The sequence below is a fragment of the Chamaea fasciata genome, unplaced genomic scaffold (assembly GCF_029207755.1).
Source record: "Chamaea fasciata isolate MVZ Bird 193981 ecotype frontalis unplaced genomic scaffold, bChaFas1.0.hap1 SCAF_5, whole genome shotgun sequence".
NCBI lineage: Eukaryota > Metazoa > Chordata > Aves > Passeriformes > Sylviidae > Chamaea > Chamaea fasciata.
The window spans coordinates 30,534,439-30,606,527 of NW_027094090.1; the positions used below are offsets into that span (position 1 = coordinate 30,534,439).

A 72,089-nucleotide genomic window follows, 5' to 3' on the forward strand; every position below is an offset into this window, starting at 1 on the left:
CAAGGGCAGTGACTGAAAACTATAGGTTTGTTATGGCAAGAAAAGAATGACAGGCAGGACAGCAGTTCTAGCACCAACCCCATGAGTTTGGCAACAGTTCAGTGAGCCTGTCTGCCACATGCAGTAAGTTACTTTTGCTCTCCCATGATTTGCGAACTCATCTAGGGGCCATGAAGCTGTCTCTGCCTTTCCTGTCCAGCCTCTGAGAGCAGGCAGGCAGAGAGTGAGGATCACCTCTGTGCAGGAGGAAAGAAGTCTCAAGGTCTGAACTGCCTCCATGAAAATCCAACTGTGGCTATGCTGCCTGGGCAAGGGGGAGGGGGGAGACACTTGAAAATATTTGGGATCTTTATAAAAACTCAAGAAAAATATAATTTTCTTTAAAAAGGCAACTGGAATGAACATTTAAATAAATAACTTAAACAATGTTGATTTTCTGAATTATTATGGTTATCCTAATAATGTAACAATATTATGAATAAGATAGGGATCGATATTACTAAAATTCATTCAAATGGTTCATGTTTTGACATGGGAATTCCAGCTGCGGGGCAGAGACTGAGTTGGACAGAAAAGGACAGAGGCATTAAGAAGGGGATTATAAATAAACTGATCTGCCTTGTTCTCTTCCCATGTCATCCTCAAGGCTGTCAAACACAGAACCACAGTCAAAAAAGCCTTCAGGCCAACATCTCCTTGCCTGGCCAACTCTGAGGAAATGTTGAGTCGCTTGGGAGCACTTTCTTCCTTTGCAGTGTGTTTTGTGCCGCTCTTCAGAGTTCACTGAACATAGACTTCACCATCTTGACTGTGTATTGGGGGGCAGTTGGAGACTCTCTCATGAGAACCAGCAGCAGAAAATGCTGGGATGAGAGAGCAGCACATTACTAAAAATGAAAGTATGGCTCATCTAGAAACCTATATTTCCACACAAAGCTTTCTGACCCTCTGTCAATCTTTCCTTACTTCAACCAGTAGTAAAGTTATGTATGTGCAACCTTTTCTTCTTACTCCCCTTCTAGGTTATCCAGGTGAGGTGCAGCTTGCTGGAGCATCTCTTTACAGAGTTTACCAAACTTCTTTGGCTGTAAATCAGATGTTCCTTCTAAAAGCACTGTCTTCTGACTTGAAACAGAAAAAGCAGTAGGCAAACGGCATCTTGCAGAGAAGTGAAGGGTCTCACAAGCAATGTCAACTGGGCTGCTAAATGACATGCACATATTAGTGCAGTGGTATGGCTATTTTTTTTTCAGCTGTTGAAGCAAAACATGTGACTGTCTCATCCCAGCCCTAATGATTGGAAAAATTATTCCCAGTGAGGCTTGGAATTAACCTTCATTAATTTGGTTGGGTGAGGTGGTTTTCTTTCATGGGTCATCAGAAGCTTGGACATTGGACTAACACACAGTTTATGTGTGTTCAGATGTAAAATAATGGTGAAGGAGGAAATACTTTTGATGACCCAGTTTCCCTGGAGCTGAGAACAAATAGATATATTTTCTATATCATGCAGTGTTGCTGCAAAGTGGTGAAATGCTAAACTTCTGGTGTCTGTGCTGATTTGCCTCCTTTCTTGGATAAGAATGACAAATTTGTGTTAGGGATTAGTCTTCTTGTGTAGCCTGCAATGACAAATCCCATAGGCAGTGATGGTTTTGCTCTGCTGACTGTGGAGATGAGGAAAAGTAGCAATAGCTAAGGACAGAGTTATAAATATGAGTGTGTATGCAAAATAATGTTTGCCATATGAACAGAGAAGACTTTGGTGCCTAGTTTTGCAGTTCTCAGTAGCCATCACTAGCCATGCTGGCTACCTCCTCGCAGCTTGGGCCTTGTGCATTTGATGGTGTTTCACTGAGCTCTGTTATCATGATTGCACTTGCCTTTAATTTCTTTTATTCTTAGTGGAGATTTGAAGTAATACTGTCCTAAGATACCTGGAGCTCATACAACTGCATTGAATTTTCATTCCTAAAGATATTTTCCTTAGTAGTGCTGTCTGTTTTCCTGGGTTTTTGTTGACCCTCTGCATTGTTTACAGAGTCAGTTTAGATTATTTTTAATTTCTTACAAGATTGAAACAAATAAAGTATAAATACTTTATCAGCACTAAAAGATACAAAGGCTTGAAGCCTATCTTGCATTTCTCTTATCCCCTCCAACTACTTAAAGCAATTCATATATAACTTAGAAATCCATTAAGGCAGTTCTTCAGAAGTCTAAGACATTTTATCAGGTTATATAAATCTAAGGCTAATTCCATTGATCACAGTGGACCTCAACCATTTCACAGCAGGGTGTGAACCTTGGAAAGTCTGTGGAAACAGTGCCTGGAAATAGCTCTGTGTATCTAATTAGTGAATTAGTCTAGTGTCCCTACCACATGGTAGTGCTTGCTAGTACCCTTTGTGAAATAAGCTCTGTACCAACTCAAGATGTTTGTGGCTAGATTTCTTTGCTCATAAAACCTGGCACTTGATTCTTGTGAGACATTAATTAATTCTTAAAAAAATGCGCAGCATTTGTGTAGGGGCACTATATAGCTAATCTGGTCCCTTATAACTAGACTATGGACTTTTTGTTTTGGACTCATCCAGATCTTCCTGGAAGGCCTCTGGGATTAAAAATTTGCTGAGGTGATCCATAGCAAGGATACATTAAATCTCTTTTGTGGCTTTGAGCCATAGAACATTCCCAAAGTTGGTACTTCCCCAGCAAGGCAGCAGAGGTGTTACCAGCTGTGTGTTGGGACAATGCTGCCTTTGCTGGAGGTCCACTGATACAGCACCTATAAAGCCATGGGGTTGGAAACACTGTGTGTCCTTTTTGTGGGCACATGCGCTCTTCCTGTCTGTCCCATTATGAAAAGTACCTCTTAGAGCTGGCTTTGATGAATCCTGCTCTTTGTGGGGGTTGTTTTCCTGTCTCAACTGTGCTAACCATGTTGTTTCCTCAAGGGTAAGTGGGTAGGTGAAGAGTGTGTTGCAAGACTTCTTTTCTAGCTATTAGTTTTGACTAATTTTGTTTATTGGTATCTGGATTATTTGTCCAGATGTGAGTAAAATAAGAAATACCCCCAAAAATATGCTTTCTAATTTTAGATGACTGTTTTGAGCCCTCAGTGTTATTCAATTGCCTGAGAGGAAGTATTGCTTATTTCTACAGTAAACATAACTAGTGGTCTCCTGTGCTTGATAGAGGGTTATAATGTAAATATAAAAATGTTCTTGCTTGAATGAACTGATTTATTAATATGCTCTTTTAGGACAGTGAAATTGTCCCCAGAGAGGTTAAGGTGTTGGTGATGTGCTTGCCTGTGTGCTGAGGTGGAGCCTCACTTGCTCAGTGCTTTAGCTGCTTGCTTCGGGCTTGCGGACTGCATGGGGTACATTGTCTGCTCTGGTACACCTACTCATCATGGTGTATCTAAATTCATACTCTGGTCATCCACAGGGTCAAGCTTTCTCCTCCCAGCTGTCCAGAGCATGAGTCCTACCAAGAGCTGAATTTGCCCTGGTGTAATTTGTAGCAGGCAGGGACATGCCAGAACACTACAAGAAGGAAGATAATTACACCTAATTATGCATTTATCTGAGCACATTTCCCACTGCTTAGAGTGCACTCTGCATCTTGGTGGGCACTGGTGGCTTTGTACAAAAGATTTCAGGCATTCTTTATTTTTTGGCCCAGAGCAGGGCTGAGAATACCATCCCCTCTCTGGGTGAGACTGGTCTGAATGGTACAGCCAATAATCACAAGTTACTTTAGAACATCAGCAACCCATGTGAGGATGATGCCTGCTTCTGTAGTGATCTTGAATGCATTTTGAAGCCATTAACACAGCTAGGACTCATTTATTTTGTCTTATTTGTCAACTGAGTGTAATTGTTTCACAACCAGAAGTCTGTGAGAAAACAATTTCTGCATCTCCTAGTACCCGCATTCCTAGGGTTTGTTCCATTAACTACAGGGACTGTGGATTCTGGTTAAAATAATCTGCCTCTGGAAATGAAGAAGTTGACCCTGCTTGTTCTACACAGAGAGATGTCAATTAGTTCTCTACTCAACTAAAAATTCAACAAAGACTTGAATGTTCCTGTGCCTGTTGCTTTACAAGATTGTTTATCAGTTTACAGGGAGGCTGCACTGCTTTTTCAAAGTGCTGCTGGAGGGTTGCCAGCAATAGTAACAGAAACTGTGCTCATTGTTTAAGTGCCACTGGATGCAGGAATGGCAGATTGATGCCTGCTTTCCTTTCATTTTGTGATGATCTAATTGCAAGTGATATATAATTCCTTGTTATGTCAGGGAAGTTGTTTCTCCAGCATCTGGTACTTCTCTGTTTATCTACAAACAGTATCTGAAAATTAATAGGAAATCCAGCTATTATGTAAGAAGTACTACAGGGAACTGCTGCCTGCACTAAGCCCAAGAAGACTTCAGAGACTGCATGAACTGGCTTTGTCAGTGAACATATAATTTTCTTTTTTTTCTTTTTTTTTTAACATCCTAGTAAATTACAGGCTTTGGTTATGGTTTGAAGAAATGTGTTCTACAAATGTTGTAGCATCTGTATACTGCTGTTTTTACTGCAGCCATTGTACAGGTCATTAATCTGATCCCACATTGTAAAAATTTCTCCACCCTCTTCATGAGTTTCTTTGTTATCGTAACACTTTCCAGTATCTTGACACCTAACTCTGCTATGTTCCCTTCTAATTACCTGGGGTAGAACAACAGGGTTTTTATCCTCAATGCACTTCGCTCCTGCAGTGGTGCTGCTGAGCACCACACTCAGCCCATCTCTGTGACCGACTGCACATCCAGCTCCGATGGGCTGGAACTGGTGGTTGGGGAGACATCTGGGCAACAGATCCTCCTCTCTCAATCTTCATCAGCTGTTTAACATGATGAACTCATGACATGAGCCTGAAGAGGAGAAATGGCAGCTGTGGATGTTCCCATGTCTGATACTTGGTTTTCACCTCCATAATCACTGTCAAACACCTCTGTGCAAGGGTTGTTGCCATCCAGTGCTGTGCAAGGGGAATACTTAAGCAAACTCCTCCTAGGCAAGGTGAGGGGAACCGGCAGGTTTGCCTGGGCTGTGGGGCAGGTCTACAACAGGCAGTAGCAAGGATGGTCCAGCTGTTGCAAAGCTTAAAGTGAGCACTGCTGGGAAAATAGTGGGGTTTGGAAAGAGTAATTTTTGGGAACTTACCTGAGCATGGGTCCCAGAAAGTGTCCAGAAAGGAAGACCACATGGGAGCATGTCATGGGCATGGTCAGTACTTGGTACATTTCAAGAGTTTAACCTGAAGTGATGATCTCCACCAAAAACTAGGTAAATTTCACCAGCTTTTCATAACTGGCAAGAGGACAGTGCTCAAGGTTTGTCCAATGGGCAAACATTCCCCCAAGGGTACGTGCATCCTAGGTAACCCAAAATGCTATTGTATTCCATATCCGTGTCCAAAAAATTATTACTGTCTGTTTACGGCCCAGCAGCACAGTCAGAACTGGAACTGTGGGACAGTCAGGAGGCGCCAATCCCTTTAAAAGGTTTGGGTCTCACACCGTTTTCCCTTTGTCTGCCTATATGCAGTTGGCAGTAGGGGCTGCTATCTTGGAACGGGGTGGTAGCCTGAAAATTTGGGTGTCTCTGTTCCTGTGGAGTTTGTGAGATTTAGCAATTTTGTATTTAGTGATTATTTACTGCTATTTTTTGCCTGTTGCTGTGTCACTTATTAGTAAACTTATTTTTTCCACTTGTATTGATTGGTATTAGTTCTTTATTGGTGGAAAAAGATTGGTTGGAACTAAAGGGAGGTAACTAATTTTAGAGTGTCCACTTCTTTAAATTGTCTTAAACCAAGAAAATGTGTCAGGCAGTAGGAAAGGGATCTGGTTACCTTTGTGAAAAGGACCTAACATTTTAAGCCAGGTAGTATTTTTAAGGAGGGGACGTGGTTCTTATCTTCGGGGTACATTCCCACTCATGTTGATGATACACTTTTGTCCATTTTTCCAGAACAGCAGCTTCCGTGGGCCCATAGCTCAGGGAACTCCCAATGTGGCTTTATTTGCAGATTGACTCTAAGACAGGGCTGGCCTGTGCCACTCCAGCCATCATGGTTTACTTTCCCAGCCATATTGTCTAAGCCTCAGCTGATCAACACCATTTTCTAAGACTACCAAGAACCTCACATTTTTCAGGCAGTGAGCCCTGACAAGGTTGAGGCACACTAAGCCAGCAGCACTGTGCCTTACCAGTGCCATGGTATTCAGTAACACTGACAGCTTCAAGAGTCTCCATTTTCCATAACTGTAAGCTGAAAGAGAAATGCATGGCACTTAATATTTGCAAAACACACATGGCTGGGTTGCTTGAAAACTTCTAACCACACTGGGATCTGTTAGGAAGTCACTATTTTAGCCAGAGATCCTTAACATGACGGCAGAAAAAAGGGTGCTGCACTCCACCATGGGGCTGAGAACAGGGAAGGAAGCTTCCTCACAGGAAACAAAGCCCATAGTCAGTTCATGGTTAGAAAGTCTTAGAAATGGACTTATCACTTGTGCCTCTTCCTACCATCTCTATGCTCTCCACACTTCCTAAAGTTGGCATGAGTTCTTACTCTCAGCTCCTAGTGTAATGGAGAATGAGACATCCTAACAGTGGCTTGAATTTGGGCTTCAGATTGAAGACTAGATGCAATTTCACATGAATTTAAGTCAAACTAAGACCCCAGATGAACCATATGGAGGAATGTCTTCCTTCAGATAAAAGCATTGCTCGCCCTAGGAAATAGTAATTTTTTTTTTTTTCACTCCCAAACAGGGACTGGTCAGATGTATTGAAGAGATCTGCCTGACTTTGGGGATACAAGCCAAAAGTAGAAGCATGTGGCTGGAAAGGAGATTGGTGTTTTTAACTTTGACTGTGTGGTTTTAGGTGAACTTCAGGTGAAGCTGTCAGACTGCACTGCAGAAGGCAACAGATATTTGTGGTAGTTTCTGCAAGCAAGGAAAAAAACTATAGTTTCTTTCCTTTTTCCTTTGGTCCATAAATTATGTTCCTATGTCTTAAGATATGTGTATGAGATGATTAAGTTTGGCTGGGTAGAGAAGTATCTGCAAATGTATGACAAACAATAGAGACTACTAGACCAGTCCAGTGCAGAAGCTTGTACCTCTGTGCTCCCAGGTTTATGGCTTTAAGATACATCCCTGGGCTTGGGGACCAGACAATGGCTTCCAAGGATCCTGATCCACAAATCATCCCATCACTTTTCCTGCAGAGGAGCCTGGGGAACTGTACTCATCCCTTGCAGTCAAGTAAGCTCTTCAGTTGTTTGGACTCTAGCCAAGAGGTCTTTTTGTAGGTGCTCATTATAATCTGAACACTAGTAAAATTAGTAGTCAAAGGTAAAAAAGTTAGTATTTTTCAGACCCTTTAAAGCTTTGACAGAGGTACTTTGGCAGAAACAGGTGCCTAAGACATTACTGTCTTTGGGTATCCTCCTCATACATCTGCTAACAGCTTCTGCTTCCACAGCTGAGAAAAGTCTGGCAGGGGTTTAGTCACTTAAGCCATCAGTTTGGCATCTTAACTCATAACCAACTTAACAGCAGCCCTTTAAGTTAAATTGCCTGATTTGACCTTGAAAGAGTCTGGCAAGCACTCAGAGCAGGCAGAAACAAGTCCTGGCCTTGAGGAGTGCTGTCGTCTTCAGCAGCCACAGACTGTTGTAACCATCAGCCCCAGCTTCAGGTCCCTGTAAAACTGTTTCAGAAACTTCACTTTAATGTTCCATAGCCATTTGTTCATGCTTTGCTCTATGTACTGCACCAAATCTAATGTAGTTGGCTTTGCAAGAGCTGCATGCCCTAAATTCAGTGAAAATACCTGGATAAAGAACATGAGAGCATTTGCTGTTCAAGCCATTAAAATGATATAGTCATCCCTTTGAAAGAATGAGCCCCAACATTAATTTAGATCACAATTTTAATGTTTAAAAACTAAGAGGTAACAGAGAGATCATAGAACTTGATACAATTTTTTTTATTTACACATAGAAACTGAAAAACTGTGTTGTTTATTTGGATATGAGCAGCACAAAGTTAACAGGTGATGTTAACAGGAGCAAAATATTACCGATGACTCACTTCAACAACCTATTAGAAATGAGTTTGTATCAAGCATACATCATTCAAACAACATTGTTTATACTGGATCTGTGTGAGCCTTAGCATATGTTGGGACACTAAAAACAGGTTCCTATAAACAATGTAAAGTTCAAGTCTAGTGGAAAAATACCTTTACAGTTTATATTTTGTTGGCTGTAACACTGAAAACAAAACGTACACTGGTAATAATTTGAAAAGCTCTGTAGAACTGACTGTAGAGGGTTTTTTCCCCTCAAATTTGTGCTCATGATACAAGCAAATGTTATTTCAAGTTTCATTTTCATCCAAGCCCATGAAGTAAACATGGAAAGAAACCCGATATTATTTTTAGACATATTTTTTAACCTCAGTTTTTCAGCAGTCCTGAAAAAACATTTCCATGCTTTCCCAGTGAGAAAGTCTATGCAGGGCCCCTGATGGATGCACTCTCAGGACATACCCAGCCCTCCCTTGCCATCACCCTCACCCCTGGACACGCAGCGATCAAACGACCTCTGCCTGTTCACAGGGTGGGATGTGCAAGCAATCCCTGGCCAGGAAAGCTCTTGGCAATCTCAGGCGCCAGTGTTTTGGTCACATGAGAGCAGCAGGGTCTGAGGCAGAGCAGCCACAGGACTCTGCAGGAGGGGAGGGGGCTGGAAATGGCACCAATTGCTCTGGTTGCTGCCAGCGCCTGGCTTGTCATACTTATTTTTTCTGAACTACTGACATTTCTGATGGCTGAAAATGGAAATGCAGAAGCTCTGCCCTTGCTTCTGTTTGTACTAGTTGGGTAGATACATGCTGGCATACAACACAGCATAATGCTAGGTCAAATTGCTGGCTGCAGTTTGCCATGGTTTCTTCCATAAAGCCTTTTCAGCACTTTAACCAACTGACCCCAGCTGAGGAGGTAAGAGGTATCTGGGTACCAAAGGGGCCCTTTAACAAGGGAGATCTTTTACCCAATAGGAAGACTGGCAAACTTGCTGTTGATAAAACAGGGAGTCACTGGAATTAATCCTAGCAATGTAACTGGACCTTTTATTTCTCTTTTTACTTTAGGGATGTAATTATACTTTCAAGTTTAGGATTTAACTTGTGAACTCTTGGGAGAAAGAAAAGGATATACATTTTGCTAAGAAGCTAAAGTATTTGTATTTCTATTAAAATTATTCTTAATATGCAGAGCCTATCTCAACACTTCTATTCATAGGGGATGAACAACTGCAAAAATATACAGCATCCTATTTATTTACAATATATATGTACATAAAAATGAAATTTCCTACAATACAACACAACTGCATAGATTTGTCTTCAGAAACATAGGTATGTGTACAATTTGTGAATTCTAGACTTTCCAGCCCTGTACCTTTTATTAATTAATTCTTTTTCACAGTTTGTTACAGAAATCCTTACATTAAATACAAATAAAACATTCTTTGCTGTAGGTTATAGGAAATAAGGATTTTCTGACGCCAAAGGCTCTGGGGATTTGTTTATGAAAGCACCGTGGTGCCAGCTGATAAAGCCATCTCATGGAGCTGCTGATGGAGCTGAGTACATTCTGTGGTGCCTTTCTCCTACAGGCACTGGGGTGGGGCATTAGGACTGGAGGTGGGACACCACCACATGAAAAGTTTTGTTTTGACCAAGGTGCTCTTTAGCCTTAATGTAAGGTTCAAGCAAAGAAATATATAAATTTAAACTAGACATACCATTAATTGTTACTGTTTAATACTCGATATCAGAGAGCTGTGTTGCGCTTATGCATTGTAAGGCAGATGTACCGACAAAACCCACACATCATCCAACCCACACTTGCACGTGTGACCTGTTACAGGTGGAGCACAGGCTTTGGGTTCATATGTGGCTCAGGAGAGCAGCCCTCAGAGTGGATGAGCATCCCCATCCCTGACCTCACAGGATGACACCAGCTGTTGTGCCCTAGGCTTGCACATGTGCCAGGCACCACTTGGCCCGTGCCAGCTCTACAAAAGATCTGTGCTGGTGCACAGATTTGGCATTGGCCCTCTGACCAGGAGCAAGCATCACCCAGAGAGGTCACTGCCCCGAGATACTGTTCCCAAATAACAATTTACTGTGTTTTACTACCTAGGCATGTTTGCCATTGGACAGAGAAGGGCAGCTGTATTACGATTGCTTTAAGTCCGTAACTATTTTCTTTGCAATGTGCTGTAGACTAAGAGAGGCAGCAAGGCTGTCTTTTAAGTGTAGGATTAACTCTTACAATCTTATTAGTAATCCCTGCTTCTAATTAGTCCTTCCTTGTGCCTCACCACTTGATTGTTGCTACTACACAAATGAGAATTTTAAAGTTTTTTGTTGCAGTTATTAGGAGCAATTTTGCATCCAGTCTATGACACTTGCAGTGCTCACAATAGTGATAAACTCTCTATGAAAAGAAAGCATGCTATCACCTACTAAGTAGATATGGTACTCTGGATCCTATTAATTTTACAACAGAGAAACTCCTACAGCATTTCACTGTGCTCTTAAAATCCTAACTAAAATGTGGGACTCATACAATCGTGGCTACGTGTTCACTATTCCAAATGAACTGAATAACAGCAGTACATTTTACAGATAACCTCATACAAATATTGTCATCCATCACTGATGTTGACAGTTACAGCAGGGTCTATTGCATTCTGTTAAGAATGTATAAACCTGATGAGAAAACAAAAAGCACGTTATTTCACGTTCATTACCACAGACATCAATAAACACATGATTCCTTTCCATAAATATCTATAAATAAGATGCCAGTAAATCAGTCTTAAGCAAAATTCCCTCTTTTTTTTTTTCTTTTCTTTTTTTTTTTTTTTTTTTTAAGACACCCAGAAACAAAGTCTGCTTAAAGACTTAAAATTTTGGGTATCTATTTTTCAGTATATAAGACATGCTTTGGTGGTTCAGTACCTTGGGTAATTTCAGTTCTATGCACACTCAGCTCATTCTCCCTATTTATTCAGTAAAACTCCAGTATACAAATAAACTGGGGAAAAGGAGAAGGCAGAATAGCAAAGAGGAGAGAGAGGAATAGTGATGGAGGAAATTTAGGACGATGAAACAATCAGTGACCCAACAGCCCTTCAAGTCGAAGGAAGTTGGGTGCCAAAACTCAATGGCTCGTATTTCAAACAGCAGACTACAGATTATTTGGGAGGGGAGAGGAAGGAGGAGGGACATATGTGACCTTGCTGGAACCCTGTGCAGCAGATCAGACGTCTAGCTCATACCTGGATATTTGAAAATCATTCCCAGGATCTCGTCTCTCACAACCCCCCAGTGCACAGAGATGTGCTGCTCATTAATCAGTAGTAGAAGAAAGATAAAGGGGGAGGAAAGTAGGAGAGCCCAGTAACATCTTAAGGATAACACTGTACAGCATTCTCAGGTCTGAGTCAGGTTTTTAGGATAAGATCCAGAGAGATTATAAAGCACCTCAAAACCTGAAATGCAACCTCATCAACCTCAGTCAGAGAATGGAGTGATATGCTGGGCTTCTGCTGCAGTGACCACTGAGGGTTGGGTGCCTGCAAAAGGAAAACCACAGATTTACATCCCAAGCTGAGATGATGCCTGGAATGAAGTGCAAAGAGATAGGAACAAAGCACAGGCTCTTCTCCCCAGAGCCTGCCTAACACTTGGTCTTGTAGGCTATGGTATGGACTTCTCTGTGAATAAGGGCAGGGATCAGTCCCGTAAGGGGACAGCGCAGAGAGAACTGGTGACCTGCACCCTCACAGGCAAGGGTCTGAAACCAGCCACAGGAAAGTACAACGAACCTTAGCACAGAGGTGCCAGGTAGCTCAGCAGTTTATATGTTAAGGCTGGGCTAGGGGGTGCTTGGGAGAAAGCACGATGCACCAGAGACCTTGCTGGGAGGTTTCCAGTTTTGTTCTTGCTGCTGGGCTATTCCAAGTACTTGGGCAGCCTGTGGAATCCAGTCTGCCTTATTTCTGGATCACAGTGAAGTATCGTCAGAGGCAAGCACCTCACTGCCTCTGCTAGGGTACAGATATGGAAATCTGGGCTTTGTAGGCTTAGTTTCTGCAGCATGAACAATCTGCATCTCAATGCCCAAATTCCTAGGAAGGCTCCAAACTAACTTCTCTGGATGTTATCTTTAGAAACCAACTTTCAGGTTCCTGAGATGTGTTCTGTGATCTTAACTCTCAGTGATCTCAGCTCTCAAGCCATGTAGACAAAGCAATGGCAACTGAGGCAATTCAGTAGCTCACAGAAACCCCAAGATCCCAAATACTCTATCCCTAACCTTAAAAAACGAGCAAACTGGAATGACAGGTTCCTCACAGCTGATGATGGTCTGCTTCCACAGTTACAAAGGGAGTTGTCAATGAACCAGATACTGAGAACAAGAGGGTCACTGCATACAGACAGGTATGGCTCGAGCCATACCTTTAGCTATCAGTTCTTTCTTTCTCCACATTCATATTCTGAGACACTTTTTAGCTCACATGGTGAATGACACAAAGTGAACACATTTACGCTGCTGGCAGTGCACTAATAGAAGATGTCTGCTCAGGACGGTGAGTGATCACCTGCTTAGCTTTTGAGTCTCTACAAGTGGTTCTCTACACCAGCTATAAGGCATTAGGCAAATGCTCATTCTGTGGACAACTGTTGCAAGTTACAGTGCTTCTGCTAGTAGTAATTGAATATCTTCTAATTGTTATGGAGAACTAATGAAAAATGTAAATTAAATCTTTTAAATATAAAAAGTATTTCTGTTCATTTAAAGAAACGTTGCAGATTTCAAATACCATTAGAAATCTAGTAGTTTGGCAGAGTGAGTCAAATCCTGCTCCCACTGCTGTCAAAGACCCCGCTGACTTCAGTGGGAGGAGGGTAAGACACAAGAGAGGAGCCAGTCCCTACAAGGTATGGAAAAGGCATGAGGTATGATTAAATGCGTAGGTTTTGATAAAACTGGAGCTTGGTATTTTTTTTCTGAGAGCAATGGGGCATTACTAAACAGTTTAATGCTGAAGAAAATGCAGACTTCTTATGGAAATCTCCAAATGTCTGCTTCTCTTCAGACTCAAGTACTCATGGTTGGGGTCAAGTTCTGGTCAATCTCCAACTCCAGTGTGCCAGAGGTTGGCGGTGGTAGCTGTCCTCCTGCTCCCTGCTCTGCATCACAAAGACACACACACAGACACACACAGTCTGTTCCCCAGAGCCATGAATGGGCCAAGCCCTGGGGCTGGTTCACCCCCCAAAACATCAGAGACAAGCACCAGATTTAGGACCTACGCTTACACAGCGCTCAGCTATGCTCTCCTGGTGCTTTTCATGCCTGTATCCAGAATGCTACAATTAACCCAGTGAGGCAAATGGTGCCTGAAACAGCAACAGAACAAACAAACAAACCAACAAACCAGATGCATACAATTAGAGAGCAGAGTTTTGGCTAAAAGAGGGAGGAAGAATGTGAACAGACAACACTCCAGTTGAAATTGATAGCAAGAGGCGCTGCTGCCCTAAAGGGGCAGAGCTTGTGGCTCGTGGGCTAAGGATAATAATGGAACAATGCAATTCATGGATGGAAGAGGGGAAACCAATTGTGATGAATGTCTATGAGCGATGCTCTATATAATCTCATGGAAAATTAACACAGACTTTTTGCTGATCAGAGAGTGATATGCCTGTTGGAAGAATGGGTCTGTTTTCTGCAAGAAAATACTTCCATGACAGTATTTTCAGTACCGGGTAATCATTATTTGGATTTGATTTGAGTAAACTCACAAAAGGTGGAATAGACAACAGAACGGATGGTTGCGATTTTGGTGTGTAGCAAACAGGGGTATCTTCTCTTGAGAAGAAGGTGAACTTCAGTGGCCTTCGGCACTGCCTCCTGATTGTACCCAGTCATAGATGACCAAGGGAATGCTCACTAGGGAAAACAATACCCCCAGTGCCAAGAAAAGAGAAGCCTTAAACAAAAAAAAAAAAAGGAGAGAAGATTAACGAATAAAAAGAAAAGACAATTAATTCAAGTATGTTAACTTCTCTTAAGGAGATGTATAAGGTGATGCATCAAAGTTATCAGCTAAAATGAGTTAGCAATTCTGGTAAAGACAAGACCCACAGATAATTAAACAGATTAGTGTCATTAATAATTACTTGCTGAACACCAAACTAATTTTTTTTTCTCCTTTCAATTCCCTTCTTAAACACTGATCATCCCTAAAGAGGATTAAGTGAGTCTGTTTTTAGGACTGATCAGCTCTGCTCTCTCCAAAGCCTCACAGAAATCAGTATATTCTTCCCATCAGATATGTGTTCTTCAAAGTTCAGCCCTTTCATCATGGGATCTGTGGATGCAGCCAAAGTGAAACGTGTTTTCTACCTGCCTGCTCAGAGAAGAAAGGTCTGACTGTACAATGCTCCCAGTGCATGCCCCATTAGACTGGGAATGCACAGGAGTGTTGCATGTTTTCAGCTGCAGCACTCTCTGGGGCTCACAGGAAATCTTTCCAAGGTCCATTCCTATCTGCTCATGCATGCCAAATGGCTAACAACACTTCAGCCGGCTCCTTCATGTGGAACCACCCTAAGTAGGACTCAGGTGCATTAAAACCATGAGGAATATTGCAAATGGAGCACTTTGCATGCTTTCATGCAACACACAGAAGCAGAGAGAGCTTGCTGTGCTGAAAGTCTTGTTGAAGCGGGCTGGAGGGCCTCCTGCATCCTGCTAATGGCTGCTGCTGCTTGCCCACCAGGAAGATACCTCATCCCACAGAGGAGGGCCTCCCCAAAACACAAGATGCCCTGCACGGCATGGCCCCTCCACCAGGGGCCTCCCAGGGTAAGCGAAGGAGAAAGGTGAGCACAGATCCCAGCTGACTGAAGGACAGAGGGAATGTTATGTAAAGGAGCTCACACACTTGTTCAGATTAGGTCTGCCTTGCACCTAGCACATTAAAGAGAATGACAAGATAGAAGTGTTGCATTGATGGGAATGGAATGCGTACCCAAATCCTCTGAGTCAACTTTGATCCATCCTGCTGTGTAATTTTTAAATACAACGATGAAGGAAGAATGAAAATCAGCATATTGGCTGAAGTGACCCCTGCAAAATTGAAATGAATGAGTTTTGTTAACCATCAGCAACAGCTGATTATTGTGTTGCTGATTAGCAACTGGTTTTTTATTAGTAGTACAAAACCATGATACTTTACCTACAACTCCAAAAATATCCTTCATGGATGGGATAAAAATGACTAACAGGTTGATGATAACCAAAAGAACAAAAGTAACCAAAACATGACGGCATAAGTCAAATTTTGTTTTTCTGGCCATCTCAAATAATGATGAACGCACCTGTAGGGGGACACAGAGAGAGAGAGAAAGTTTTCTGTCACAAATAGTGTATGAGTCAATTCAAAGCTTCCCATGTTTATTTTAACTGGTTCTTCATATGGCAAGTGCTGCATAGATCTGTCAGAAATTTTGGGTTGCCTGAAGTAATTTCCTTTGAAATACTCTTTAAAATTAATTCGTTTTTTTCAGAACTCTAGGTACATGTTCATGTGCAGTAGGATATTCCTCTCTTTTTAATGTGCCTTTTTGAATCCTTCTGCACTTCAAAAGGAACTTCACCTCTAAGCCTACTCCAGTAAAGTGATGTGACGTAACACAGGACCATTGTAGATTCAATTCAAAACAGGTTTAAGACCAAAAGATATTTATTTATTTATTTACTGCATAGAGAACTTCTCCAGAAGTTAGTGGGAGACTGACATGAGAAAAGACTAATCCAAGCTCAAGCTCTTTTTGTAGCTGCAACATTGTAGTTTCAGCCACCACTGGACTGTGGTTTGAAGAAATGTGCTGTGTACAGCTGTTACCAACTTCCAAACCACGCAGACCTTTTTACTTACAGTGAAAAACAGCACGGGCACAGTGAGTATCACTGCCACGATCACAGCCAAGCGCACGGTCAGAATGAGGATGTCATCTTTGCTCTGGTATTTGTGAAGCAGATCTGACTGCACATTCTCTATGGGAAAGACAGGTAAAGGTAAGTGTTCTGGCAAAAAGGCAGTTAGTCCACAAAAATCATTAACAACAGCCTTCTTGAACAACAAGTGATTTATCTGTAAACAAAAGAGTATGGAATGAAACATCCTTGAGTTAAAACAGTGCTTTGAACAAAATCCCAATGATCCCATTATTCCAGATTAATCCTTTGGAGGCCTGATTTAGGAATGCATCTTGATTCATGACAGCACATGCCTAAGTCTAAGGTAATTTTCACTGTAGAAAAGACAACAGTGAGACATACATGAAAGCTTACTTATGTATACACATATATACAAAACTAGGTAAAGTGAAATCAGCTATTTTTAATTGGTTCTGTGGACTTTTTTTTAAAGTTTCAAATTATATAAAAATAAACACATGCACTGCAATGGCTGAACTTAATGTAAACTGCAAGGTCTTGAGCTGAAATTAGTCTTAAACAGCAAATAAACTTCCAGCAAAAAGCAGTGCCCCTGTTCTCAACTGAGAACAAAGCCTATCTCAGGTCAGTTCTCAGCAGGACACTCTGACATTTGCACTCAAATCCTTCAGCAGCTCCTCTGAGGGCTGCCAACAGAGCCTGCAGCTCAACTCCATGCTGGCCAGCTGCCCCACCAGCCAAGACAAATCACAGGGGGTGCTTAACGGGGAGGTGCTGGCAATATTTTAATACAACCTCCTGCCAAAATGTTTCCTTGAAGCTGTGGTAAATAGTGCAGAGCAGGTCTGCGTGTACTAACCAGCAGGAAAACCAAGTTGCTGAGGGACCTATGTGTTTGCTTTGTAATTTTTAAATATCCAGGAGCAATAACCTAAAGGGGTGGCTGTTAAGCATGCCACCAAACACACTTGCTGCCCCTTTTTAGGCCCACGTTTTGTTTCTGCCTGCTAATCTTGGAAAGCTGGTGGTAAAACAAAACAGCTCTTTAAGGGAACTCGGTGGCCATGTCTAATTTACCATCTTTGGCAGTTGGTAAAACCTCATGTATTCCTGGAGGCAGAGGGATCTGTCCTGTGGCAAAAGGCCTACACTCCCCCCAGGGCGCCCTTCTGGGTAGAGACCACAGGTCAACACCACCTACACAGTGCCTGAATCCCCACCAGGAGAAAGAAAATGCTCTCCCACCTCCCTGCAGATCAGGAGTGGGGTTTTCAAGCCGGGCACATGCACAGCTTCTGCAACACAGAGCTTACTCTGCTCCTGCAAGCACAGACTGCAACTTCTGTACCGCTCACGGGCTGCAGCCAGGTAGGAAGTGAAGGGCAAGGCTTACAGTTGAAGGTCTGTTTTCCTTTCAGCTAGATACACCACAGAGCCCAACCACACTGTGACCTTTTAGGGGAAGAAAAACACCTCTTTTCTGTAATTCTGCAATGTAAATATAGTCATCACTGCAACACTTTTGAGAACACAGCAAACAGACAAGTACTATTGGTGTGAAGAAGAAATGGTCACAATAAAATTACTGTTCTTACCCAGGGAAGGGTAGAGAAGGGGGTTAGAACACTGTAAGTGAACATGAATATGAAAGGTAAGGTCTTTTTGGTCTCAAAGGGAAGAAGGGAGGAATTTTATGCAGGAATTCTATATTCCCTCAGTGTCTTTTTTGCAGCCTGTCACTGCACTGACACTGCAGAAGCCCCAGCAGAGCTAGCAGAGCTCTCCACAGCTTTCACCTGTGGGCTCTCAGTGCTGGAGAGCAGGGATGCCTAATGTGGGGAGAGGCACACAAGACACCCCAGGGATTTCCTCCGCCATTCCCCCTCAGGAGGGCCAGAAGGACGCAGCCCCTACCTCCTCCATGGACTCCAGACCCTCGTCCTTGAGGGATGTGGGAGATTCCCAGAGAGGAGCGCCACAGATCTGCCTCCTCAGATCCCTGGGGCAATCACATCAGAATCTCCTCCCTGCCAAAGTGAAGGGGTCCATGCTGATTTACACCCACTTGCTCCCTGGGGCTGCTAATTTGATGCATCTCTACGAAAAATGTGTTAGATGGGAGCAGCTGGATGAGAATGGCTGATGCTGTTGTCACTTGCAGCCTATTTGTGAGTTTATTGGGAAAATCAGAACAGATGACCTCAAGTTACTTCGACACATGTATACTCAAGGCCTCACAATCAGAATGAGAGTCTGAGAAAGCAAATATGCGATAGGTACACCTTTGGAAATAAAAAGCCACATTTCATATTTACTTATTTTTTTTCTCTTGCAATTGGTGGCTCACAAGGGACAGTATCATGAATGAGGAGGTTGTAGCAAAAACGCCACTTGGAATACGGTGGTGAAGACTGATGGGTGACTCTCAGGAAAAAGGTAAACATCAGCTTTGTCACCTGTCTTGTAACCCCTTAATGGTCCATGGAAAAAGACACTACTTTTCAACATTCTCATGATACTGGAACATGGGAATTCCCAGGCAACATTTCATATTTTATACTACTTTACTCAAAAATTGTGCCTTTAGGGCATACACATTGTATCCTTTAATGATACAACACAATTTGTTTGTTAACTGAATTGATACGCAGGGAAAGAGACAGGGTGGGAGTGTCAAACACTGAGATAATCATCCTTTGGTGGCTGAGCTGAGATAACGCTCAAAGCTTCCCCACCTTCACTGCCAGTTTGTTTAACCAAGATCTAAGGAGGTCAGCTCTAGGGACACAGGGAAAACATTGGTCTGTTGCCTCTATGACTAAAGCATTACTAAGAAAGTGAAAAAGCTGTGATGGCCGATTTGTTACTCATTTCCTAGGACCTGCTCTCAAATCTGTCTCAATTTTTGTAAATATGCATGCTTCAGCCATTACCAATGCACACATCATTCAGGTGAGGACCTTGGAACAAAATCCTAGTGGGGCCCAGAAAATCCCCACTGCTGTAAAACAAAGCTCTCCCTCACATTTTGAAAATGCCTTTTGCAAATAATACTTTCACTTGTTCTTTTCATCCACAGGGGAAAAGGAGGAAAGGATTTATCCCTTCAATATGAGAACTTTAAGGAAAATTATTTGGAAAAGTATTTTAATATAAGTGGATGGGACTTTCCTTTCCAGCTGGGATACACTATTGATTTTTCATGTATCCCCTTTCTACTCAGATCAGTAAAGAACTGCATACTTACCGTAGAAAGTCAAATAGCCAAATATGGCAGTCATAAAGTACATCAGAAACATGGCAAAAAATGAGATATTTGAAACCAACTGCATTTTTTTCTGTGAACGGCTGGAGAAAGAACAAGAAAAGAACACATAAGAATGATTGGGCTGGATTTTTCCATAGCTGTTTCAAAATGTATTAGGTGTTTGCATAAGCATAGTAATTCTGGGGAGACTCATGAATGCATTTTCATTTAAAACAGAAACTCACTGACAGCTGCACAAGGAAGAAAAGAACTGGGGAAAAGGACCCTACTTGGGCCTTAAGTGAAAAAATAAGTGGGTGTGACCTGTGGGTCTGTTCCATGTCTGTACCTGCTTAAAACAGTGAAGCTGTGTAGAGAGAGGATGACCCTGAAACATTTTGGTAATTAAATTAAAAGGTCAAAATGAAGAAAGCATAATATTATACAGAGAAAAAAAAAAAAACCAAAAATGTTCTGAATGACTGCAGAGAAATATTTGTGTCCCCATGGGTAGAAAATACTGGATTTATGCTGACATAAAATAGGTTAAGTGTAAACATTTAATTTTTTAGATATTTATTCTGAAATATTCACACTCCAGTACCTAAACTTAAGACTTCTAAATCCACACAAGGATGCCCTAACAGGCACCTGGGAACCTGCTCAAGTCACTTGAAATTTTAAGCACCCAGCAAGTGTCTGAGGGCTGAAGGCTGTCATGGGTCTGACAGACCCTGACCTCTCCCCTGGGGCCCTCCCCATGGCCCAGGACCCCAGTGTAGCTGCCCAGGGCTGTCAGCAGTGTCACAGCAGGACAAGTCTCCAGCTCCCCACAGCCCATCCCAGCTGGAGGTGTCAGTGAGACAGCAGTACCAACTAAGATCTTTTAATACCAGTAAGGATGAAAGCACTTCTATTTTCCTGGTACTGCAACAGATTTTTAGTTGCACTAATTCTGTGGAACATACGCTGTTAGCAGAACACATGCCTCTCCTATGCCAAATATCAACTGGCAGAACTTGGCTCTCCCCAGGCTGCTGTGTACTTCCAGGGAAAACTCCCAAGTATTGCACTATTCCCCATGACCCTCGCCCCTGCCCCAGGGGCACAGCATGCCTGGGAGGCCAGATTTCCTAGCTGACAGCCACGCTTGTTGGGTGTTACTAAAGTACACCTCTAAGTGGCATGAATGATTCAGAGCACCTCTGTGCTAACACTTTCCATGTAAAATGGTTCAAAACAATCAACTATTAAAAAAAAGAAAAAAAGAAGGGCTTACTCTTTAAGTTCGCTGTAAATCGGGAGGACTGATGGGTGGCACACAAACGCAAAAGCAATGGTGGGCAAAGCGTACACGGTCTGTTCAGAGAGAATTTCAGAAAATAAGTTAAGAAGAAGTATTTCCCCCACTGGTGTGAAGAAATGTTCCATGTTCAACTACCTCAGCTCCCATCTCACTGGACTCTTGAACCGAACATTGAGAGCCTTTCTTAGAAGGCAGAAGACCTATCAATTAGCATGTGTTTAATGAAATGTGAGAACAGTGCGCTTTCAACAGGAGGACAAAGTCTTTGCATTGGTGGCGTGAGTGCAGCACTGATCGTGCTCACAGAGCACAGAGCTGGATGCCACGCTGCTGCTGGCTTTGCCCCCTGGGATGGGTTTGCCTGTCCAGCTACTGCCACGGTTACTAGCACAGTGTCACGCGTAAAAGGGACGCATGGTGGGTCACCGCTACGCTACCCTGCCTTGGCATGGAGAGGGGTGCGCACCCATGGTGCTAAGGCGGAAGTCCTGAAGAGGAAGCCCGTATCCAGACTGTAAGAAAAGAGAACAGGAATGCAGAACTTACAAATAAATGGCTATTTCAAGGTATCAGACTGAATCCCTTAATTTCCCAGGCCAACAAAAGGGCTAAGAGGGCTCTGGAAGGAGCATGCTTTTTCTTGGGGAAAGAGAAAGACCATTATGTCACCAGAAAGTGCAGGAGGCCTCCAAGTGGGACCTCAGCCTCTTCTCCACTAAGAACTCAAGTGGGTGTCTTTCAGTCCTCAGCCAAAGTTCAAAAATGGTATCAGTGCTCAGGCACTTCCATTCTCCTGAGGGAACAGGTATGAGCAGAGGTCACAGGAAATTATAGGTCTTCCTCTAAGGACAACATGAGTCCATTCTACATGCAGCTCTGTCCTGCCCTCTGAGATCTGCTTGTGCTGGTCACAGACATCCCCTTCCCCCACAAGACATCTTATGGTGCACCCCAGGCCTGACAGATTGAGTAAATGCCTGGTTGCTTTCCAGAGGTTCTTCCTTGCCCAGGCCTTTGCCACCTCTCCCTCACTCACAGCACAGTACTGCTGTGTCTCCATCTGTAGGGATATTCAGAAGTTACCTAGACACAGTGCTGCGTGGCCCAGCCTCAGCACAGGGGTTCGACCAGGTGACCTCCAGGTCTCTGCCAACCTCAGATATCCTTCTATTCTGTGAAACCGTCCTGTCTCTCCTCTCACACACTGAAGTTGCTAAAATGACTGCAAATGGTTGGCCCTGAGGGCAAACCTCTGGAGTTCAGCTCCAGTGTGCCTAATTCAGATGGGACTGATCCTTCCGAGGTGCCTCCACTGGCTCTGAGGCAAATGCTGACACTCACTGCAGAAGACTACCCTTCAATGCCTTCTGAAATATACCTACATCTAAGCTGCCATGGCACAACAAGTTAACTAATTCTTGGGCTATCATGCTGGATCTGGGGTGATGGTTACCCCCAACCAAAGAAAAGTGCTTCGCTTGGCTTCTTCAACTGAAGCTGGTGGGTTAAATTAAAAAAAAATACTTTTTGCACACCTCTGCTATAAATGTGCATTCCCTATGAATGCAACTAAGGCCCTGAAGACCATGCCCTGATTGATAAGGTGCTGTTTCACTGGGAGCACTGCATCCCAGCACAGCTGACAGGAACCATCCTCCTGCCCCCACAGTTACAGACGTTCTCTTAGACCAACTTTTTCTGCAGCTGTGTCATGGAGGGAAAGTACCCAGCTGAAAGGCAACAAAATTTTTGCTGGACTATCTTTCAATCATATCCTTTTCACACTGGAGTTAACCGCATGGCTACAGAAACATGTATTCTGTTACCAAGAAGTGGTTTGTGTGCAGAAGGACAGAGACTATGGGCTTTGGATGCAGGTGTGGCCTACTCAGCCTCTACCAAGCAACAGCCTAAAGGCACAGGTGCAGCATGGATAGGAAGCAGCAGTGGAAAGGAAAAATCTCTTAAAGAAAGCAGTTATTGTCCAGAGGTAGCTTGGGCTTATAGCTTTCAACACATCTACTACCAGGGCAGGACAAGACTGCAAGGAGGCACATTCACCATGGCATCTCTGTTAGACTGGGCAAGGAGACCCATTGTGTGTTTACCACTGGATCACAAGTGCAACCATGGAGAATCAGGCCCTTTGTGGTGCTGATCAGAATAAGGACATGGGGTGTAGGTGCATATACTATGTGAATTAAAAGTAAGTATTATAAAAAGAAACATACCTTGGAATTAAAGATAACATACTTTGGCTTACACGTATGTTCTGAGCTATTTGTTATGATAGATGATGTTGCATTTAGCCCTTGTCCATCACAGGGAATTTGAAACTTCTTGTAAATAACCTAGAATAAGAGCAGAAGAGAGCTAATTACTAAACTAATAATAAAAAGCAAATTAAAATTAAAATATCAGTGGAATTGTGGGCATCATGGCCTGAATCACCAGTAGTGTGGCCAGAAGGACTAGGGAAATGATCATTTCCCTGTACTCAGCACTGGTGAGGCTTTCCCTCGAGTGCTGTGTCCAGTTCTGGGCCCCTCACTACAAGAACACTGAGGTGCTGGAGCGAGTCCAGAGAAGGGCAACACAGCTGGTGAAGGGCCCAGAGTGAGTCATAAGAAGAGCTGCTGAGGAAGCTGGGGGTGTTTAGCCTGGAGAAAAAAAAAGGCTGAGCAGGGACCTTATCACTCTCTACAACTGCCTGATAGGAGGCTGTAGCCAGGTGGAGCTCAGCCTATTCTTCCAGGTAACAAGTGACAGGACAAGAGGAAATGACCCTAAGTTGCACCAGGGGGTGTTCAAATTGGACATTAAGAATTTTTTTTTCATGGAAATGGTTGTAAAGCACTGGAAAGACTGCCCAGGGAACTGGTACAGTCATTATCTCTAAAGTGTTCAATAACACGGAAGTGGATGTTTCACTTGAGGACATAGTTTAATGGTGAACAAGGTGCTGGGTTGACAGTTGGATTTGATGGTCTTCAAGGTCTTTCCCAGCCGTAACAATTCTATGATTCTAAGTTACTCATCTAACAAAGAAAGCAAGCTAAACTTACCACTACCAGGAAAAATACCATGCAGCTTAACGAAAATCCACTGGTATAGCCAAGGTATCCTGAAAGAAATTAAGAGGAAGTCTCATACGGAATAATTTTATTAGCCTTACCTTGGTTTTTCCTGCTTTTTGTTTCTCCATGAGGAGTTCAAATGTATTAAACATTTAATATGTATTTTGAACTTCTGGGCAGGACAAAAGCATGTCCTGTGGGTGTGGGAGTTTCCAAAGTCTTTCAAGTCTCCTAACTTTTGGGCAAGCCTAAGCCTTGCTCTGACCTATTGTGACTTCCTCAGGGTCACCTTTACATCAGTTCAACTAACTTTACTCTTCAAAGATGTTGTGATGATTGAGAAAATCCTGAAAGTGTGCAATTGCAATCTGAATGTGACCCAGGTTCCCTGAGCCACAGAGCTGAATTTGGGTTTTTGTCTCAAAAGGAAGATCCCAAATGGACTTTGGTGCCAAATGTTGCTATTAGCATGGTTTTTAAAAAATACACTATGTACCTACTGGCATCTCAGTGGATCCAAACACATCTGAAAATGAAGTTCTCTGTACATATCTTACTTCAAAGTCCAATGCTTCCAATTAACTTCACCAGTAAAAATTTTGATGCTGATAGGAAAGTAACATTTTCTGTAATCTCACCATTTGTGAACTTGTTTTTACGGGCCGCACATAAAACTGAATTACCTTATGAAATGAAGACCCTCTTAACTATAATTTTTAAAATCAATTTCCAGAATTGTATGGGTAATGCTGGTTTATACTGAGCTCAATCACTGTGATAATTTAGGTCTACTTGTTTAAAAATGCTCAGAACACAGATTATTTCTGGATCAGGGAGGCTGCTCACATAACAATGAGAATATATTATTTTTATTATAGTTGAGTTGTCAGTTTGGCCATCAGTGGCACGGTGTCTGGGTTCCTTTTTTTGATACTCATGATGGCATTTTCATCTTACCTAAGTTCTTCAGGAGACATAAAGGGAGGATTATACAAAATGTCACTGTGACAACAAGAATCCGCCCATCCACGTACCATTCCCTGTACAAAACATTAAAAAAAACCACATCATGAGCACATCTTAAACATTTTCTGGTTTTCGTCACTCAGTCATCCTCTTTGATTGTTACACTTACAGAACTATCTTTGGTCTCCTTACCCTACAAGCTCCTACAAAAGGAGAGAAGGGACCACATCTTGGCTCTGTAGACTCATTAAGTATCCATGGCACTGCTCTGACTCAGGTAGGGCAGATTTCCAGAGTCACCAAAGTATTACCCTACCATGGAGATCAGTATGTGGGTCTGAGAGGCAGAACCACCACTTGTGTAACCCTGATATAAGCCACCCTGTCAGGATGACAAAAGATCACGCAAGGGGCCACAGAGCACAGTGGGGCTGGGGGGCCACCACGAGTCATTTGCCAAACCACCCAGGCAGGTGACCAGAGCAGCAAACCAGGCTCCAGCAGGCTGGCATGCACTAGCTAGCCCAAGTCTGCATCTCCTCTACCAAAGTGCTTTGCATCCTACTGTAAAGAAAGAAAGAGGAGAAGGGACAGTGTTAGTGATGTTCTGCATGAGCTGTTTCTATTGCTTGGTCCAGTACAGTAGGAAAGCCTGAAGAATGGAATCTCTACCACCTTCTCCTACGCTGCAGCACACCATATAATCCAGTGCAAGGGGTATTTACTAGTATAAAGAAATGCCACCCCTCTACTAAAGTAGCTGGTAAATGCCAAGGAATGATAAGGGGCAGAAATCTTAGTATTATATCCTGCAGTTGCCATATGCTAGTACCAAAGAATTTCACTCTGTGGACATTGTTTCAGGGGCAAAATCATGTAAGAGGCTGAGAACTCAGGGAAACACATAGTATCTTTAACTTGCATTGTTCCCAATATTTCAAGTGCTGCCTAACACTGTAAAATATTGGATTCTATGATAAGAGTTTTGTATAGAACTAAATTCTTCATGAAAAGCTGGTGTGCAAAAAGGGCAACTAAAGCTTTCATTTCCTATCCATCTTCTCCTTCCCAAATTTGTCTTGTCTTTTATTAACCCCCTGAGATATTCCTGTGAAAATCTACTTTGACAAACCTAAAGGGTATCCAATACTTCAAACCTTTTGTAAACATATGCCTAAACTTTACTATACAATGTTAAATTCTACAGTCTAAGTACCAGAACTAATTCAACTTACGAAAAAGCTTCTTCTTCTCCCATTAGAAACTTTATGGCAGAAGGCAGCTCATTTTTGACTATGAAGAGATAGCTCAACATTGCTGGAGAAAGAAGAAGATAATTTTAGAAAATGAGTAAAATAGCTTGTGGAACAAGTACCAAGAAGCATCCTTAACTTTTTTCCACATCAGTGTCTGATGATAGAAGGCCCCAAACTATGACTGACTGTAAATTATTGATCACTCCGTAAGCAGTATTTTTAAAGGGCTGCATGCAAAACAATAGCCGCAACTATACTGAGTAGCACAAAGATCCCTGGATGTCACGAAGAGAAGAAACATGACTTGTTTGTAGCAGTAAAATTATTGAGATATTCCTGGACTTTGTTTTTCAATATTCCTTATTTCCTTTACCTCCAGCATTCTGAAGAGATGTAGATCCAAAGACAATCATTTTCCCTGGGGTACCAAAGATCTGCTCACCAAGCTTTTCATACACCATGCAGCCTGCATGAGAAGAAAAGAAGAAAGGTAACAAACACACTACTGACAGCTGTTGAGTCAAAGCACTTATGACTCCTTTTCAGTCAAGCACCTATCCATGCAGCCAAACCTGCCCTTTGCAAGTAAATAGGGAGCTCTCTTGTAAATTCTAGGGATGAAAATTAAGTAGGAATGTTTTCTTGACTTCTATAAATGTTATTGTTGGCTACCAATAACTTCTGAAATGGCAGCTCTTAATGAGAGTATTACACCCCTTTAGTGAGTCTGTCTATACCCCAAGTGACATGTTAAGCTCTGGTATCCTCATCCCAGCATATTTAGTTTTGCACCTGCAATGAGAGTAATGTAGAAAGGCTCCTCTCCAAAAAACAAAAAAACCGCACAGCAGGATCCACAAGTCAGCCTGGACACACACACACTACTGCCATTCTGCAGTTCTGCAGGCCTTGACTGAATGAATCATCAAATGAGGACAGCCACAGGTTTAGAGGATCATTTATGGCTTCTAATGACAAAGCCTTAATTTGTGAATTGTCAGTGTTGTATGTTTTTTGTAAAGCAGGCACAGGTGTAAAATATAACTAAAATGTCTTTTCAAATATCTGTCAAGTTTGTGAAACTCCTCTATTAATTGGTTTGTGTTTATGTTAATTTTTTTTTTTTTTTACTTGGCTGGGATGTAGGCTGATAAAAAGACTGGGCATTGTGAAGATAGTGAGATACACAGGAACACAAAGAGAAATATTGCAGATGTTACACTGGACAGATGATTTTTAAAATGTATCTCATTATCTGATTTTCTCTGTATTACCTTACAGCTGACATTTCTGCTTTGAAGTTTGTGTAAAAAGTAAGTTTGAACTTCAATGTACCAGCAACATAGAAAACAGGACTTAGATTTTGGGAAGTAATGGGGGACAAATGTATCCGTATTGAGGCACCCATTCCTAGTGTAAACAGGCAGTTGCTGACATTATACATGCTATAACAGTAATCATGTGTGTCCAAATCGCATGTTTAAATATTACAGTATTCTTGTGCACAGATTATTTTTAAAATATGGCTTTAGGCATTGTTAACAAGGAAAGAGGCTCTTGGACTTCAGTGCAGAGTGTCATTCGATATAATGCTGTAGGCAACTTCTAATTTCTTGTGTTTAGATAGTGTATCTGTGTTACAGTTACACTTCTCTCTGTGAAGGAACTGTTCCCTTTTATTTTTTTCTAAGAAAACTCTACCACAAAAATTATCAGGAGTTTCACGCTAACCACTAAGGACAAACTGTATTTCCAGGTAAACTTCACCATAGGCAAAGATTCATTATATTTCATTTGCAATTTGACTTGTTATGCAAAGAAACTATATGAGCTGCTCTTTCTGGCTCACTGAAGATAACATTTCTCGGCAGCAGAATTCATTTTTTGTCATGTCATGTCAAGTTTTTCTCTTTACAGTGATGCTGTTCTCCATTACCATGCCATGTATTCTTTAATTCTTGTTAATTCTAGGCTTCTGACCCAAAGTACCCTATAGTGTCAGCAAAATGATAGCACCTGGCCTCATCTGAACACTTGTCACCTCTTGCTTTTTACATTCTACTGAATGGTGTAACATCTTAAATTACCTGTTTCCTTTGAACACACCAACAGGAGATGTATTGAATAAATAGACAGCAGTGTGACTGAAACCAAAAGCAGCCTAAAAAAGAATGGAAAATAGAGTTTACCATACGAGATGACATTGCAATATTTCATGTCAGGTCATGTTCCTATTGACTCTGAGATAATTTTTTATTCTTCTGACAATGCAAAAAGCCCTAAAATACATGTGATCCACATCCTGCTTGCAGTTCCACCCTGGAGGTAGAAAACTCTGCATGTAGACAGATACAACCAAATAAAACTTAGCAGAGCTGCAGAGCACAGCCTCTTAGTGAGTTACACCTCCCCATACTGATAAAAGCAAGAATAAAGATGTTTTATCAGATAGGAATGAAGATTTAGCAGAGCACAGACAAGCCAGATATGTCACTCAAAATCCATTCTAAGGCTTTTTTTTTCTGGAAGCAGAGTGAAAATTTAAAGGAGAGTCTTGTATATAATGACTTCCATACGGAATGGAAGCATCTTTTCCCAGAACAGGTTTCATATGCCACTGAAGGGGTGCCCAAAGAGGAGGAAGATGTGGGGAGTTAACGCTAGACTGGCTTTCCTTGGGAATGAAGGCTGCAACCAAAGGCATGTACTTTATCCAGGTAGGGATTCATGTTCCCTGACTGATGTCGGTCCTGGTCTGACATGATCCATAATTTAACTTCACACAGAAGAATTGCAGGAAGTAATGACCAAACTGTTTGTGTAGGAAACTTGCTGGCACAAATGGTAATTAGTCAGTGCCGGGGGCCAAGTGCATAAAAGCACATTTTCTCATTGCTCAATGTCTTTAATCCAAGCACCATGTGTGCCTTCCTCTCCAACACTCTGACACACAAAGACCTGATGATGTTTTCATGATGTGTGCAAAGAGCATTCAGACAATCCGTTGGCAATTCCTCCCTTTATTATGACAACTACCCTCCAGACACCAAGGAAAACAAGGCTAAAATTCAAGAGAAAACAAACTGCTGCCATAGATAGGAATACATAGGAAGAACAGAAGGAGAAGCCTCCTCCCCCCACTTTTTTATTAATTTAGACTGGAAATACTTTAGTGCCAAATAATGACTGACTAGTTTCTTGGGGCCAGAGGAGCAGGGAGAAACATAAAGAGGTGATAGGAGGAACCGTCCTTTCGTCAGCGAAGAATGATGGTTGACAATAACAACACACTCTTTGTACAGCCCTAAGGGTGTTTCTCCTTGAGAAGGTGGAGAAGGGAAGGAACACTGTGCTGGCTGAGGTCACTCTGGTCCATTTTTTATGGATTTGCTAAGCCCTGCTCCTGCCTGTGTTCCCTGCCGAGCCGTTCCACCCCTGTCTGCCTACAGACACAGCGCTCAGCCCCAGTGCTCAGCTGCTGGGGCTGACTCACTCCCAGTCCCAAATGGCCACAACTCTGCATGCCAGCATCCAGTCTGTCTTAATATTAAAAGCTTCTGTTTTTCAGGCATTGAGCTCATGGAGCCTTTGCAGTGGTAAAAATAACACTCCCAAGCAGCCAGGTATTTATCTGATCTGTTGTCCTTAGCTCCCCATAGGGTTCCTATAGACACTTGGCATTTTCATTAGCACTGTATGAAAAACTTGTTTGTGCTAGGACTGTGGTATGGACAGGAATATTCATGCCAGAAACACCCCTTGGAAAGAAATGAAAATGTCCATGCCACTTGCTCTGCACAAATTCAAAACAGAAGCAGGGGAGCTTGTGCTGCAGTCCCAAAAGCACTCCACTAATTCTTATTTTGTCTGCTTTCAAAGAAGTGCTGGTAGCTACAGAAGCAAACAAAAGATGCAAAAGTTATGTTCCCCCAAATGAATAAACAGTTTAGGCCAGGGGACTGATACAGTGTTCGGAAGAACAAAATGCTTCTGTGATGTCACTGCTGTCTTCTCCCAGATCCTACATTTACCAGGTAAACTGAAACCTGTGCTGTCCATCCCCTCTGTGAAGTCCCAGGCTTTGGGGCCAGAAGACCTGTGATGCTTATGCAGTTACAAGAATTATTTCACTGAGCAGTTCTGAACCCTCTAAAGGTGCAGAGGATGGAAGAGCACAGGGTCTGCTCTCGTATAGCCTCCCTGTGGGCTGGTCTGCAAGCCTGCCCTAAAACACTGCAGGAGTTACACTGCGGCTTCCTGACCCCTTCCAGACACACCCAGCAGAAGTGGTTGCAGGGTGAAACTTCAGCTGTAGTCTCATACTATTCCCAATCTAACAAGCCCCTCTGCCTCAGCAAGGTTTTTCAGATCACATGCAGTGCTGAGTTAAATGCAGGTTGAAAATGCCTTGTGTTTGGCCAGCCCGTATTTCTCTGCAACATGATCCATCACTTTGGTCCTGGCTCTCCAGGATGAAACCATAAGCAGCAACAGCTGCTCCTGCCATCCCCAGGTAGGCCAGCTCATGTCTAACTTCTCAAACCTTTTGTGTTATCTTTCCACAGCAAAGTTTTCTCTCCTTTTGTATGCTGGAAATGATGCTCTCTTTCGGTCTAGGCTGTAGTTTATCAATAACACAGGGATTAAGTTCCTCTGAGTTCCTACCCTCAGTAATTTTGCCTAGAAAGTATAATGCTTTGCTATGGCACTGTTAAGCAAATAAGATGTGTCATTGCCATGTTTATTTTGCACATCTTATGCTCAGGATATCATATTTGAATTGGTCCAGCTGTTCATGGCAGAGCATGCTTCACACTGCAGGAGCCCAAAAGTTGTGAGAGTGGAAATCAGGCAGGGTCTTCTTTGTTAGTGCTGAAAATGTTCCCTTAATTTTTCTGCATCTGCAGAATTTTCAGGGATGGTGCATGCAATATTGGATAAAGCAGCCTAGAACTTTTCCAGAATTGTGCTACTCAAAAGCAGTGAATTTAAGATCTTTCTCTTGTGCAAAAAGCAGTGAAAGTATTGTTAGGACTCTAATCACCTGCAAAGCAGAAATGATCTACCTGTGACAGTGACAGCAGAATTATACATTTATGGGGAAAATGAACTGAATTAGAGCATAAGAAAAAATCTATCATTAATGGACTAGGTTTAATGTTGAGATTATGGCATGAGAGCAGAACATTTAAAATAGTTCAATTTTCAAGCATAACTACGGACACCACATTAGGATCCTACATCTCCAGGCTCCAAAGAGAGAAGCTCTACTAGCCTGCTCATTTAGATCCTGCTAACTTACTTCCTTTGATCTCAGCTGGCTGCTCTATCTCAAGGCCAACTGATCTAAAGGCATCATAAAAGCTAACAAAAACTTTTATCCACTTTTTAATAAACACTTAATTCTATAGAGAACAATGTTGTTGTTTTACTGTATGAGATCTCCACATTCATGTTTGGCAGCTTTTTGTACAATGTGTACAAATCTAGAGATCTAGTACACTCGCTACTCGGGTTGAGCTCAGTCAGCAACACACCTTGCTACAAGTTTCTCTGGTGTTCACATCACCTGTCTGATCTACATCACTTAAACGAAACTGCATTCTTGCATCCTTTAGAACAAACACATGTCACTCAACTCTCATTAAAACTGCTGAAAGAATGAGAAGAGGATGGGATTATAAAAAACTAAATCAGTAAGGAGAAATTGAGGCTGGTCCTTTGCTGAGAGCCTGTTATCACAGAAGTGGTGACAAGGCTGAAAAGATGTAACTTCTTTTTCTCTCCTTACAGTGATGCCTTTTCAGGACTACCTAAAAACAGAGGCCTTAAGGTATCAACAGCAGTTATTGCAATCACCAGTTTGTACTCTCAGAGATGGAGCATGGGTGGAATATTACACACAGGTTAGAATACTGGGTAAAAAGATGTAAATTACAGTCCAGTTTAGCTTAGTGACAACATAATAATGAGACGTTCTCTGCTCTCAAAGTAAATGGATTAACTCCTTTGACTACTCCTAGACTTTATCCAACCACAGCGAACTGTAAGCTAGCAGCATGGATCTAGCTATCCTGGCACAAAACTCCAGAGCAGATGGCGATATGTACCACTTTGGCCATCTACTCTGCTTTATCCAGGGCTCAAACTATATATTTCCCAAAATTCTAAGAAATTACAGAAGTTCTGTATTTTTAGATTTGACATTCAAGAAATGACATTTCTTTAGAGTAATCTGTAAAGTCAATAACTACATTGAATAGTTCTCAAATATTGTAAATTATTGTATTTCTTCCCTCAATGAACATTTATCATTGAAATCTGCACACTACTCCCAACTGATTTCTTTACAATCACTTTTCAAAATGAAATGTCTCATACTGAGATCCAGAATAACACTGTCTAAGTCACTCAATGGCACTGTTTCATTTCCAAACGATTAAATTCTCCTTTATAAAAAGTATCTTTTTTTTTTTTTTTTCTGGAGTTAAGTAGTCTACCTCAGTTCTTTTCTATACTAAAATCTTGGCTATATTGTGTTGGCTTTCAAGGACTCTCACTGAAGAAACTGTGGGAGTGAGATGAAAATATTAGATGTAACATAAAAAGGAATGTAAATATTCTTGGTTTTAAAAAAGTGTTTATTGCACCATGCTTCAAAGAAATATCTAGAGATCCTACGACACAAGTAAGAACTAGGTACTAACCCACTGCGACTATTACTACTGAATATTTTTGATGCCTGTGCAGCTTGCAGAGCACAGGAAAAATCCCTGTCTAGGTATGTAGTAAATAACATAGATTTAATTTTCTCTAGCACTAGTAGTGGCTTTTTCTGCAAAAACATTCAACTGAAAAAAGATGCCTGAAACTTGTAGCTAGTATTTTCAGGCTTGAATGCTGTACTTGATTACACATGGACTATAAATCCCTCCACTTGCTGGCAGTGCACACATTCTTTAAACACAGTGAAATTCCATGGAGATCAGCTACTCACCACATGAATACTTACAGAAAAAGGAGAATTCCTGTGTTGGCCAAGGCAAAAGCAAGACCCAAAATCCCACTGCCCATAATTGCATTGCTAAGGTTGAAGACGGACATTCCCAGTGAAGTAGTTCCTGGGATCTGGAGAAATAAAGACAGATGTGTCAGCAACAGCTTGGAACAGAGCAGGGAAACGCACTTCTGCTTCAAACCCCATGTTTAGTAATGTATCAGATGTAAGTAACTACTGCTATGGAAACAACTTAATAAAATTTGTTTGAAAGAGGAGAAAGCGTTGCAGAAGTCTGTAACAGCCACACTGCACGCTGCCAGATAGATTTTGGAAACTGACCTAAATGGTACAGGCAACACACAGCTCATACTGCACTCTCAGTTTTAAACTCCATCTTCCACTACACCTGAGAAACATCCGGGACATGTAATTTATATATGGTAAAGCTATAAGGAACCACCACAGCTTCCTGCCCAACAGAGGCCAGAGGGATTCCCTTGCCTCAACCCAACAAAATATCGCTTGGGGGTTTTGTTTGGGGGTTTTATTTAAGTGCTGATCCCAGGCAGTTCCTATTGGAAACTGAAGTTATAGTTGTGTGTGCCCAGCGCTTTTGAAGACAATGTCTAAAGGCCTTTCATATCCACAAGGTGCAGTTCATTTTGCCAGGGAACACAACAGTGAGAGACACTTACGTATTCATCACATTTCTTCTTCTCAAGGTGGCTGTTTGTGAGACTTCTTCTGCTTTCTCGATCCGAAATAAACTTGCTGAAAGAAGTCAGAGGATTTATTTCCAGCAAGTGCTTATAAAATATGAGTACATTCATTCCCTAAGGAGCATGTGATTACAAAATAGACAATGTATAAAAACTGTATGTGAAAAGAGGTCAAACTCATAACTGTACAATAAGCCAGATTATGCCTCACTGATGCAGTGTACATTGGGCATCAATAAAAGTAACATCAGCACAAGGTCAGAATAAATGTGTATATATACAAAATATATGTATATACAAAATGGTCTTTTGGGCTACTTAGGAAAGAAGCAGAACCAATTTTGTGGATGGGAAAGTAATTTGTTTGCACAGAAGCTAAGAGGAGATACTTTTCCAGGGTGCTGCAGAAGCACATGTGACAAGTACCCCCCTGCTCTCAGCCCCTGCATGTGGAGTGAGCGTAATTAACACCACTCTACAAGACAGGCAGCCATTCCCTGTGGTTCAGTGGGATGTACTTATTCCTTTCCCTCATTATCAGGCCCTGAAGGTCCTGTGAAGCAAGTACAACAAGAAACCAAACAGACTTCTTCCCTTCCCTATCGACCTCAAGACTCTTGGGCACCAGCTCAACTACTTCCTGCCTTGCCAGGCTGGAAGGTCCCAGGCACACAGCTCACCAGGCAGTGGTGATGACACCTCCACAGAAGAGGAAAGCATAACAGCATCCTGGGCACTGACTATAAAATCAAGCAGTTCCAAGTCCTAAGTGGGGGACTTGCAACTGCAGCTGCCACTGGCCAGAGATACCCCTGTCCTCCGCATCCTCCAAGGATTATGGGAGTGGCCTATATTCTTTTACATGATTTTTGAGTCAAGACTATGATTGCATACTGATACAACAAACCACAGATTAAGATCTGACCCCATCTGCTGAGGATCCAGGTGACTGGAAATTTTAAGTCAAATTGTACTATAAATTCTGTATTATGACACTTATAGAATGTACTGCATTGATTCTGCTTGTTGAAAGTCTGTGCCATTCTAATCATAAATTCTGTGCTACACTAATCATAACAAACCTTTAATTGTAACTATGAATTACTGCCATCATCATTCTGCCAAGGATGCCTAAAAGATTTCACCTGTCCCCCTCACTGTCGGGTGGCACTGCAAAACCCTACATTGCCACTGAAATCTTAAGTTGTCACATAGGGTTGGTATGGCTAGAGTTAAGAGGAGGAAGATGTGACACACGTGCCAGTGCTGGCTGGACAATCCTGAACCAGGCAACCCGCTCTGTTGGTACACTGTTCTGGGCTACTGGATTTTCATGTAAGTATCTTTCAAAACTCAATGCTGAATTCATCATACTGCAAAATTAAACACTTCTGTGCAGGGAAACAGAGAAAAAACAGCATTTCTTTCTCTTTACCCTTTACTTGTTCTGTGTCCTTGATGTATCCACATTTAGGAACTTAGTGTCCCCCTGTGGCAGTGTTGGCATTCTTGAGATTTACGACGCTTCTGACTTGGATGAACTGTTATTTTCTCACAGATCTTCTCTTCAGCAAACATTTTAGTTTGTATAAAGCATTCTTTCAGCTTTTCATCTTTTGAAGGTTTTTGCACAATTAAGTCCCTGGCATCTTTGCTAATCCACAGATGGTTCTTAGTCTACACTGGCTAATGCCTCAGCCATCATCCACGTCACATACCTAACGAAGGGCTGTCACCAAGGGTCAGAGCCCATTTTAGCTGTAGCTACACTAAGCTGGCTCTTCTTAAATTGAAACAGACAAACAACACTGAACACAAACAGTAGCACTGCTGCTCCTTTCCCACAGTGAGAAACATCTACTGGCCGGGGTGTATAGTTCAAACTGTGACTCAAGACTTTGCATCATCTCAGTACATCCAGCAGTATTCAGGCTGGTAATAAACCCATGAACTTGTAAAGACAGAGCTTGAGCAAACTCCCCTACTGCCCCAGCTGTGGCCTAATTACTAGTGATCTGTGTGATAGCACAGCTTCTAAGGCTATGCCAAAATCATACAGCTATAATGCTGCTGACTTGGCTTCCACAGTGGGCCTTGTGTCTTTAACATTTTGTGTTTATGACTTAAATCCAGGCCTAGATGGCAAACTCTAAGTAGCATTTTAGCTGGGGCTTTTTGCAATTTTCGCTCCTGCTCATTGGTCTGCTTTGATTTCCTTTATATCAATAAAAAAGAACTATAGGCTTCTCCTGTATTTTTTAAATACTAACTTCAGCAACTAATTTGCTGCAAAATATAGACATGATGTCAGATTTGCCAGCCCTAACACAGTTGGAATAGATGGCTGAACCTCCCCCACCGTTTTATGAAGTGAAAAGCAACCACTTCTAAGATAGACTGATCTGAAATTAGCTTTCCAAAGCTCACCTTGTAGGTATTTTATCCTTATAGAATAAAATCTCAACCTGATTCAGAGCATGTGCTTTTTTCTCTTTCATGTCTGTTTAAAGCCCATCTCTTGAACACAGGCAGCAGAGTGTGAACGGTTTGAAAAAGAAATTCCAGCTCTCTCCCTCAACGCCCTGCAGGCAATTTGTACAGGCGGGAGCACAGAGAAAAGTTTTGTCTCGTTTGGATTTGTAACTGCTCCTGGGAACATCTGTGGACTTTGCCTTCTTCTGTCATTTATGGAGATCATGTGTCATTTTAGATTTTGTCAAGAGTTATGACAGAAGTCACTAATCTGCTCCCCCAGTTTTGCTCATCCCCCTGCAGCCAGTTCCCCCTTAATAATTACAAAAATAATGATTTTGTAGATATTATTATTATTGCCTTCTGATATTAAAGTTGCATGAAAATGATTGTTAAAAAACTAACACATGATAAAGACAACATTTGAGTAACACTGCTTGAATATAAAAGTGACCACAGGACCTTCTAGAATACCTCTGACAGAATAAACAGCTTCTGCAAAGCTGGTATCTTCCATGGCAGCAAACATGTTATTTCCTTCAGGATGGGACTTTGAGAGAACTAGTCTGATTTGATAAATTGATCCAAAGTACTTTCTTCTGAGTTATTTCTAGAATAAAAATGGAGTGGGCTTGTTGCCCAGCTGGGCTCCTCATCCACCCTGCGTTTCCCACACCACACTGCACTTTTCTCCATTTATGCTGTGAGATGTGTACAGGAGGGCAAAGTCAGACATGGGAATGGGGGCACTGGGATCCCAAACCACGAGGTACATAGCACTGAGCCCAGCTTTCCTATGGGGGCCTTCCCAGCCCCTGCCTCCCAGCCCCAGGATGGCTTGCCCAGACAGCTCAGCAGCAATGCAGGACAGGGGGATGTGTGCTCTGCCTGTGCTGCATTTGCTGTTGAAGGCAATTTAACCTGCAAGCCCAGAGGAGAGACCTGCCTTGGGACAACGCTTGGTGCAGCTGTACCATACGATAGACAAGTTTTCCATAAATAAAAAATAATACTGATCTTAAATGAAATATTTTTTTTAAAAAAAGTAGGGTGGAAGGTAATCCAATGAATTCAGCAGAAACATTTTATCAAGATAAAATGCTTTTTATAAACATTTTTTTTTCACTTCAGGGTGGCTTTTTTCCCCTAGAGCATATGAAAGGAAACATATGTTGGAATACCGGAATTTCTAGTTAAACTGTGCCATGCATCTGCTCTGCTTAATAGACGTGCTTAGAAAACAAGCCATTCATTGTCACAGAATGTTGTATTTTTGACCTTTATGAATATGACACAAATTAAGTGAAACGCCTGTTTACGCCGGCCTCTCCCAGCCCTCCCAAGGATCAGAGGCCACTGTGAGAGGTGCTGTGGTAATGCACTGTAGGACTGTCTGTACCATCAAAGTCTTGAGACTCCCTAACAAGCATGAAATCCATTTGCACTGTTTGTTGTCTTCATTTCAAATGCTTTACCCATCACTGAAAACACATAACCTGTTCTTACATATTTTTGCTTTCCTGTTGTGTTTCCTGTGTCACAGCTGAGTATGAACAGACTATGCAAAACTATTCAGATACATTCATGAAATATCCTGGCCAAGAAAAAATGAGTTCATCGTTGTGATGCATGAAGCCTCACAGCTGGCCTGGAAAGAATATCTTAATCTAATTATCTTCCTAGTTTGATTTAGTGCAAAGTAGAAACCTAGCCTTATTGATAAAGTGGTTTAAAAAGGATGCTGTTTAACTATAGTTTCCAAATTTAATTTATTTAAGGACTTCAATGAGAAATGTTTGATTAAGGTGATACCCCCAAGCTAACCACTTTGGCTAAGCAGAGTTAGCCAAAAACCATTTAGCCATCTCAGATACGTTTAAACATAATTAAATTAAAATGGTATTTTACAATGCCTTAAACATTTGTTAGGGAAAGCTAGTTTTGCCAAGATGACAGAACTTTATCCCTAGGCAGCTTCTTAAACTGCATGCTAACTTAAGCAGTGGCAAAGATTTCCAGGGCAGGAACGAACAAGAAATGCAGAGGGAAGCCTGATCTGACTTAGACTATGAAACTTGGACCAGATCTTAGCATACCTCGTTAACTGAACAAGGGCTGCTGATAACTTACTAGCAGCTGTAAACCAAAACAGGCGTTCAGACATCAGCTTCCTGAGAGCATTGTCATAGTTATAGTTAAGAAGTAAGTTATCTAAATACTAATTTAAAATTATGTGCAGAGACGGCAAAGTTTTATAGCCAGGAGACATAGTTAATAGTCACAAAATCCATGTCTGGGTTTCATGCAAATCTCAGAACTGACATTTTCAGAAGACATTCCCATTCAACATCTGCATACAAAGAAAAACCCCTCTTGGTACAGCCTCTTCAAATCACCATCCCCTCCCGACATATAACTATACATTTAGGCCCAGAAAAGGCTGGAAAGTCAAAGGAACACATAGGATTCTTTTCCAAGATCAAGAAATATTTGGAGTTTACAGCCAGATTTGGAATCAGCTTGTGCCGGTGTACCATCTCTAAAAGACCCTTAAAAAGTTGCTCAACGTTGAGCTTGAAAAACTATGCACTGAGAGAAAAAAAGTCTAAAGTTAAATACAGAGAGCAAAATCAAACAGGCTGAAACAACAAAAAAGTAACTTAGTTGAAAATTACAGATCTAATCTAAAGCTCAAGTGAAATCAACAGAAAAGGTCCCACTGATTTTGATGGACTTGGACGTTTTACAAGGCCTCACATCACATGCCAGGCAGCATGAAATGTGTTATTCCCTATGCCTGTTAACCTCTTGCTCCATGGAAAAAAAAGTATTTGCCAAAATAGTTACAGAAAGGAACTAACCACATCCTTTCAGGATGCGTTCGGCACAGGTGCAGAGCAGGATGTGCCTGCCTGCTGGTCACACGTGATGGCGTGGAGGTGCTTGCACAGGGCAGTGGCTGTGGGTGGCTCAGGGACAGCCTCAGCCCCAGGGCAGGCTGGCAGGGATGCACCGCTGCACACATGCTGCTGCACTGCAAATGTGGTCAGTATGAGCTGCCTTGAGACTCTTGGTTTGGATATGGAGGGGAACACGAACAAACTGCGATATACAGGGCAAAACAGTCACATATGGGATGCTAGTACTGCCCCACGAGTGCCTGGGCAAATGGCTAAGAGAACCATAATACGCTATGTCCTATAGCCAAATGATAGATCCTCCTTCTGCAGAGAAAGCAAGTTCTCCACAAAGGAACAGAAAATTGTGGAATATGTTAATCTGCCCTGAGAGTCAGAACAGTAATCAGAAATTCTGTCCCTGAGTTTCTGACCCTCTTTCCTCACTCCACTTTTCCTCTTCCTTTTGCAGGCAGCCTGGATCCAGCCCAGATCTAGCCACGCTTACTGTGCCCTAACTCCACAAAGCACACTGTGACCACAGAGGACCAGGCACATACAGCACGCTCCTTCCCCACCCTCCATAAACATTCACTGACAATGAAGCGCCAGCAGGGTTTTTCCCCATAACAGTTACTGATGGCATGAGCCAAAGTGCTGGGGAGGCACAGCCAGCCCGGTATAGCCACTCCTTGTCTCAAGGATATAAATCTTCAACAGGCTCCAGGGAGGGAATGTAAATTCACTGTCAGCCCCAAAGCTCCTCTCTTTACAACATGAACCAGCAGGAAAGCAAGCAGGTCCATACTGGAACTGTTTTGTTTTGGCAAAGTTGGAGGGGTTTTTGTCTTGCTTTTTTTTTAACAGAAGTGGTTTGTATTTCACTTTGGCACTTCCCATCAAAGCAGTTGCATCAGAAAATTCCTGACCAGCTCTAATCTTCACCAGCACAGCTGCGCTGCGGTCACAGCACCACCCGCCCGGCAGGACTTCCCCAGGGCTGGGGCGGGGACAGGCTGGCACTCTCCTGCCCCTCCCCCTGCCACCAGCCGGGCCCCCTGCTCTGTCCCACGGCAGGGCTGGCTGGTTTTGCTGTGTGAATGGTGGGTGCTTCTTCCCACACCTGTCGCCAAGATCCTTGTCCACCCACGCAGTTGCAAGTCCCACAACTGACTCTAACCTCACCTGGGAAAAAACAACTCTGAGTTTTGTTTAGAAAGTGAGTTTCTCGGGTAGCTGGAGAGGATGCTGACAACAGAAGAAAAGGCAAGAGAAGCAGCTTTTAAAGGTCATAAAATAGGTGGTGGCAGTCCTGCAGAAGGGAGCAGAATGATGTGCCAGCACAGGCTTCCCAGCCTGGGATCCCTATTCAGGCCCTGTGCTCCACTTCGGTTTGCAATATTTGAACAGGAAGTTTGATCAAAACAGAGCTTCCTATTTTACAGCTCACAAAATACAAACAGGGTCTGTCAGCAGGTCTTTGCTGTAAACTGGATGGCTCAGCACCTGTTAGAGGCTGGCAGGAGGGGCTGGAGAACTGCCTTCTGGTGGAAAAGGCAGCTCTTCAGAAATGACTGCAAGCTGATAGAAAAAGCCAACAGCCTAATAATTGTATCGGTAATAACTGTAACTAATAATTTTCACCAATATTGATGTATTTTTAAACTTGATCTGAGTTAGGTGTAAGACTCTGTTTTACCCTCTTCTTGCCACCTCTGCCTTAAGGAAGCAAACTTCTGCCCAGTTTACCTTGCCAAATTGCAAATACAGACTGGAACTACATTTGCTGCCAACCACAGTAGCTATAACTCCCTGGAAGCTTGGATACATGGAGGCGGCCAGGAGTTATAACTGTCGTATCAGCGATCAAAGGTCGACTAAGAGACTTCCCCAAAATTATACCATCATATTGTTATTACTTCTTTGCTGTGTGCAAGCAGACATCTAAAAATGTTGGCTTTTTGCTGCATTATATGTTTGTGAATTTTATTAGACTAATTTGAAAGATTCAAAATGATTAATAAATTGCTACTCTGTTTGCTTTATCTGCTATTGCAGCCTATGCCCAACAGATGTTACGTATGAAATTCAAATTACATCTTCAAATGGAGCATGACTTGGTAATGAATAATTCAAGACATATACTGAAAATTAGAATGCTGTTTTTAAACAGTGTGTTTCTTAGCAGAGGCAACGTCAGTGGAAAAATACTCACCTATTTATCTGGCCATTTTCCACCTCTGTGAAATCATTTGAATCATTGCTGATGTTATCATCTTCAGGGACAGTCATATTCTGCAATTCAGTCAGTTCTAATCCAGCTTTGAAAGGCATGCTGGGTGACGAGCTGTGCCTATCCAAGTAGTTCTTCAAATACTAATGTTTGGTTGGTATCTCGTGGGTAAACTGCAGCCAGTGTCAGCAACCTAAATAAAACAAAAGAAAAAAAATTCAAGATGTATACCACCAACAGCAGGCAATATCACCAGGAGAAACCAGTGAAACTTGCACAGGAGTGACATCCATACCAACCAATTTTGTATCGTTAGATGGACCTCAGGTTATGAACTAAATACATTGCAGAACAGTAGTAAACTTGTATGTCTTAATGAGATCAACCTCACTAACCTTATAAATTAATGTTGTCCTGCAATCAATTCCTGAAGACAGTTTTTTTTTTTTTAAATTTGTGAGCAAACCAAGCCTGTTTGTTTCAGGAAAAAAGATTAACCTCCTACGAATAAAAATTAGGAATAAAAATTATTTGCTTGTCCAAGCCCCAATTAAATATTTGGTGTTCGTTTTCTGTATGTTCTCCATTCTTACTTAAAAATATAAAATACATGCATGTCCATGCTGATGCTAAGTGGGATAGAAAGAGGGCCAGAGTGATCCCAGTACTCTGTTCCACTAATACCTGTCTTCCAACCTTTTAAGGATTTTTGGGAAAGCAGAGGTGCAGTGGATGCTTTGTTCACGTTTTTGGATGGTTAAACTTGTTATGAACAAGGAGAGAAACAGAAAAAACCTAAATCCCTAATCTCATGTATCACAGAAAAAAAGAGCAAGGTATACCTTGTGTCAAGCAGTTATTATCTAGAGATCAGGTGATGTCTCCTCTGATAGCTGTGTTCCATAAAAGCACAGAGAGGCAGATCACAGAAGTCTGCTACAGTGACATATTTCCTCATCAGCAATGCAAATCAACTGAAAGACCAATATTTTCTGGAGTCCAACCACTCTCGGCTGAGCTACAACTCGTGGTAGTGAGGCAACGGTATGTTACTCACAAACAAGCTCCTGCACCACAACTCTCTCAATTCCCGTTTTGTGAATGAATTTCCTGCAGTATTGCCAAACAACTACTCAGCCTGGGGTACGTGGTGAACCCTCAGATACCAGATTAATTTGGGCATATTTTAAAATTCTCAGGGCTACCTCAAAGCCATCAAACTGCTTGCATGCAACCAAAGAGACATGAGCATCCCCAGGCTCTTGCAGGGCGAGACAGGAGGATGTAGTACACTTGTTCAGTTATGACATCTGCCTGTTTCAAATTAAGTTTACAGAAGCCAGTACTTCTGTTTTACACCACATCCCAACCACGCAGAAGATGGCTTTGCAAATGAGCAATTTTTTCCCTGTAAATACTTTCTCAGAAACGCCATTTCAAAGTTTACACGTGCTCTTCACAATTCCTCAAGAGCCCACCCTGTCCAAACTACAGGTGCCAAGTTTAAAAGCTAGCCTCGAGGCTAACAGCAGGGTCTGGATCTCTTCTCTTCACATGAAGGAGCAGCTAAGCATGTGATTATGGTGGCAAACACCACATGGTGCAAGGGTAGAGTTTGGGTTGTGTGAGCTGGGTACTTTTCAACTCCTCTGCAAAAGAGATTTCCACTACAGATACTAGGATAAAATTGCTCAGGTATTAAAATGTTGGCACAATAAAATATTAAAAAAAAACTGATTTAGGCTGCTGATAAATAAATGCAGACTGGCAAGCAGAGGGTGGTTTTAGCATTCTGGAACAGTCTTCCCAGAGGCTGCAGGGATAAAATAGTCTACCTATTTTGGAAGAGAAGCGCTATCTTTTTATAAAAGGATAAAACCACAGGAGAAGGCGACTGCTGAGGTGGCAAGGACCAAGACCACTGAATTCTGAAGTTTCTTGTGACCATGAGTTCCTAAAATAAACAACTTCTTAAGAGACCTGGCAACTTCTGTACCAGGATGTACGTCCCCTCGCATTTTAAAGCCTGTGTAAAGGTTCATCTGAGATTCAAGCAGAGCAGCTTTTCCTTTGGGCACCATTTTGCATCATGATGCCCAGGAGGATTTTCAGAACTGCCTCGACATTGCCTGTGCTTAATAAATTCCCCATTAAGTGTTTCAAAAGCAGGTGCTGAAATTAGCAGCAGTGTGAGGTAAGCAGCACGCTGGAGAGCTGGCTGCACAGCTCACTGACGTGTGGCTCCAGCTTCACTCTCTGCCCCTCTGTCACGGAAACACTACAGCACCAGACTGGCAGGAACACAGCTCCCTGCTTTATTCCCAAGGAATCTTTGCAGCACGAAAGTAACAAGCTCTGTCTGTTTCAACCAAAATGCTGCTTCTACAAAAAAACCTAACTGAAGACTTTTCACAAGGGCATGTAGTGATAGGACAAGGGGGAACGGCTTTAAACTGAAGAGGATAGGTTTAGGCTAGACATTAGGAAGAGATTCTTTACTGTGAGGGTGGTGAGGCACTGGAACAGGTTGCCCAGAGTAGCTGTGGATGCCCCATCTCTAGAACTGTTCAAGGTCAGGTTGGATAGCTTTGTACAACCTGGTGTAGTGGAAGGTGTCCTTGCCCACAGCAGAGGGGTTGGAACGAGATGATCTTGAAGGTCTTTTCCAACCCAAACCCTTCTATGATTCTATAAGACAGAGCAAAATCTTAGAGCAAGCTGAAGCACCAGCAATCATTTCAGCAGATTCTATGTTTCAGTCAGATGAGTTGCTTCTGAAGCATCATGACAGTGGGCACACCTTTGAATATGCGTCAGGTTCTTGCTAGGGTAAGTGGTTTTCTAAAAAAACACCAAAACAAAACCCTGAAACAAACAAACAAAAAAATCTTGAATGAAATAATGCATAGCACTTCCAAGTATGAGAAAACCTGATCTCAGTGTCAAAACATGAGGAGGGTGAGGAGAGAGTGGTGGGGCTGGGAACTAAAGTTTTCATTGTCACGGCATGAACTCATCCCACATCTTTGGCAAAGTAAACCCAACATGTCCTCTGCATCTCCAGCAATAAAATTAAGATGATAATAGTGACACTAACACTCAGTTTGTGAAGCGCTTGAAGATTCAAAGACAAAGGGTGAAACAAGTGTGATTCCTGGAATAAAACACTATGCAAATCACAACATTTTTGCAATGATAATTTTATCTTGGAGATATACAGAAAAAACTCTTTGTCACTGCTAATTACTCTGGGCACTCTCCACAGTCAATGGAGTATAGGTCATCACATGAATTTCACCCCCAAATCACCTACTTTAAACTTCAAATTCACCCACGTGACAAATCACAGAGTCTAAATAAAATCTAAAATCCCAAAGGTTAGGGTTCATGTCAACTAGCTTAATTCACTACAAGTCAAGTGTCCACTCCAGGATTGTCACTTGGCCTCTACAGCTGAGCCTGGTGCTGCTGGAAGACAACTCCGCTTGACCCATGGGAGGGGTCTGCAATTGCAATAGCTTTGCTCCCAAAACAAGATTCAACGCTGGGATAGCTGAGCATAGCTGAGCTAAACAAATTGCCATCTCAGGTGTACGTGCCGCTGGTGCTGTGAGAAAAAAAAAAAAAACCAAATTGCTTCAACTAATAAAAATTCACCATATGTTGATACTGAGCAATATTGGAAGCACCAGGGTAATACTTGTACTTTTCCGGCCTTTTCATTCAAGAAATGTCTTACAAGAAATGCAAATAAAAATGCTATGTTGGCAAGAGTTCTTAGGCTGATCTTTATTCCTAATTCACACTGTAAGACAGTAAATAATCATGTGAATAGTGACTGCAAAAATCCCAGTCATCTCGGCCACTGTGCCTACTACTCTGTCCAGCCTTAAACCTCTTAGAAGGAAAACTTCCAGAGACCTGCCATCAAACCTCTCTTTCCAGATACACACCTAATGAATCATAAAGGGCAAGTAAGAATTTTGCTCTTACTTCAAAATTTTCTACTCAGATGGGCAAGCACTCCTTCTTGAAGAAGGCATCACACCAAGAGAAAACCAGCAAAGAGCTAATGACTCTTCAAAATGAGCCTCAAGGATCTGTGTTTGGTAGCTGACCTAGCTCCTCCAGTTTAGTAGAAAAAGCACTGCTCTGGCCTAGCAGCTTAGCTTCCTCTTTAAACATCCCACGATATGTCTCGTAAAAGCCATTACAGATAATTTATTTGTTGTGTGCTCCTTGAGGAATACGGGAAAGATTACAACTGGTCGCAACTTGAGGAGGACTACGAGATGACACAAGAAGATAAAATGAGTTTATTATTTTCAAGGACACCGAGACCTTCACACGCCATTAGAACACATTCCAAGAACTGTGGTCATTTTCTCTGTTGACCTGTGAAACATTTAAAAAAAAAAAAAAAAATCTCTGCAACTCCAGCTTCCTGGACTGTTAAAATTCCACAAGAGCAGTAATGGGATCAAAAACTTTATGTTTGGAAAAAAATATGATAATACAGACAATCTGTTTCTTCTGGTTCATGCATTAATCCTCTGTAGGCCATACATGGAAGAGGTATAATCTCAGAAAACACTTTGCCAGAAGTTATGTTTCCAAAAAGAACATCATCACTCCTGTAATCAATGGTTTAATTCACATGCCTTTTTTTTTTTTTTTTCATATCCTGTAAATGAGACAGTTCCAAAAGTGTCATCTTAAGGCACGTGGCTGCTCAAAAGCTGGCCCAGTATGTGAGAGGCATTTGGGTAAGTGGCCAAGCTGCACAACATCTAGTCCACTTCTGGGTACGGTTTTTGCAATGTGCCCTTTCATTGGGCACTTCACTCACTGCACGCTTCCTGCAGTCAAACGGTCTTGGGGTTGCTAAATATCCAAGACACACTAAGCACATTTAACTTTGGAATTCAAGATAATTTACTCAAAAGACAAAATGTGACTCAACTTTCTTCTCAAAGGGAGTTTTGCCAAGAACTCCTCTTGGTTGGTTACAAGTCATTAGAATCCTGCACTTGAGTTTCACGCAAGCTGTTTTTATTCCTGCAAAGCCTGAGATGTGATACATTTTTCTTTGCTCATACTTTTGAAAGTTCTTCCAAAGAAGAGCAATATGACCAGTAACACACCATGGATATAAATAATGAAATACGGAGACTGAAACTCTGCCTATGGACTATTCACTTAAATGACCAAAAACAAAAATAGGCTTTGTACGTAACAGTATCACACTGGGAGGCAGGGAAGCAACTACCTCCTTTTTGTTCTGCATTAGTGACACCTGACATGAGGAACATAATGGTCCAGACTTACTCCTCATCTACAGGAAGGACAAAATGGAGAGATTAGAGAAGAGCCACTGAGATAACAAAGAGCTGGGAAATTAGACTGACTCACATCCACTGAGCAAACATCTGCAGTGCTTGAAATGTCACTGCCTCCAGCTCCTCAGCTCTGCCCCTCTGCAGCAGGCTGCAGCCACAGGGACAGTGGAAGGAAGCAGGTTCACCCGGGCCCCAGTGGTGTCCCAGTTGGGCCCAGGTGCCACAGAGAACCAGCAAGGTGCCAGCACACGCCTGTCCTGCGCATCAGCAACAGCACCACAGTGAGGGCAGCTTAGCAGCCTTCGAGCTGCTGCAGCCATTTGCTTGGTGTCTGCAAGCCACCACTCCTCATTCCCAGGCTCCTGCCATGCAGGATGGAAACAGTTAAAAGATAAGCTGGGGGGTGGGAAAACAAGTAGCAGAAGTCTTGGGAAGGAAGCTCAGAAAAGGGTGCTGTAAAACAGACGTGATGCAGACAAATGTCGATTGTCAAGCTTTCTTTTGGTAGTGCGTGACCTTGTGCCGCACCAGGAAAATGTTCCTGCTCTGGCCCATCACTCTCCATACTGCCCTTCCGTGCTGCCTTAAAGAAAGGGAAGACAGTCCCAAATTAAGTCTCGACAGGCTACTCAGCTGATCAAAGGCAGGCAAATAAGAAACCATAAAATCCCAGCCTGATTCACCAAGTGATTCATTACTTTAGGCAAAACACTTAAAGATGAGCCATAAAGGAAAATGGTTTTAAGTACATTTTTGTTTTGAGCCCTTCCCAGTCAATTTAGGAAAGGCATTTGGCAGAGGACTACAGTCACATTTTTTCCTAATTATATTTTTTTGTGAAATCCTCTCGACAGTCTTGGTTTTCAGAAGAGATCCCACAACGCACTGCCACAAATAAACGCACTCTTGTCTTCCACAGAAAGTGGAAACGCTGTGTCAGTGGGGCTTTATGGGTCACTGCAACAAAACACACTATCCAGATGTATTTTTAAGGGTTAAACAGCAGCTCTGAAATTCCCACTTAAATAAACTCTTGTACTACAGAAGGTGGAATCCTTTGTATAAATTCATGTGTAACTCACTTTTCCTCTGCCCCAGTTTACAAGTAATTTCTCTGCCTCGGTTTTCTTGACTGTAAGAGACTCAAAGCAATATTTAGCTGATAAGCTTGGGCAAATATTGAAAGAGTTAACTGCAAAACATGAAAAAGCTGCCATTTTTCCCAAGAGCAGCTGCTCAAACTTCTTGGATTGGATTAAGGTCACAGCAGTTAAGTATCCATCAAAAAGAAAACTGAATTCAGGCTTAAAATATTTAAATATTTCCACAACATCCACTCGCCTTCACAATACAAACTTTTAAGTGATGGTTATTATCATGTTACTTGCTATGCAGATTCCAACAGAAATGAGCAAGATACTAAAAAGGGAGAGAGGAGCACAGGAGAAAGGAGAGTCCCATTTCTGCTCAGTCACCACTCTTCCACTGCTAAGAACAAGCTCCCAAAACAGCAAACACAGAGAAAATGTAGGGCAGAGCCCCAGGAGGAGCAGCCTGCAAGCAGGAAGGCCGAGAGAGCACTGCCTCCCCTTCCATCCTTCAAAACGCTTGTAAAAAGCAGGATCTGGGCACGAAGGACAATTGATCGTCCACTTTTTACGGCAGTCTGCAGAAAGCCTCAAACTCGGGATAATCCTCTTCACACGGGTATGTGCAGCTTGGTGCCCACTGCCAACAACTGCCTCCCATCCTCACCCAGCCCTGGAGAGCCCAGTTGGTCCAAGCACAGCATAAACAGTCTCAAGTGACAAGACAGAGGATGCTGCAGTGTGCTTCAGTGAAGTGCTGTCACTATGGTGCCTCTTAAACAGAAAAAAAAACCCCCAACCTTCCAAAAAGGAAAGTCAAATAGGAGTCATTCAGTACGACAGTGAAGCGGATCCCATTTTAGTCAGTGAATTTCCACCGAACCTCAGCAGAAGGCCTCTGCTTCCCAGCAATATGGCAGTTCGGAGACCTCAGGCAGGTTTTGCAAAGCAGATTTCAGTGCCATTTCGGCAGGGGCTCCTGGCCTGGAAAGGGCAGTTATGGATACCTATACCCTTCAGCAACAGATGGAAGTTCTTTTTAGAGGCTTTTTAACAAAGTCGGTGTTTTGGTAGCAAATGAAGTAAAATTTAGATGGAGGATGCTGTTTCTTTCTCCCCCCGTAGCTGTTTTTCCTTCTGATCTATGAAGGTTAGACAGGGAATTTTTGCTTTGTTTTGTTTTTTTATTCCTGTAATATATTTTCAACTAACACGTATCTTTTTCATACACTTTACTTTTAGAAACATGTCTGTTCTGTTATTTTGCCTTTCTAGCAGAAGTAACAGCCAAACCAACCTGAAGGTGAACGAAGCACAGGTTCCTATTTATAATTTGGACTAGAGGTTGGTAGAAATGCCCCACAGCAGTCAGGGACTCTGAACAGCCTACGGGCATGAGGGGAGAGTTCAGCTGGTAGCACAAGGAAACTAGCTTCTCCTACCATAAAACCAGCTGCAACATCCAGGGTCTATTTCAGTCCTTCCAATGGCACACAGACAAAGCACCCCTCATGGTCTCCTCTCTCAGAATCAGACATATCCTAGCTACAGGTTGCATTACGAACTCTGAAAAACAATGGAACAAGCCCCCTGCCGCAAGAGCGAGCTGGACGTACACACACGTGCACGAGCCAGGGCACCCCGGGCATTCACTCGGGCCTCTTTTTGTTCTCGCCTTTGCTCACTAAAGCGACCACCTCGGCTGTTACTATGTATTTACGAGCACCACGCACACGCGTGCGCGCCGTGGGCCCAGCCTGCATTTTCCAAATGCCGTAAAACTTGCATTGACCCCACGGCAGTGCTGGGTTTAAGGAAAAGGCAGGAACGTTCCCCAGGCACGGCTACAACGCAGCCGCGCACCCTGCGGGGGCTGCGGCACCCGCGACCCGGCCGTCATAAGGGGCAAACTCATTTATTTTTACTATTTTTTTTTCCTTCGCTGCCAGCAGAAGCCAGTAGCCGCAGACTGCCGGGTTTTTGGTTTATTTCTGCGGTTTTTGTTTGTTTGTTTGTGGGTTTTTTCCATGCCCGCCTCAGCAATCGGCGAGGGCAGCATCGCCCCCCGCCTCCGGCGCGGCAGCGCGCCCCAGCCGCGGGGAGATGCCGCATGGCCGCCCCGTCCCCACGTCCCCTCCGCCCCGCCGGATCCCCCAGCCCCGCCCGGCTCCCCGCGTGCATCTTCGGGGTTTGCACTGGGCAGCACCGGGGCGAGCGGACACGTTTTGCGGGTGATGGGGGAGGGCTGCGCAGACGGCGGGGACAAAGCCCGCGCTGCGCGGCCGCGGCGCGGAGACAAAGGGTGCGCGGGGAGCCGCGGCCCCATCCCTCCGACTGCATCAGCTGCTGTGCCTACCTTCCCCAGGAGCCGCGGGGACCCTCTGAGAAGCGATCCACCTTTTCCGCCGGGATCCGGCTGGAGAACCCCGGCAAATGATTACAGGGATAAAAATCAAATAAAATTTAATTTTAAAAAAAAATGAAGAAGAAGAAAAAGGAGCGAGGAGGGGGAGAAATTAAACTGGCTAAGCGAAAACGGCGAGAAATATGCCCTTCCTCTCCCGCCTCGGGTATGGGCATGTGGAGGGGGCGGGATGGCGGGAGCGCGCTGCGCGCGCCGTTCGGGGCCGGCGCCGGGGCCGCGCCGCCGCCAGGTGCTGCGGGAGCGGGGACTCCGCGGGCTGGGCGCTCACACGTGCCCGGGCAGGGGACCCACGGGCCCCCCGACACGCCCAGCTCCCCGGACGCATGGACGTTCAGCAGCTTTCTTTAAAAAAAAAAAAACAAAAAAACAAAAAAACCAACCAACAACACAACCCTGTTTTTTTACTCTTTTTACAACAGACAATAATTTTTCTCTCTTTTTTCACGCCACGGTTGGCCACAGGAGAACCCCTCCTGGCATGCAGGCTGGATTTTTGTGGCTTGAAATGGCTACGGAAGATCTGGCATTATTGTGTTAGCCGATTTCCTGTTTTGTCATGCAAAATATATATTCTGAAAATGCTACCATTTGTGCAAGAGGTCAGAGCATTTCCTGCTGGGGCACCACACCTTCCTCAAAATGAACGGGGAATTCAATGCACAGATGATTTGCTGTAGCTTGTTATTTCCATACTAATATCTAGAAAGCATTATATGAGCTTTTTGGCTTGGAAAAAACTTTTCAAGAACTAACCTGAAGCAAGATGGTATTGCAGCTGTCCTTGGCTGCCCCCTCTATGGAACACATGACTTGCATGGGGTATCACAAGGCAAAGAATGAAAGGGTGATGGAGCCTGTGGGTTTGGGAGCGCTTTGCCTGGCCACCCATGGAGGGTATTGGCTTCTGGCAAGCTTTCATGGCAACTCTTTCAGAAGCTTCTTGAGGTGCTTGCTCTGGACTTTCCACTACTGGGTCTCCTAAATGTCAGGCCAAAAGGCAGATGACACATGTGAAAAACTGTGGTTTTCAAATTACTGACTTTGCATATACAAATCGGATTCCTGTTTGAGTGCTTTTTTTTTTTTTTTTTTTTTTTTAAATAGGGCAGTTCACAGAGTCATAGAACAGTTTGGGTTGGAAGGACCTGTAAAGGTCATCTGGTCCAACCTCTGGCAATGGACAGGGACATCAAGTTGCTCAGAGCCCCATCCAGCCTGACTTTGAATCTTTTCAGGGATGGAGCATCCACCACCCCTCTGGGCAGCCTCTTCCAGTGTTTCACCACCTTCTTTTTCATTACATCTTGTATAAATTGACCCTCCTTCAGTTTAGAACCATCACCCCTTGTCCTATTGCAACAGGCCCTGCTAACAAATTTGTCACTCTTTCTTATGGGCCCCCTTTCGGTGTGAAAGGCCACTATAAGGTCTCCTTGGAGCCTTCTTTTCCCCAGGCTGAACAACACCAATTCTTTCAGCCTTTCCTCATAGGAGAGGTGCTCCATACCTATGATCATCATCATGGCCCTACTGCTCCAACAGCCCCCTGTGTCTCCTGTGCTGAGGACCCCAGAGTTCTCTGAATACAAAGTGCTGTGCAAACAGTAAATTAGTTAATACCTATTGCACCCTGCCAGGACAAGAGCCACATCATCCCAGTATTGAGTGAAGCCTGAGGAAGAGCTAGCTGAACAAGGGCATTGAGGCAAGGGTTGATCTTTCAACCTTACTCATGTGATTAAACCTCTCGCATCAGAATCATATGCTATATGATCATATCCTATCTCAGCTCCAGAGAAATTTAAGGTTGACAAAAGATGTGGGACTGGATTCCAAGTCAGGGACTTCACTCCCCACCCAGCCCTCAGTGCAAGGTACCACGCCTGAAAGCAGAGAAGCAGGTATTGGCAGTTCACTCTAACTCAATTAGACTTATATACGGTAAAAAATCAATCTCTCCCCCAGATTATTAAATAAAAATGTGTATTATATAGCGGATGGGGTCAGGTGGTGCTGCTGTAGAGAATAAGAGGAAACTACTTTGTTTCGTTAAAACAAAACCTGTATCAGGCTATCAGGTGAATGATCATTGATTTGATGTGTTCAGCTACCTCCTTTCCTTTTACAGTTTTAAAAGCAGGCTATTTGATTCTTACCTTGTCATGTGCATTCTTAGAATGGAGGTAATTATTTTTCATAGAATTTTAAAAAAAGTATTTTTAATGTATCTCAACACAGCTCCAAAAAAGTGATAGCACTTCTTAGAAATGGACGTTATTTTACTTTGCATCTTCAGTATTGCAAATTTCTCCACTCTCCCTCTCAATATCTCTCTGATTTTTTATCACTGTTGGTTCTGTTTGCCTTGATATGTTGTGAAAGTTTGATGCTTGTGGCAAGCACCTTCTGGTTCTAGTTTTATGGTTTCTTGTAAGCTTTTATTCAACAGGTTTTCATGACAGTCACTCCTTATTGACCCTATTCACTCCTCCTGTGTCTTTCTCTTTATTCTTTTTTTTGTTTCTGTTCCCATCTTAAACTGGTATGAACATCCATCTCAGATCTCTTTTTGGATGCCTTTCAATGCACTTTTATCTAGTCAAAATGGATCCTCTTTTCTTCCCTCTGAAAGAACCCTGAGCCTTTCTCTGTTTATGGCATTACCCTTCTCATCCTGCTTTTGTTCAGACTTGCAACTTCCAAATAGCCTTTCGATTATATTTTGCCTGCCTAAAATGAATCAACAGCCATGTTCATTTTCAGAACTACCCTCTGAAGAGCAATGTTCTTCCAGAGTCTGGAAAATTCCCTTCTGTGCTGTCCTTCAAGAATTTATGCTTATTGACTAACCTATACTTACTAATGGAAACTGCTGGTATGTAAGAAAAAATATATCTGCATAATAAAAGTGAGCTTAAATCAAAAGACACCAAATACTACTTTGGTTGACTAAAATATTGCATGTGTGAACATTTAGGAATTTTCTTAATGCAGTTTCAGAATACTGTTTGATTTGGCTGCTTATCATTTAAAATTGGGGCTTATTTGGCTTCTTTGATGTCTTTTGCTTCCAAATTGCAGCAAAGCCTACCAGACACAATTCCAGACACAATTCTTGCACCTGAAACAAAGCTGATGACAGAGTGTCATTAATTCTGTATGATTATCCTTACAACTATTTTACCCTTGGCCAGATATATGGCTACAGCCCAGGGGAATGGAGTTGCTGGAGTTGGAGGTGGTTGGGTGGTTGTGCCTGGGGCAGAGGAATTCAGGGCTGATGTGATGAGCCTGACAGGTGGAGCTGGAGGTGCTTACAGAGTTCTTTTCACCTCTATTTTAGTACATCCATCATTAGCATGCTTGAACTTAGCTGTTAGTGCTTGTGTGAAAGAGAGGACAATAAAAGAGAACGGATCAGAAGTGTAAAGCCAGCTGAAGGAGGAAATCCTGTATTTTTCAGAGGTGATCGCTGCCAGAAAGTGACCTTGAACATCTTTGAAGTCTCTGACTGCCGTTCAAGAATAGTGATGAAGCAGAGGATGTAAGCAATGGCTATTTTTGCACCTGAGTACTACCTCTAAATCAAGTTGAACTAAAATGCACATAGAATTTAGTGACTTTTTTTTTTTTCCCCACTGCTTTTGTTTTTTGGAAAGAGGAATTTGTGTCCATTTGCTGCAGAGAACCAACAAGCTTAAGTTTGATAACCGTGTCTTAGCTATGGGACTCCTCACAGGAGGGGGCAGTACTGGCCCTCTTAAAGGAAGTAATTAGATAGGGACATCCCTTTCCTACCAAGGCTTCACAGAGATTGTGGGCTCAAAAAGTTTTGGAGATGTGCTGCAAGGACAAATAAAATACTGGTGCCTACTTGGGCTGAGTGTGGTTCAAGCCCAAACACACCATGGGGCTTTGCTGAGGTGGGTGAAGTCTTTCAGGGTGGAACAGCAAGCTGTTGACTGCACAGTACAAATTTATTCTTGAAAATAAAGTTAATGTTTGAACAAATATCTATGGATTTTCTAGTCTGCCATGCCAGGATTTGCTAGCAAACAGAAATAAAGATTTTGGGGATATCTATCACCATGTTAAAAGCCTTCTGGTGCTAGCAGAGTCCTGACACCGAGTTTGGGACATTAGCAGAGGAGGATATTTTGCTCAGCAGCAGAGCAAGAGAGAACATCATTGACTACGATGCATAATGTACGATCTGTACATGACTGGTCTTGCGTGATACTCTGAAAAGAACTGCCCACACTTGTCACAGATTTCGTGAACACTGATAGCATCAGCTGTGTTTAAACGTGTTCAGCCGCCTCCAACTCTGCATGTTGAGACAGTCAGTTTACTAGGGCTGCGAAATCCTGCACGCATGTCTGTAATGCTGTGACCATGAGATGTTATCACTCATTAGTTTCCTGGCCAAAGTATGGTATACAACTGAGAATGAGCAGTCCTGGTTTAATAGGAGTTGTCCTCTGCTCTTCCTCTTTAGATTCAGGAATTCACGGAACGAACCAGGTAGTTGTGCTTTTTCTCCTTAACTCCTGATCATCTGCTCTAACTCTTTTCTTTGGTCAGAACAAGTGTTTTACTGGGATGCAAAGTTTTCAAACTTACTGCATGAAGCTAAGGAAAAAGCAGTGGCTAAAATAAAGGAGATTTACAAATATGATAGTTGCCTGAAGTGATAGTAAAAGTTTCATTTAAACACAGTTTAAAAGTACTTGTAAGAAAATGCTCTTTTATTTACTTGCCTTTAAGGCGTTGCTTCTTCAAGTCAGTTTATAGCACTATAGACCAGTTTATATGGTCTGACTAGACCATAAAACTTTGATCTCTTTGAAATGAGTTAATTCAGACTTTGTGGTGACCAGGATGCTGAGTTGTGTTCCTACATAAAGATGAGATCCCCTCGTCTTTTCCCCAGAAAAGAATGGTTTTTTTCATTCTATTTGTATAGAATAACTTCAAGGGCTTGCTTAGCATTTTGAGGGATAATACCTCTGATGTCATGTTGTCAGAAATTTTCCTGGAAAATTGCAATTCCTAGTCCCAGCATATACAGCATAGCTACTGAGAATAGGATGTGTCTAGAAACATGAGATAATTGATAACAATTGTGAATTAAATTATACTAAAAATACTTAGTTATGTGTTGTATTAAATTTTACTCAACATAATTCATTTAATCTAGGACTGGCCTGCTAGTGCAGAGCCCAGTAATTGAATTCTCCTCTGTTAAATAAGGTAGGTTAAAAGATAGATATAGATATAGATATAGATATATAAAAGAAAGAAAAAAGAAAATTTAGTTCAGAATTTAAGTGCCAACTATTATATATCTAAATCCATAACATTAATTAAAAGCTTTTGAAGTTGATGAGCGTATCTCACTGCTGCTTAAATCCATGGGTGTTGAGGGAAATCAGTGTCTTTAGAAAGCAGAGTGCTTGTTTACCTGACAATGTGTGAAATTAGATGCTGACTTGTAAGTATCCAGGTTGTACATACTGATCTTAGTTTAACCCATGTGATCTGCTGACCTCATGCTATCATAAAACATCATGAAATGGGAGAATCTGGAAAAAAAGAATCAATTTTTTTGACAATTCCCATCTAATTGGATGACATAAGATTTTCAGGATGGTGGAGAAATGATGAATTCTTTAAATCACCACAGTAAACAAACAATAAAGAAAGCTTAAATTTACACACACGAAATTCAGACTCAGGGAGTAGAGGACTAGGTTAAAATAAAGTCCCTTAAGAATGTTTTGATGGCCAATATTTTTTAAAATAATAAAGCAAAATAAAGCTATTTAAATGCCTGAGGGCATTTCAGGAAGTGTGGCTGAAATCTGTCAGAATAGTGAGTTTATTTAAAATTTGATGTTGCCTACAAATCTGTAAGACCAGGCAGATGCCTCATGTGGTACCCAGGACTCATCCCATACTTCTTTTGGTATTCACATTAGCTTTTGCAATTCTGTAAAATGCAAACAAATTCAATATTCATGAAACATAAATCAGTGAAAGCAGAATTTATCCCATCATTTACAAGGCTTTGGGTATTGCATATTCCATGAAAGTCCTGGACTGCGGCAGTGCTGTAAGCCAAGGCCATGCTGTGTACATGCACAATCAGCGGTTATTAAACGTGCGTGTCTTTCATTACATGTTTATGGAGGAGTAAAGTTCCATAGAAAAAGCATAAAACAAATAAAATTAAACACAGTGGTATTTCATGTTATAAATATAGCAAGACTTCCGGATCTGCTCAAGACAGGGAAGTTTCAAGCCCTGCTGGTGTGGCTGCTTCCCCTGAGCCTTCAGTGCGGCAGGGAGCTGGTCAACACCAGTTGCACCTCACAGACAGGCTATTGAGCTCAGGCTGCAGAGGAGGAGAAAAGGCAAATAGCAGACAAAAACGTCTAAGTATGCAGCTCTATTACCAGTCATGCTTAAACACATTCTGAGGTACCTGTGCGGTAATCTATTTCTCTCTCTGGTTTTGGGCTTACTGTAGCAGCTGTCATTACAGTAATGAAGTGATTAGATCTGCTCTGTTGCCTAATTACAGGACTAGAAATGGCATGCGTTTCTGCAATCCAGTTAAGTACTCTATATCTGAATCCTCTGATTTCAAGGATAGTGTTTGGAAAATTATCTTTAGAGCATATAATTTTTTTTTTAAGTGCGCTTGATTGAAATGAGGAGTCTATCATATTGTAGAACTATTGATTACATTACTTACTTTGAACTTACACAGTGTTTTTCATCTCAGCATCTCTTAGTATTTTGCTACAAGGGGCAAGTATTATTAGTACCATAGCAAATTGAAAACCTGGGGAAAAAAGGGAGAATGCATTATTTATTTAGGATTCCCATCAAATGTTACAGCAAGATTAGCTAGGTCAAGACTAGATACCCTTTTCTTTAATGTCCTCGAGAGGATGCTATGAGCAAGAGACCTTTTGTTGCATCTCTTTTGGATGAAAGGATCTTCCATGCAGGTCCTGGTGCTATAGGTTTTGGGTACAAAATGAGACTGCTCCCAGCCTCCACCTGGATACAGCACCTGCAACTTCCCAGAACAGTTGCCCAGTCTTTGTACAATTCTATACAGTCATACTGATGATAGAAGCACAGTGTTACAAGAGAGAAGACTTCACATGTCTGCCTTAATTATTGATATTTATCTCTCTAGAGCTAGGACTGCCTTCATACCATCTCCTGACATCTTTGGAGATGGAAAACTAAACCTGCTCCTTACCAACATCTCTTTTATTGCCTTCCAGCAGCTGTATATTTGCCCTATACCTAAAATGTATTTCAACACTGTGGGTTTAAAACCCTCTCCTGTCCAGGCTTACATCCCTGAGTGTCCTATCTGGGACAGTTGGTGTGACCAGAAGTTGAACATCTGAGTGAAGACTACCTGCCTTGTCCTGCAGCGTCTTCCAACAAAATGTGTGCTAGCAGAGGATGGTGTTCACTTAGCAATGCATACAACTAAATGTGTACCCTCTTACAGAAACAAGATGGTCATCATCAGTGGAACATACACAACTCAAGCATTGGCAGAAGCTCTTCACACTGGAAAAGGGATTCAGTGGTTTTCATTCCCACTGCTTTCACTCATCTACAGGTCCCTCCTGTTTCGCCATCTGTTTCATGTTGCTTAGTCAGCAGATGAAGAAAACAGGTAACAGTAATATTTTAACAAGACTGTATCAGGGGTAAAGTGCAATAAAATTTCAAAGACTCATGTAAAAGTCTAAATGTTGATTTAAAAAAATGTATCCTGAGGAAAGTGATAATAGAAAAAGTTCTTAGAAGATCAGAGTGCAACAAATGCTTTGCCAGTAGATCTAGTGTATAAAGCTCTGAGTAACCAGAAGACAAAAGATATATTACAATATGTAGGATATAAAAATTTACATTATTATTTTATAGCTAAAATTTAGAGATATCTAATGTATAATCTATGTTAGCTGATGCCACTTTATCTCCTATATTAAATACATTTTTAAAAAATCCTGAGAATGGGTTTAGAACTTGTATTTCATGCAGGAGCTTGACTGTAGTTTGCTAAGTATACTTAGGCCAATATGGCCATTTGAAAATGCTGTCTTCCTAAAGCCTTGACTTGGCAGAAAGCCATAGCCTGATCCTGCAATTTTGTGCATTCAGATGCTGAAGCCACATTGGAGATATTGTTACGGACTAGTGTACAAAGCCCAATGTGTTTTTAGTATTACCGTCATGGCCTAATGCAGATGTAAAAGGAAGGCATAACAGCATTTTGCAAATGTGTTCTGAAATATTCATGTTCATCACAAATGCCACCTGGTTCAGGTTGTGGATGCTTTTCTAGAAGATTGTAGTCTGGAATTGCTGTTTTCAGAAAGGGTTGTGGTGCTTTTTTTTTTTTTTTTTCCCAGTTTTGCAGAGTCCATCACCCCTCTATGCGTGTGCAGGTGGGCTGTGAGAAGTGGCCTCTTAGGCAATCTCAGGCAATGTCAGGGCTGGCCAGAAGCTTCCTGAAGGCAGGGGGATGCATAAAACAAATGCTATGCTGAAACACTTTCTGAAATTCGGTCCATAATAGGGAGTCCAGGACATAATGGCATAAATAATTTCTCGGAAGTTACAAGGGCCCAGGGGCAAGGAGCAGCCTGTGCAGGAGCATGCCTCCCTACTAGGCTGTGGTTGCAGAGCCATCTCATTTCCTTCCAGCCAGGCTGGGGCAGACATCCTGGTTAGGAACCACATCATCTCAAGCCTTGAGCTCAGATCTGTTCACAGAAGGGCCATTGCAAAAGCAGAAATGGGCAGGTGGTGCACAGAGACCTTTGCTTCCCTGAAGCCTGAGCTAGCATTTTTAACTCATGAGAGTTGTCTGCAACAACTTCTCTGGGACCTGCCTTCCTACTGGAAGAGTTTGGACAAGAGTTTTTAATCCCACCAGTTCGTGTCCCCTTCCCAGACTGGGTGCTCTAAGGTCCCCCCTGCTCTGCTGTTTCCCTTCCCCAGAGCAGGACCCTCCCTGGGCCCCAGGCAGCCTCAGTGGGGACAGCCCATGGCAGGAGCAGCAATGGGGTGCTTGGAGTCAGAGCAGGGGCACAGTGCTGTCAGACCTGGTGAGGGCTGCCTCACAGGGGGAACGGGCTGGTGATGCTAACCTTGGGTGACACTCCGAAGGGATGCTGTGTATGCTGACCTGGAGGGAGCATGGTAGCTCATTCCAGGTCCCCGCAGCAGCGACCCTAGCCCTACAGGAGCTACACAGCTCTCTGGGCTATAAGACTGTATTTTTTCCAGGTAAATGGCACTGTTCTGCAATTTTCCTTGGGTTTTCTACTTGTTGTTTTTTGCACTAAAGTCTGTGGCTTAGTGCAAAGTTGAGAGTTGGGAAAATCTGGATGCCAAGTGGCAAATTTGTGACATAAAAAAATAGTCAAACTCAGCCACAAACTCTTCGCCTCTCTTCTTGGTTGGACAAATCCAGTCCCACAACTCCCCCCCAAGCCACTTAATGCTTGGAGCATGCCTGGCATAAGAAATGTTAAGATTTTGATTATGGTTGTAAGAAACCCAAATCAGGACCTTAAATGAAAGAGGGATTGGACTTTGGGGCATGTCCACTGCCACAAACAAAACCAGCAGCCTGTATTAAAGGGAACCAGGAAACTAAAAATGCAGTGTATCAGAACTTGATTCACATGCATAATTCTGTTTGAAAATGTTTTGGGTTTAACCAGGGGAGTGACTGATTGTCAATTGCTCAGAACCTCACCCTGTGCTCAGTAAATATTCTGCAGGCAGAGAGGCAGTGTCCGTGAATGATCAAGAAGCTCTCGAAGCTTACAGCACTATGCAGTTATTACAGTCTGAGTATTTTTTAAGCAGAGCAAATATTTGCTTTCAATTTCATGGCTAACTGTTGCTGGTGACACACATGGCCTCTATGGGCACAAGCACTCACTGGCTCCTTGTTTGCCTTTTGGTTTTCCGGCAGGAGAAGGGTTTGGTGCCAACATGTAGTATTACAAATATAAAATTATTTGCTTTTCTCTGACGTTCATCTAATTTGAAATGGCTACTGATGCTTTTCATTTAATTTCTCACGTGGAATAAGTAAACATTTAATTTCTCCTGGGGATTAAATAAACACATGTCACTCACAACAAACACTGCTGCTCATGACTCATTAAGTTGTGCTTCCTAACCAGGTAATCAATTGCCTGAAAATGTTGGGACAACAGAGTTGATGACCTGTGTAATGTGAAAACGAGGGTAACACAACCAAAGGCCGCCTTCTTCAGGCCTTTTGCACACAACAGTGCTGCGTTGGGACTTTTAAAACTGGAGGGATTTTTCCTCATCATTTTAATCTCATGCTTGGAAAATTTTTGGATTAAAATTTATGTTTTCCCCCCTGCCCTTTTCCTTACCCTGTCTCCCTTTATTTAGGCTAACTTGTGCCATAAATAACATTATGTCATATTACATAATGAGAACTGTGGAGCACCAATGTCACTAATTAGGGACAGACAAAACTTTCCCTTTTCAATACCTTCAGTCCACATATGTTTCCTAATTTAAAGACCACACTGCCAGCTCACCTGCATTGCCCCATATGCTTATCCAGACCTCATCCCAGTGTGGCCTATGGACACAGGGACAGTAAGCACACACTATACCTTCCCTCATTTTTGTGATAATATGCAAAATCTAGGTGGTCTATCTGGAGCTGTTTGAGTATGGATACTTATTTGCATGCCCTCTTAGAGTTTTGGAGTCCACACTGCACATTTGGAAAATGAGATTTAATTTTAAAAATAACTGTTTATATATATATATATATATATATATATATATATATATATATATATATATATATATATATGATACATTTTAATATATAACTATATTTTAATATATTTATATATATATTTATAAATAACATCTAGAGTTGAACTGCTCTTGGAAAATATTTGTCTACTAACAAAAGTGACTGCCATCCCCCTGCATTTATCTGGTCTAAAAATACTGTGTCATACAGAATTCTCTCGTATTTCATTTGTGAGTCTATAATTTTCTCTAAGAATTTACTTCTTGGTGTGGAAGTGTTTATTTTCTTCTATGCCAGTGACGCTAGTGCTTGAAGTGTTTATATCGTTGTCATGCTGCTGCAGTAAAGCTTGCCCTTGTTTTTCTACTCATCTGGATTATTCTGTGTTAGCACATCATGAGAGATGGCAACAAACCAGGACACAATTCATGGAGATGGGCTGCGCTAACCCACTCTGGCAAGAAGAGGTTTGCACACTGAGTAAGGCAAACTTCTGAGCACATGGCCATCTCTGGTAAGACGTAGAAGCAAATTTCAAAGCTCGGCAGAAGTAGAGGGAAGCTGCTCTAAGGCAAATTGGGTGCGTGTAAGTTTGGCCACTCAGCAGAAAAGGTAGCTGGTACTTGCCCAGCAAAACGGAGAGATTTGGTAAGTTTATCTCTTGAAGTGTGGGGAGGGGTAATGTATCCCCTGCACAATGTGAGAATGGGAAAGGAGCAGTAAGTGAAACTTGGTTTCATAGCAAAATTTGGTTTCTGCTTCTATTTCAGATCTATACAAGAGCTTGTGTTCATGCAAGATTTTTTTATTTCTAATTTTTTATTATATCCATTCATCTAATAAAAGATATAATCCCTACTTACAAAACCTGTCTTGTTTATTTCTTATGCTTTTTGGCTACAATGATGCTACATCTTTTGATACAAATATGTGTTGAATAAAACTTACTTTGATATATATGACAGCATACAGTCATCTTTCATTTTACATCATATGAAGCAAACAATGTGTTCTTGTGAAAAATTTTATGGAGGGAAGTCATAAAATTAATTGTGATTCTTATGATTTTAAAATGGACTTTGCTGAGAATATGTGTTCCTCTGCTACACTGCAGTTTTCCCACAGTCCTGTTTACAATGTACAGAAAGATTTCAATGTTACTTCTTTGACACCTAAATTGAACAATCTTCAGTTTATTTCTGTTTCCCCTGTATTTGGTTTTGGGTATATAGATTTGTCTCTCTTCTGTTTTGCTGTCCCAGGAGATAGTTATGCACCTTTCAGACAAGTGGGAAGTGATTTATCTTTGATAGAAATATGTTATGACATATAATACTCTTATTGATCTATCCCGCTGTTATCCTCAGATGTGCTTTCCTTGCAGAACTGTTTTCTGTTAAAGAAATGAGCAGCTGAAATTCTGATAATCCCAAGCTAAATCTGAATCAAGCTCATAAATCTAAATATAAAACTAATAGCAAGATGTGATCAGGGTTTGCATATGTCAGCTTCATTTGCAAAATCAAATTCTGACGGGAAATGGAAAACAAGAAAATCATCCTCAAGAGGATCCTAATAACTTCCAAATTTCAGTATTTTTATCTTTTTTTTCATTTGATCCTCTTTATGGATTAATACAATACATTAGGATGGTGCTTCCTATGCAGGAAACTTAAGAGACAGAAAAATAATGTTAAAAGTCTTGTATTATATCAGAATGAAAAAAAAAGAATATTTGTAACAAGAGGAGAATGAGAAGCGAATTTAAAGGAAGCAGTTGCTTTTTCATCACTTTGCTACTTAGCAGCAGCAGGCAGGAATTTTCCTATTTTACTCCGAAGTATGGGACACTAACTAGCCGATGGGAGGGTGACACAGCAATATCGTTCTGTGTGCGCTCATATGACTCGGCCCGGCGGATAAGAGTGGCTTTGCCGGCTGGCGTGAGGGGCCGGGAGCAGCCGCGGCGCCCGCAGCGTGGCCGCTGCCGCCTCGCTCCGCAGCCGCCCGTAAGCGCGGCGCTCACACAGCCGCCACCTGGAGCCGGCTCTCCGCATCGGCCCGCTTCTGCGACTCCTCCGTCCAAACGCGGCCGTGGCTCCCCTGGAACGCCGTCGGGTCCATCAGCTGAGAAGTTCCTTGAAACATTTACTGTGAAAGGACATCTGTGAGAAATTCCTTGACTGGTGCTGCTGAAGGAATGTTTGGGAATATTTGTAAGAGCCCATTAAGGTGAAAGAAAATGGTGTGTTCAAAGGCCAAATGCCTGGAAAATGCATCCCAGTGGTAGAGTTTGTTTTTGCCATGCTTGGCCTTCCCGGCCGTGCTGCCGCCGTGCCCTCTCTTATGGGTGCCATGTCTGATGCTGTGAAACACAGGCAGGTATTTCAGCCTGGAAAATACCATAAGAACAGTTTTGGTAAGGATCCAGCAGAGTTTGTAATGGGACTAAGTATCCACAGCGGGCCCGGAAGCTGGGGTAACTCTTCTCATGCTGCAGGGATTCTCCCTGTGACCTTTCTCAGCACATGTCCCAGTTGCTTGTTTCATTGCAAAATGTGAGCTCCAGTTTCTTTCTTCAGTTTCCAAATTAATTCTGCATAGGAGGTCTTGAGAGAGAGATAAAAAAAAAAAAAAGAGAGAGAGAGAGAGAAAGAAAAAAAGAAAAAAAGAAGCTTGTTTTAGGTTTGAGTTCAAAACGACTTTAAAATAAACATTAGTTAGTGAGATCGTTCCAGCTACTTAAAGCATATACTTAATTTGGGTCCCCAGAGCCCCAAGCACTGTGCAGGGAATACCAGCTTTGCCTTTAAGTTCAAGCAAAGCTGGAGCAAGTGCTGCTCCTCTCCTTTAGCAGCATCATTGGACTACGAGTATAGCTGCTTATGTTCCCGCAATAAAAGCAACCTTAGGACGGTAATAATGATGCTGTCAAGTTTGAAGAAGGTTTCAATAATTTCCAGACATTCTTCGGTGTAGAAAATTTGGTTGGATGATAAGTGAAGAACTTCACTGGATTTTGGAGGGGATTTGCAGCTCTCTTTCTGTTTTTGCCTCAATTAATCCTTGTTCATTTTCTGGTTGGTTTAAAAAATGTGAAGGTAAATGTGTGGCAGCTAGTACCAATATCACATGAGATCACCGTCGTTAAGACTATAAATCTCTTCAAAACAAAGAATTTGTCCGTTTTTTTGTCTTCCAGATAAGTGAACAATTTGGCAACAGCAACATGATCCAAATTAATTATTCAAAATCTAAACTTCTTGTAATTTCTGTGTTGCTATGATCTTTAAAATAATTCACCCCTGTCATCTGCCTTTGGTGCAGCCTACTATAAAGAAAAATGAAAATGGCCTCGCATTCCATTAACATACTTCTTCACCTTGTTATTCTTTTCAATAGGCAAAGTTATCCTTCCTCAAAACACAGGCATAGTTCAGGCCATCTCTTTTTTTCCACAAAGGCTGTTTTTAAATCCCCAAGAACAAAGATAATTTCCTATGAGTCAAGGCAAATTCCTCCCTTCAAATGAGTACCACCATCAATCTTTTGGCCAGAAAAAATACTTACTCTCTTTTCCTTCCTGTCTGGTTCCTGGAAAATTGCATCATTCTTACCATTTAAAAAAATATTTTCAGGAAGTGAAGTTTCTAACTCAAGGCCAGAACCTTGTTTATGACTTTGCAAGTTTTATGAGATTCTTGTGATTCGAAATATTGTAATTGACTGTGAGTAGAAAAGCCAACAGCATCACTGGTATGTTTTGGTACAGAATGACAATCCTAGGATCCCTCAAACATATGGATCAGGCTCACTATTTCCCAAGGGAAAATACATTTTATATTTGTAGCACCAAAACTCATTGGTATAAAAAGGTTTTTATGAAGTGAGAGAACCCTTCTGTGGAGAGAGGCACACACACGCCTGTGTATTTGCTCTGTAGGAGCAGCAGGAATGCTCTGCCTGCAGTTTGCCTGTAAGGCTGTTGTGGGGCTGCACCAGCTGCTGCTGCCCAGCACATCTTGGCTGCCCTGAGCCGCTTGGCTGTGCCAGGAACCAGTGCTGCTTTGTTTTTCAGGACTGGTTTCCTCATTGTCACCTTGAGAACCAGGAGAGGAAAAGGCTTTGTCTAAAAGTTAGAAACGAGTAAAGTCTGAAAAACTTAGTCATTCCTTTGTGGCTTATTTGTGAGTTATCCACTCTAAGAATCCGTGTTTAAATGGTGATGTGGACCTCCATGCTGCTCCAACAAGCTACCTCCTTGATTTCACTGAGCATATAAATACTGGTAATTGCTCACAGTCAGCAGGAAAGGCTCTGGCTTACAGTGATTTATTTTATTGCTTAGGTTAATGTGCCAGTGGGATAGAAGATAGCCTTGTGGGCACTAAGTAACAAGAGTTAAGTAATGACTCTGGTTGCCCTTGGAGACTGTCAACACATACAGTTCTCTCCACTATTTTTTTCACATGATTTTGAAATAATTCCAAATTATTATGAAAACTTATTAATTGAGCTGCTTTATAGGCTGGGGTGGCTGATGTTCAGTTTTTCACACTTTCTTTTATATGTACTTTGTCCAGGATTAATTCCATTAAGTCTTTTGTCCCTTTCTGTTCAGGGAAGGCAGGACACAAACAAATAACCACAAAATCACTTTGGGATTTCTGATGTTTTGCACAGGAGTTCTTCTCATCTCCCTTTTCATTTGTTAGTGAGTCAGCTTTCTCTCTTCTTCACCATTATGAAATCACTCTCTTTTTCTGTTCCTCTCCAGGCCTCTTTTCTCTCCTGTGTTTCTTCTGGCTTGCTTTCCTCCCCTGTGACCTGTGCTTCGGTGGCTCCCATTGCCAACTCCAAAAATGCAGTTGTTGTCTACATTTTCACTCCTGCTTGTGGGAGCCCTCAGTGACACTGACCTGATTGTGAGCATGGTGGGAGGGTCAGAAGAAGACCTGAGGGACGAGCAGACCCCACTCGGTCAGCAGTGGCAGCTCCTTTCCCTGTGCGGGATAACTGGCTGCTGGCACCCCTCATTTCCACCTTTCAACCACTGTGATCAAGCAGCTCTTTTGTTAGCACACACTTGAGTTTTTGTCTTGGACACCTTTCTCTTTTGAGTAGCAGCCAGCTCAGTGGCCTGACCACCTCTTTGTCCCAGCATCTGCCAGTTTTCCACATCTTCCAGCTCCCTGGAAGACTGCAAGGAAAGTGAACTCATGGCTAAAACTACACTGGCCAATGAAAAAAAGCACAAACAGGAGGATTTGCAAGTCAGATCAGTGTGCAGGGCAGCGGGTAAGCATGACCAAGCTGCAGCAGGAGAATGCAGAGAAAACTGTGCAGCTACATTTTCAGTTATGCTCTCCAGTGCCAAAGCCAATCCATAGTTTACTAACATTAATGCATCTGTTGGCTTTCGTAGTCACTACCATGATATCGCAATATTTCTCACTGTTTCTTTACCGAGTCTTTCAAACATTCTTTCTCTTTTATACTTCTATAAAACATGGCAGTCAGCTTGTCAATTTGGGTGGAAAGAATATACTTCCACTTGGAAATCTGTTCATCTTTACAGTCTGTGAAAAGATGATATGGGAAGATACAAAGCAAATGAAAAGTAAAGACATTTATTTGTGAGAAGAAAATAAGTGCCAAGAGTTTGTAAAGCCTTGGGGAAACTAGAAAATTGAATGGTCTTAGGTGTCTGTATTGGAGGGGGAAGGGAAAGTTACAATATATTATTCTGCAGAAGAGTGAGAGAAATGAAAGCAGGAAAGATTCTGCAGAGGAACTTCTGTAGCTTATCTCTGTGTTATTGAACTTTGTATAATAACTCATTGTACACAGACAGGGAAAGCATCATTCCAGTAACTTCAGCAGAGAAAAGTCTGAATCACATGGGCAGCTTGATTCAGATAACAGCAGAACAGACAGAAACAAAATAAACTGTAAAAATACTTTAGATTTCATGTCTTTAATTTACTCAGTATTTGTAAAAATAAGAAGGCAATAAAAGTAGTTACTCTAAGTAGTTGTTGATGCCTTTTTCAGAAGGATTTAATGTTTCTTTAATGATTCTGGATGACAGAGATTGTGTCTGATTCTTTCCGACATGTACCCATATTCAAGTAAGAAAGGAAATACTTCAGAGGTTTAGTTTTGGTGAGGCTGCTTCTAGAAAATTTGGAAGATGAAGACTGATGTTCCCTGCCAAACTAAAATTTGCAGGGGAGGAGAGCTGGATAGTCTAGTAGTTAGCCCTGCTCAGACATAATAACCGTCACAGGACTTCTCTACTGGGACTTAGAGATAAGCAGTGTGTTGATCCAAGATACTGATTGTTTAAATGTGTTGAGAAATTTAACCACAAGATGGAAACTGGCTCTGTTAATTTCAGGAGTAGCGAAGTGCAGCATTTGACCTACCACAATGGGTGGAAATCTGTGGCAGCAAGAAAATAAAAACATTTGTTTTATGTTAAATTATAAACTTGGTTTTGAAATACAGTGTGACCTGGATAGTGAAATGGCCTGTATTTTCTTTGGTAGTTTATAGGAACTCACTGCAGTACTTAGGGCTGGGTCTTGGGGGAAAAAAAGGCTGCTGCACTTAGGTCTAATAATCAATTCAGTGTTCACATTAACTGTATAAGAGCTGAAGGAGCAAGGATGTGAAATACAGCACATGTGAAATGAATCCTCTCACAGAGGAAATGAGAATAAAAGGCCAGCTTGTGTGAGAGGAATTTGAGATTCATGGATCTTTCTGGGTCTGAGAAAAACAATGTAAGTGTGGAAATCAGTATTGGCTCTTGTCTGGTTTACTGGAGGAGGAACTTCTTGTATTCACTTCCCCATTTGACTTTTTACTGTCTTTCCATGTACGTGCAAATAGATTGGAATGGCCCTTGTACCTCTCTTCCCAGTGTGTCAATCAGACAAACTATGATCATTACATTAAGCAGGACTCATTTGCTTCAAAATATTTCCTGAGACACCCAGAATAATGTAAGCCTTGCTTGTGCCTGGAAACCTCATCTTTGCGGTAAGATGAGAGAGAGAGACCTTTGGGATCTGATCTTTGGGAAGAAAGCAAGTGCCAAAATCTGGCACAAGCAGAAAACAAGCAGCCCCTCTGAGCTGGGTAATGGCAGCAGGCTATGGACAGTCCCTATGGGTGGTCAATCCATATTAAGGCGATTTTGTAATTTTCTGCTCTAAAGATATTTCGGCTTGATTTCTGCAGGCAGGCTGGAGGATGCAGCAGCTTTGCTGCTCCTGGCACGACTCCTTGGCAAGAAATACCTGCACCCAGTTCTGGCCCCTGGTAACTTCAGCAGCTTCTTGTGACAACTCAGTTTCCTGCAGCTGGTGTTCTAAAGAACTTCTTCACTTATATCCCAGAAAAATACATTCCTCATGTGTAATTTTCATTTAAGCCCAGTAATCCTCACAGAGCAAGTTTCATAGCGGATGCCTCCCCAGTCATGTCAGAAAAGCAAGCAGAAATGCAAATATTTTAGGGGCAGCTATTTTCAAACCAATTTTCTGAAGGTCTCCTGGTTGCTGCAATTTTCTGATGGACAGAGGGAAACTGCTCATGCTCTCTGTGGCTTCTCTTCACATTTCCACAAAGCTGAGGCTCTGCTGTGGCCTTTTTGATCCCCATCTTTTTGAGCACTCGCCTCAGTGTTTTCCTCAGCCATGGTGCTGTGGCATGTTCCCTATGCCTTGCCCACAGCAGAAACTCCTGCCAGTTTTAGTCATTGCCCGAGTCCTCAGTGGGGTTTGAGTGGGGCCTCCAGGTGACAGCGCTGCAGGCAGGGTGAGGTGCCCAGGTGATGCTTCATGCCACCTCTCAGGTGACCTGTCTGTCTGTCTGTTCTATGTAGTCACCTGGGCTCCAGCCCCAAGGTGCATTCCACCAGCACACTGAATCATCTCACTGCAGTGAGCAGGAAGGAACAATATTGGATGTTCAGAAACTAATATTCATTGTGATTGACCACATTAGCCCCAGCCCAGTAACTCCTTAAAATTTGGGAATACCCAGAGCACCTTACCTGGTTCTATTTGATTTTGCTGCAATCTGAGCTGTTTGGAGATGATGTGAAGAAGATTATTAAAGTTCACGAAAATGCTAGTTATATAAGCTACACTTACTTTCCAGGACCCATACTGAGTTTCTACATTATTGCTAGTACCTATCCAACATACATCACCTATCAATCTATAACCTGCAACTGGAAAGCTTTTTTCCCCCCTTTCTCTATATGTAAATATTAATAAAAAATTACCACTTATTTCTAATTTAAATAATATTTTCTAACATGGCTGGTTATGGGATCTCTGTTACTGGGATTACCTGACTGTTCTCTTATTGAGGTGTGTTTCTGTTCTTTCAAATGGTACCTAGTTTCAGATGATTCTTCTGACATTTGCTGTCATGAGTAACTGCAGCTGGATGGTTCTTTTGTGCATCTCTGTGGAAAAACAGTCAGACTAAATGATGATTTAGCCCATTTGAGAATAAAATCAGGGAAAAGGGTATGTTTTCCTGTAGTAAAATAATAAATCAGATTTCCTGGATTAGTTGCCCCTGCCATCCTCTACAGCAGGGCTTCGTGCTCAGCCGAAGGCTGGAGGGGCAAGGGTTGCCTTAACAGGGTGTGGAAGGGGCCTTCTCTGGGCTGGCCAGAGTCAGAAAGGTATGGGGATGAAAGACGGTGCCTTGCAAGAGGTGTTTAAAGAGGTGATATTCCAGGGGAGCTGGCAAACTGGGACAAAGGTGCAAGCAAGAGTGACAGAGTTGAGAAAGAGCCACCTTATGACAGCCAAAAGCAGCTGTGCAAGGGGACAGAAGGAAATGCATGTGAAAGCAGGTGAAATCTGGACTGTCACACTTAAGAGACTGGAAGAAGAAAGGCCAAGGAAACTGGCACTAGGTACATCTACACTGGAGATAGGATGGCACGTCCACACTCCTTAAAGGAATGGAGGCTGCCTTGTGGCATCTTGGTTTCTTCTGGAGCTGAAATAAGGGCATACATTGGCCACACTCTGTTCTATCTCCAGGAAGGAAACCTGGGCACACAGACTGGATAGGAACTGTGATGCCCTGCAAACAGGGATATGAGCTAAGCCACAGCGGACCTGAGGACATGACCTGATACAATCCAGCTGCTCCATGAACACTTGGGGTTGAGATGGCTAGGCATGACCTTGGGGCAGGCCAGACTTGGCAAGGCCAGGGTAGAAAAAAGAAGCAATTTCAGGGGAACTAGAAGAAAGTGAAAGTGCCGTCTCCCGGACTGACCTCAAGACATTCACAAAGTGCAGCATTGTGAATAAACAGGAAGTGACAACTCTCTTTTGGAGTAAAGACTTTGTGGCAGGTAGAGAGGCTCAAAGCATGGGATTTTAGACACCATCCCAACGTAATTTCAGTTCCTTTTTTTAAAAATCGTTGCACCATCTCATTCATCTCCCAAGATGAGCAATCTTCTCATTCTTATGAGAAATAAAATGTAGAAAAGACTGCTTCTCATGTTATTTAAATTGATGGAATCACCTGACTGCAAAGGTGAGCTTAATTGTTCAGCTTGTCAAGCAGCATTCTAGGGGAAGGGCTTCTGCACTGCTATGAAGTTCCTGTGTGATAGCAGACACGTTAACAGAATGGAGCCTTTCCAGGCATGATCACCCTTTCCAAATAGCTAGCTTGGTGCTTGGTTCTTAGGGTTCTTGTTCCAAGAATGATCCTAAGTTTAGTCATTGTTTGAAGTTATGCTTCAGATGCATGTAAGCAAATGCTGAAATACAAAATAAGCAAGCAGAGGACATTAAAATGTGGACTCATACATGGCTGTGCCACAGTGCTTCCTCTCCATGCTCCAGAGCTGTATACTGATTAACACCTTCTTAAAGGTCTGCAATGCTGTGAAAATGAGTAATTCGTGTTTCACAAACATGACACTAAAATGAGAACTAAAAAGGAATAAAGGTATTCATCCCTCATCAGGATGGGCTTTGGATTTTGAGCAAACACATAAACACTGTGAACACACAGAAAGAATCTTAAACAAATAATGAATAGCTACTAAGTGAGGATTCCAGGAAAAAACACTTTGCAGTCTTGTAATTAACGCAACCATAATTCAGGATTTCCTAATTTCAGAGCATTTAACTATCCTTCTAAAGTATTCCTTTTGTACAGTGTTTTGCTGTACACATGACACACTGAGTTACAAGTCCAGTGGCACTTAACCAATTCTGAATATTTGGGACAGATACTCATACGAGATGATACAGATTTATGGAGAACCAAGAACACATATGCTACACTTGGTTTGTACCCAGTTTCCAAAATGGAAGCAAACCAGGCATACCAGTTTTGTAATTTTTTACATAAGCAGTAATTCTTCTCCTGGAGATTCAAATGAAGGGAAGTGGCAGAGGATTTTAGCAAGACTCAGTCACTTATTACACGTATACAAGATCTAACACATTGAGTCTCGTCTCCAGCTATGCCTTTTCCATAAAAGAAATTACTTAATGCAGGTTCCTTGTAAAATTTGATCTCTCATGCCCAGACTCGTCCTCTTTACCGTTGTAGTGTCACAAGCTGTGGCTGTAGTTGTATGCCATTTTTCACCCCGCCCCTCCCCCCTTTCCTGAAAAGTGTTCAGTAAGTTAAATACGCGTGAAATTACAGGTACACTTCCAGCATCATCTCTAAAGAAAATCCTTCAAATGCTGCCCCCAAGGAAAACATCACACCCATTCTTAGGATTATCTGTTTATTTATTTCAGTTAAAACAAACATACAATGTTTCATTGAAACTGTGTTGCTGGCCACGAGTCCAGCCAGCAACCGTAGCTAGGCTGTTGGCCTCTAGCAGTAAGGCGAGTATTTACATATGTACACGGATGTACCGTGGGATGCCCGAATCCGGCAGCCTAACGAGTGTTAGGGCGCAGAGGTGGTTCACTTGCTGCATTCAGGAAATCGTAACATCCATGGTAAATAGCAGAGAGAAAGTATTCATGAACCTGAAACAATGCTT

At 42.2% G+C, this 72,089-nt stretch overlaps 2 protein-coding genes across 4 annotated transcripts in view; both read right to left on the reverse strand.

Annotated features, from left to right (window-relative positions):
- Positions 1-8,046: 8,046 nt before the first annotated feature.
- On the reverse strand, positions 8,047-50,307 carry SLC38A1 (solute carrier family 38 member 1). Its single transcript, XM_066183139.1, has 16 exons — positions 50,089-50,307; positions 41,288-41,498; positions 33,680-33,755; positions 32,997-33,112; positions 28,072-28,145; positions 26,358-26,450; positions 25,964-26,045; positions 24,720-24,802; positions 23,751-23,809; positions 22,917-23,036; positions 20,659-20,738; positions 19,380-19,480; positions 16,110-16,228; positions 15,408-15,549; positions 15,201-15,298; positions 8,047-14,156 (listed from the first exon to the last, which is right to left on the reverse strand). Exons 2-16 carry the CDS (start codon positions 41,404-41,406, stop codon positions 14,055-14,057), a joined length of 1,464 nt encoding a protein of 487 aa, XP_066039236.1. The 5' UTR covers positions 41,407-41,498; positions 50,089-50,307; the 3' UTR covers positions 8,047-14,054.
- A 21,498-nt stretch (positions 50,308-71,805) lies between these two features.
- SLC38A2 (solute carrier family 38 member 2) overlaps positions 71,806-72,089 on the reverse strand; it is a 16,358-nt gene continuing 16,074 nt past the window's right edge. For all 3 annotated transcript variants that reach the window (XM_066183141.1, XM_066183140.1, XM_066183142.1), the window contains one exon: positions 71,806-72,089. This exon is cut by the window's right edge and continues 3,430 nt beyond it. The gene's annotated coding sequence lies outside the window, so the exon portion shown is untranslated.

Excerpts from the sequence above, each read along its gene's own strand:
- SLC38A1 (XM_066183139.1), bottom strand. The coding sequence starts at position 41,406 with ATGCCTTTCAAAGCTGGATTAGAACTGACTGAATTGCAGAATATGACT. Across the intron at positions 28,146-32,996 it reads ACAGGAATTCTCCTTTTTCT|GCTGCTTTTGGTTTCAGTCA; the intron begins GTAAGTATTCAT and ends ATTCTTTTTTAG. Across the intron at positions 26,451-28,071 it reads GGTGTGTTCAAAGGAAACAG|GCTGCATGGTGTATGAAAAG; the intron begins GTAATTTAAGAT and ends CTTCTCATGCAG.